Source organism: Rutidosis leptorrhynchoides, chromosome 3, assembly GCF_046630445.1.
Source record: "Rutidosis leptorrhynchoides isolate AG116_Rl617_1_P2 chromosome 3, CSIRO_AGI_Rlap_v1, whole genome shotgun sequence".
NCBI lineage: Eukaryota > Viridiplantae > Streptophyta > Magnoliopsida > Asterales > Asteraceae > Rutidosis > Rutidosis leptorrhynchoides.
Window position 1 is genome coordinate 671839262 of NC_092335.1, and position 72089 is coordinate 671911350.

The 72089-nt window shown below is 31.8% G+C and overlaps 2 protein-coding genes, 1 non-coding gene and 1 pseudogene across 3 annotated transcripts; all 4 read right to left on the reverse strand.

The window, feature by feature from the left end:
• Positions 1-14749: 14749 nt before the first annotated feature.
• LOC139902625 (ubiquitin carboxyl-terminal hydrolase 4-like) lies at positions 14750-40859 on the reverse strand (annotated as a pseudogene).
• A 6085-nt stretch (positions 40860-46944) lies between these two features.
• LOC139902626 (protein NETWORKED 3A-like) lies at positions 46945-48921 on the reverse strand. Its single transcript, XM_071885233.1, has 4 exons — positions 48843-48921; positions 48690-48743; positions 47854-47970; positions 46945-47456 (listed from the first exon to the last, which is right to left on the reverse strand). Exons 3-4 carry the CDS (start codon positions 47954-47956, stop codon positions 46945-46947), a joined length of 615 nt encoding a protein of 204 aa, XP_071741334.1. The 5' UTR covers positions 47957-47970; positions 48690-48743; positions 48843-48921.
• Positions 48922-50106: 1185 nt separating this feature from the next.
• On the reverse strand, positions 50107-55831 carry LOC139899358 (sodium/hydrogen exchanger 1-like). The gene is made up of 13 exons (XM_071882195.1): positions 55737-55831; positions 55553-55650; positions 55243-55302; positions 55096-55142; positions 54824-55018; positions 54420-54466; positions 54113-54200; positions 52073-52173; positions 51871-51972; positions 51426-51564; positions 51271-51333; positions 51028-51111; positions 50107-50524 (listed from the first exon to the last, which is right to left on the reverse strand). Exons 2-13 carry the CDS (start codon positions 55611-55613, stop codon positions 50207-50209), a joined length of 1305 nt encoding a protein of 434 aa, XP_071738296.1. The 5' UTR covers positions 55614-55650; positions 55737-55831; the 3' UTR covers positions 50107-50206.
• A 9402-nt stretch (positions 55832-65233) lies between these two features.
• Positions 65234-65340, reverse strand: LOC139903387 (small nucleolar RNA R71). The gene has a single exon (XR_011778210.1). It is a non-coding gene; the product is annotated as a small nucleolar RNA R71 (small nucleolar RNA).
• Between the last annotated feature and the right edge of the window lie 6749 nt (positions 65341-72089).

Below are 72089 nucleotides of genomic sequence, written 5' to 3' on the forward strand. Positions count from 1 at the left end.
TTAAAGAAAAAATTCAAAAATTTTGTAAATAACGAGTCATACAATTCAAAACCTTAAAAGAAAAAGCAATTAAACAGTCTTGAATTAATTCGACTCTCAATGAAAGCACCACTTGATCATGCATATTTTAACCGAGGGGTTTAATATGTCTGCTCAATACGTAAAGAGGGGTTTAAGGATCTTAGAACGTGGCTCTCCGGTCCGGCTACCGTGAATAACCCTGGCCGACATGATGATGTCGGCGGGGTGGCCAAGTGATTAAGTCCACCTTCGATAGCGGTCGCTGATCGGAAGGCCCCAAATAAGGTCGTAGGTACTAGCTTACAAAAGACTAACCTGTTAACCTTGAAAAGATGCTGAATGATGCTGCTTTACGTAATGTGTATCGTATGCGATGGTTACGTAATGTGCTGTGTCCGGTAAACGATGATCAGGGTTTGTATTTATAGACAAACCCTAATTCTAGAACCGTCCCAGATCATGATAATCTCATCCATAACTGACTCCCCCGAATCACGGATATAATTATGGAAAAGATATTTACTTGACAGCTAAGCAACCGCCGTATCGGGAACAAAGGCATTCGCACGCCGCATACCGCACACAAGAACACGCATACGTACAATAGTGATTGTCCGCATACATTCGCGGTGCGCCTGCGGGTTACGGTATCATTAATGGAGTAATTACATCGATAGAAATAAGACAATTGAAATAGACAATGTATATGATAGAAAAATAAGTTTCAAATATCCAAAAGAGCAAAATACCTGCAGTTGTTTTTCCCCAATTTGTAAAAGTGGTAGCCTAAATTTTGAGTTATACACCGTCGATGGTTACCAAAAAATAGGGAAATAAAAACCCTAAAAGTTACGAAGATGATGATGGTTTCAGACGATTAAAACAAACGGAGAGAGAATTACGTTCATTTCAAATTTTAAAATTTAAAAAAGTTCTGATAAATGTGGTAAGCTTAAAAGATGCTTTTTGCACTTGTGCCTGCAAAAAGTAAGTCTTGGGAAGGGGATTAAAAATTCAAATTTGAATCTGATTTCAAAAACTTGGCCCACATGGGATTGTGATGTGGTGTATCTATATATATGTATAGGTATGTTGTGAGGTAAAAAAATAGGAACAAATCTTGTATATGTATAGGTTTTTTGTGAGACAGACATCTCTCCTAAGTGGCCCTTAATTCATGGGTTGGATGACACATAGGACATATGCTTATAGATTTATATGTAGTTTTATATATATATACTAGTTAAAGACCCGCAATTTCACGGGATTTTTGAAAAGTCTAATCATTTAAGCTATAAAATTAAATATATGAATTAAAAAACTATTATTATGTCTAAATGAACATTAAACCAAATGTTTTTTAGGGCATGAAATTTTTAAAGTTTCAAATTGTACTAACGAACTATTAGTAAGTCTATGATAAACATTAAACCAAATATTTTATAGGGGATTCAAATTTTTAAAGTTTCAAAATGTACTAATCAATAAATAAAAAACAAAATTTTGATTCAAATTAAATAAATCATCTCCGATGTCGTGATGTAGTTTTACGCAATTGAATTAAGAATTGTGGATGGTTATCTCAGATCTCCGTTGTATTTTCCCACCTATTCGACAATGTAGTTATATTTGTTAGATGGTCATGAATTGTGAATAATGCGATAACTCTTTGTCTTGTTGTTAGTACTTTGTGCATCCCTAAGAAAGTCTTCTTTCATAAATCGTCAGCCTATAATGAGTTGAAACATTATATTTGTAATAAAATGCATAATATTGTAATATTTTTTTTATTATTTAGAAGATGTATTAAGTTTATGATTTAGTATACATCATCCATAAAGTTGTGCATAATGGTAAGCTTTTCAACTAAAAATGACATAAAATTGTGATAACTTGACATTACCGCTTCGTCTCCTTTATTCATAAAATCTTTTCCTGTTAAAGTATTTGATATTGTGGCTTCTAACTTTCTAAATTTTGTAGTAAGTGCAATCTCTTCGTTCGTAATTTCAAATGTTAAAGATTTCATTTTTTCAAGTTTAGGTCCAATAACTTCAATATGATTGTTGATTAACTGTCACAATCAAGATTAAGTTAATGTATGTTAATCTCGAAATTGAAATATGAAAAAGTAGTTAATATAAAACCAATAATAATAAATAAGGTAAAGAAATAGTTTCATGTACTTGGATGTAGCATATCAGTTGGACGTAATCCACCAATCCACGTTATATACTGCTGAGTAGGACACATCAAAGTAACATATGTAATACTAAAGACATCAAATTTATTAGAAATTTTTTTTATATTAAATAAGGTATAGAAATGTGATAATATGTTTTCGATAATCGGTAGAATGTCTTCTTCAATGAATTCTTCAATCAATCTTCTACATAGTTGTAATATACGTTGATGATGTTCAACAAACCAATCATTATACTTTTTGCTAAAGTTAATCAGATCTTCAGGAAAAATATTTGAACAAAAACTTATAAGGTATACATAGTATTGTTTTATAAAAGATCGAAGTATATAAATTATATTAAATTAAGATGTACCACGATTGAGGTCTTGGTTCCTGGCAATCTATAAATGTGATATAATACTTTAGCAATGTAATTGTAAATGGATTGAGAATTGAAAGTCATAAATTCGTATGTTTTCTATTTTTTGATGAACATGTATAAAAAAAGTACCTTTTGTAGTAGTTCTGTTTTTTTGTTGTATTTCTCTGTTCAGTTGTATAACATTTTCTTCCATCTTAGTGGTCTACAATAAAAAAAATATAATTGTACGTTAATTATAACAGTTTAAAATTAACAATTACTATTGTCATTCTAACAATTGGAACCTGTTTTTTTTTTTTTTTTGCGATGTTTCATAACTGCTTCTCTATTATTTGCTTTTTTCTTTTCTTTATGCAAATTTCAAATAAATAAATAATATATTACTTATATTTGACTCATGTAAATATAGTTAGAATAAATTATTTTAATTTTTGTAATCTCATACTTTATAAGTAAATAAAATATTTTATTAATGCTTTTGTCATTTCAGAACTTCTACCAGAGTCAATATTGTGCATATATCTGTGGTCTCCTACATATTATGTACTAATACTCCTACTACCGATTTTAATTTTCTACTGGCAATTCAATCAACATATCTCGCTCCCGAAACACTAAACCATAAACCTAAACCCTAAATCTAAACCTTAAACATACTAACCATAAACTCTAAACCCTAAACCCTAAACAACAAACCCTAAACCCTAAAACCTAAACCATAAATTCTAAAATCTAAACCCTAAACCCTAACCTGGAAACGATAAACTCTAAACAATAAACCCTAAACCATACACACTAATCTCTAAACCCTAAACCCTATATCTAAACCCTAAACCTTAAACCACCAACCCTTTACCCCATACACTAAACCCTAAACTCTAAACCATATGCCCTAAACCCTAAACCATAAATTCTAAAATCTAAACCCTAAACACTAAACTTTAAACCCTAAACCTTAAACCCTAAACCATATACCCTAAACCTGTCACGACCCGGAAAATTTTGACTAATTTTAAACCAAACTCTCGATACGATATTGTATTTTGACACGATAAGCAAAGTCTGTAATGTTGAATCTCAAAAAATTTGAAACTATGTTTATATATTCAATTGACCTTTGATTACTCCCGATGATTCACGAATAAATGTGTGTAAATAAATATGTATATATATATCTAAATATATATATATATATATACTATTTTGAAGTAATAAAGTATATTTTAATTATTAGGAATTTAAAACATAGAATAATAAGTAGAATGAAAAAAAAAAATAGTAATTGATATATCAATATTATTATTATTACTTTCATTATTAATGATAATAACAATTTTTGTATTTGTATTACCAATATTATTAATATAAGACTTAAATGGATATATAAAAATTTGATATACTTAAGTTGTATTACTATTATCATTTTTGTTATCATTATTATTGAATAAAATTTATTAAACTTTGTATTATCATATTGTTATGTTAATTAGTCTATTATTCAATAATATTATTCTTAGTAATATTATTATTAGTATTAATATATATTTATTAATTATGAAACATATGAATTATAAGCAGATATATATATGATTATATATATAAGAATCAAATATACATAAATACATAAACAAATACTAATTTCAGTTAAATATATATAGATAAATACGTATACTAAATATATAAATACAGTATTCCTAATATTATTATGCGTATTTTTATTAATCTGTATGATGAATATAATTATTAATAATTAATATAATTATATTCCTTATAAACTATAAAAAGACAACAAGAATAGGTATGAATCGGTTCACAATCATTTTCTATCTGTAGCTGATAATCTTAATTTGTACGAATCAAACTGTGAACATGGTAACCAGTCCAAAAGTTGTTATCAATCTAAATCAACTTTTATATTTTCTTTTATTTCATTTATATACTTCTGTAATGATCGAATTGCTGTAAAAACATTCCATCCTTATTTTATCCACTCAATTCTTGCTGATTACCAGAACCAATTGATAAACATATTCAACTATCAATTAACATTGTTTCTTACAGTTATTAATTGATCGAAATTATTCAAAACATTCAAGAACACAGACGATAGCCCTGTTCTTGATTTATATTTTTTAGCACTCGAATTTGAAACCAATTACAAAATGTAATAATGCAACTTTGTCAGAAGTCCTTCACTTAAACTAACTGGAAAGATTCAACAGTCAATTCTTCAAATCAAAGTCGAATTTTGAAAGTCAAAGTTTTAGGTTTTAAAGTCAAACGGGTGTTCATCAAATGAATTTGAGTTCCCTGTTATAATTCAAGTTCAATTAATGATCCTTAAAGATTTTATGAGTTATTTACGACATATTTCATTTGGTAAGCATAATCTAAAAGTGTCTGTATTTAGAAATCAGAGTTCGAGTTGTTCTTTGTGTTCATCCGGGTGTTGATGCAGTATTCAATTAATTGCTTCCTTTTCCTGGTAATTCAAATCCTCACATCGAATCACTTCTGATTCATTTTCAAATTTAAAAACACAGTTTATTGTCTTACTGTTATGATTCTCAATTATGAATTTGGTCGTTTGAAATATTGAAGAAGAAGGACATAGAACTGAAATATTACGGGGTTATATTAAAAAGGGATAGATATAAATCAGGAAAAACAAAATGGAGGAATGGTTAGGGTATTGATGTGTTAACGTGAGGTCGTGGGTTCGAGTCCCGGCATGGACAATTTGATTATATTTTTGAGCTTATGAGGTAGTTATCTTTTTATTTAATTATTATTATTATTATTATTATTATTATTATTATTATTATTATTATTATTATTATTATTATTATCATTATTATTATTATTATTATTATTGTTAGATTACTTATGATTATTAACAAAAATTGTATCATAATTATTAGTATTATCATTTCAAACATCATAATTATTAGTATTATCATTTCAAACATTATTATTATCATAATTATTATTTTTATCATTATTATTACTAGTATTATATTTATATCAAATGAATATTTTCTATATAAAATATATTTATAAAATCTAACCACATTAATATTTTTGTAATAAATGTTAAAATTATCTATACAAATATAAATATATATAATTAAGTTATTAACAAACACATAATATAAAATAACAAATAAAATCACTAATAATATATACTCGTTCGATTACAATTATACGTGTTAATATATATACTTGATATAGGTTCGTGAATCCGAGGCCAAACTTACATTTGTTAAATGTCGTCATATGTATTTTTACTACAAAATACAGTATGGTGAGTTTCATTACTCCCTTTTTATATATATTTTTGGGCTGAGAATACATGCGCTGTTTTATAAATGTTTTACGAAATAGGCACAAGTACTAAAACTAATTCTATGTGGGTTTAAACCAGAAATATACCCTTAGCTTGGTAACATTAAACTACTTGTCTATGTACAGTACGCGCGAATCCTAAAGATAGATCTATTGGGTCTGACAAACCCCATCCTGACTATGTGATGCTTTAGTACTTCGAGGTTATTTTAAACACACCTGATCTGGTGTACTTCAGAGGGTAAAACATGAACGTTAAGGCTTGTTACCGGGTGCCTATAACTTATAGAATACTTTTATACACTTGCGAGTGTACATATATTTATAAACGGAAATCTTGTGGTCTATTAATATTGAAATGATTGTTATGATAAACCTATGAACTCACCAAACTTTTGGTTGACACTTTAAAACATGTTTATCCTCAGGTAGGAATTAAGTCTTCCGCTGTGCATTTGCTCAATTTAGGGACATTACTTGGAGTCGATCATCGCAATGGGACCAAATGTTGATGACTTCGTTCAGGTGGATAAGGACGGGTCATTACAGGTGGTATCAGAGCGTTGGTCTTAGCGAACCAGGTCTTGCATTAGTGTGTCTAGCTGATAGTTGTTTAGATGCATTAGCGGGTCTGGACTTTGACCGTGTCTGCATGTCAAAAGTTTTGCTTATCATTTCGTGTCAAAAATTACCTGCTTATCATTCTAAGTCTAGACACGTCCTACTGCCTTTATTGCATAGATAGTGTACCGACAAATCCATATCTTAGCGTATCTGCTAATTCATATCTTAGCGTATCTATTACGATAAACTTTGCCTGATATCTCCCGTAAATTTCTCCGTAATTTAAGGAATCCTGGTACTATATATATCTATGCATATTATGCATTGAGAATACCATCCAACTATCAGTTGCTGTCACTAAACGTTTCATACCAAAAATATTTTTATGTGATCGCGAAAGATGGCCTCTACGAATCGTCCAAGTTCCTCTGACTCCGAAGACAGTGTGACGGGAGCACACCAACCAATCAACTACCGTGATTACTGGAGAAGATGGGGGTGGGTTCGCGACATACTCACCCTATGGAGAAGGGAAGAAGGTACTCCATATCATGAACCGAATCTACCACCTAACCTTGGAGTACTCGACCCGCTCACCGGCGAACCTGTTTGCAACACCGTTTATACCCTTTTTGCGAGAATTTTTCGTCTTGAGACTACCATTAACAGAACTAGAAAAGATATCTGATCTCTACCTCACACTGATAACCAACCAGGGTTAGTAGAAGAAGTTAAAGAACTTCGAGCTCGAGTGCTAACCTTGGAGAATATGGTTCAAAACTTACAAGCACCAGCAGCATCACCGGCACTAACAGTACCACCAACATCAACATCAGTACCACCAACAACCCAAGTTTCAACATCACATGCCTCAACATCTCATTCTGTACCTCGAGCATAATCATCGTTCTACGTATCGTTCTATCTACTTTATCTTAGTTCTACATATCGTTCTACATCGATTATCTTCGCTCGTCAGGGCGATTATGTAATTTCTAAAGTTTTAGAGATTATGTAATCTAGTACTAATGATAAATCAAATGAATTTAATATCTTACTGACTCGTTAAATTCATGATTACATCTAAAGAAAATATATATGTATATATGTTTTCATAAAGAATGTAATTAATAATTCTTTCGTACAAATTGTTAATGGTGAAAATATTTTAACGGGTAGGTAATACCCGAGGAATATTTAGATTTCACATTAATAAGTTACACTGTACATTCTTTCAAATCTGATTCAACAGTCATTTACTATCCTGTTTACATCTACAGATATACGTATCCATTCACCGCAGAATAATCATATTCATCCAATTTTATATTTGGATTTTGATTTATCAAAAATCAAGTGGCTTAATGAAGGAAACATTTGACAAAATAAAATTTGTTAGAAACAAACAAATTAACTATGAGAAATTTTGTTAAGAATCCACGCTAACTGTTCCTAGCTAATTGTTCCCAGCTAACTGATTACACTTTATTTATCGCAATTTAATTATCGCAATTTACATTCTCGCAATTTTATTTATCATCATTTAATTTCTGTATTTATGTTACGCACTTTAAATATTGGGACACGTATACAAGGTTTTGACATATCATATCGACGCATCTATATATATTATTTGGAATCACCATAGACACTCTATATGCAGTAATGATCGAGTTCTCTATACAGGGTTGAGGTTGATTCTATAATAATATATATACTTTGAGTTGTGATCGAGTCTGAGATGTATACGGGTCACGACACGTATTAATTAATTCAAATATAATATAATAAAATATATATGAATTACTGGACTGTTAACTGTGGACTATCGACTGTGGACTAATAACATTGGACAATTAAAATGAATTAAAATATTGATTATAACATATGAAACTAAACAATTCTTCAAGTTTGCCACTTGATTTCATCTTAAATCTCATTTGAATCTTGACGATTCCAACCCATGTTCAAATCTTTCATGATTCTTGAAAACACCTCGATCGAGAGGATGAATCAGCCGCACTTCATCTACGGAAGAAAAGTTTGATGCATATAGTTATGCACCTGAAAAACCCTCAGAAACTGAGTAAACGTTTAACACGTAGCTGTGCTAATTCATTTAGTGTTATTATTACCCAAAATAATTTTGGTAATCCCTTTCAAATTAGCCAATTTTGTCACAGCTCCAACAAGTAAACTTTGACTTTTTGTTCGAAACAACCTTATTATGACCTTGATATATATACGTACTCATTTATTGTTACTAGGGAACCCTTTTATATTCCATCATACTACCATCAGCGTTTAATCATCTAAAAACACAATTCTCCTGAAACCACCTCGGTTTGATAACCGATGACCCAGATCTGTTAACTTTGAAAATGCTGACGAAGTAGCATGTTGTAGATGGTCTTAATGGCCAAAAGTTGATGATAAAGAATGGAATGTTGGGAAAGCTCGATAGAAAATTTGGTACTGAAAAACGGATTGAGCTAACCATGAAGGAGACAAAAAACAAATACAAGAACCAAACCCTATATTCAAATAATCCTGATGATTCTGTTTCTGATGAAATCTGTAGAGAATATCCTGCTCCGAACTCATGTTAAAATCTTGCGGAAAATTTTTCTTCATCAACCTTCGAACTTAGAAATTCCAAAATATCATCATAAATATCTTCGATATTTCTGAGGATATTTTCATAAAAATTCTTATCCGAAATTATCTACCTCTTCGTGTTTTCTGTATTCCATTATATTGGAACTTCTGTAAACTCTAAGTATAAATTATGAAAGAATTATAGAGAAGTGTTGGGAACTGATGCATGAGTTAGTATAATATAATGCGCTTGGCCAACGTGATTATATTATAGTAAGTCATGCTGAGTTTCTAATGGAACATGATTCATAGATCATATTATCATCATGTGCCATGTTACATAGCTCTTTCATTCTACTTAATCTCTAAGCATATCACGAAAATATTTCCTTGATATTTCTGTTCTTCCGTAATTCCAACAGTTTGCTAATAAATCGTGTTATTTCTGAATAGAAGATTTCCTTAAAATCCTTGAAATCAACCGTGACTACGTCAAAAGTCAAGACGAATCTTTATTTCTCATTTCACTCTTTTGTGATAGCTTCACTCTACGATCCACATGATCGAATCGTTTTATCTATATTAATCAATAATGATAAAACTCTAACTCATATTCGTCACGAAAACATTTTTAATGTTAGCCATGAAGACCTCACTCAAATTTCGGGACGAAATTTCTTTAACGGGTAGGTACTGTCACGACCCGGAAAATTTCGACTAATTTTAAACCAAACTCTCGATACGATATTGTATTTTGACACGATAAGCAAAGTCTGTAATGTTGAATCTCAAAAAATTTGAAACTATGTTTATATATTCAATTGACCTTTGATTACTCCCGATGATTCACGAATAAATGTGTGTAAATAAATATGTATATATATATATATCTAAATATATATATATATATACTATTTTGAAGTAATAAAGTATATTTTAATTATTAGGAATTTAAAACATAGAATAATAAGTAGAATGAAAAAAAAAATAGTAATTGATATATCAATATTATTATTATTACTTTCATTATTAATGATAATAACAATTTTTGTATTTGTATTACCAATATTATTAATATAAGACTTAAATAGATATATAAAAATTTGATATACTTAAGTTGTATTACTATTATCATTTTTGTTATCATTATTATTGAATAAAATTTATTAAACTTTGTATTATCATATTGTTATGTTAATTAGTCTATTATTCAATAATATTATTCTTAGTAATATTATTATTAGTATTAATATATATTTATTAATTATGAAACATATGAATTATAAGCAGATATATATATGATTATATATATAAGAATCAAATATACATAAATACATAAACAAATACTAATTTCAGTTAAATATATATAGATAAATATGTATACTAAATATATAAATACAGTATTCCTAATATTATTATGCGTATTTTTATTAATCTGTATGATGAATATAATTATTAATAATTAATATAATTATATTCCTTATAAACTATAAAAAGACAACAAGAATAGGTATGAATCGGTTCACAATCATTTTCTATCTGTAGCTGATAATCTTAATTTGTACGAATCAAATTGTGAACATGGTAACCAGTCCAAAAGTTGTTATCAATCTAAATCAACTTTTATATTTTCTTTTATTTCATTTATATACTTCTGTAATGATCGAATTGCTGTAAAAACATTCCTTCCTTATTTTATCCACTCAATTCTTGCTGATTACCAGAACCAATTGATAAACATATTCAACTATCAATTAACATTGTTTCTTACAGTTATTAATTGATCGAAATTATTCAAAACATTCAAGAACACAGACGATAGCCCTGTTCTTGATTTATATTTTTTTAGCACTCGAATTTGAAACCAATTACAAAATGTAATAATGCAACTTTGTCAGAAGTCCTTCACTTAAACTAACTAGAAAGATTCAACAGTCAATTCTTCAAATCAAAGTCGAATTTTGAAAGTCAAAGTTTCGGGTTTTAAAGTCAAACGGGTGTTCATCAAATGAATTTGAGTTCCCTGTTATAATTCAAGTTCAATTAATGATCCTTAAAGATTTTATGAGTTATTTACGACATATTTCATTTGGTAAGCATAATCTAAAAGTGTCTGTATTTAGAAATCAGAGTTCGAGTTGTTCTTTGTGTTCATCCAGGTGCTGATGCAGTATTCAATTAATTACTTCCTTTTCCTGGTAATTCAAATCCTCACATCGAATCACTTCTGGTTCATTTTCAAATTTAAAAACACAGTTTATTGTCTTACTGTTATGATTCTCGATTATGGATTTGGTCGTTTGAAAGATTGAAGAAGAAGGATATAGAACTGAAATATTACGGGGTTATATTAAAAAGGGATAGATATAAATCAGGAAAAACAAAATGGAGGAATGGTTAGGGTATTGATGTGTTAACGTGAGGTCGTGGGTTCGAGTCCCGGCATGGACAATTTGATTATATTTTTGAGCTTATGAGGTAGTTATCTTTTTATTTAATTATTATTATTATTATTATTATTATTATTATTATTATTATTATTATTATTATTATTATTATTATTATTATTATCATTATTATTATTATTATTATTGTTAGATTACTTATGATTATTAACAAAAATTGTATCATAATTATTAGTATTATCATTTCAAACATTATTATTATTAGTAATATTTTCATCAATAATATTAAAATTATCATTATTATTATTACTAGAATTATCAAAATTTTTATTATTTTTATCATTATTATTACTAGTATTATATTTATATCAAATGAATATTTTCTATATAAAATATATTTATAAAATCTAACCACATTAATATTTTTGTAATAAATGTTAAAATTATCTATACAAATATAAATATATATAATTAAGTTATTAACAAACACATAATATAAAATAACAAATAAAATCACTAATAATATATACTCGTTCGATTACAATTATACGTGTTAATATATATACTTGATATAGGTTCGTAAATCCGAGGCCAACCTTACATTTGTTAAATGTCGTCATATGTATTTTTACTACAAAATACAGTATGGTGAGTTTCATTACTCCCTTTTTATATATATTTTTGGGCTGAGAATACATGCGCTGTTTTATAAATGTTTTACGAAATAGGCACAAGTACTAAAACTAATTCTATGTGGGTTTAAACCAGAAATATACCCTTAGCTTGGTAACATTAAACTACTTGTCTATGTACGGTAGGCGCGAATCCTAAAGATAGATCTATTGGGCCTGACAAACCCCATCCTGACTATGGGATGCTTTAGTACTTCGAGGTTATTTTAAACACACCTGATCTGGTGTACTTCAGAGGGTAAAACATGAACGTTAAGGCTTGTTACCGGGTGCCTATAACTTATAGAATACTTTTATACACTTGCGAGTGTACATATATTTATAAACGGAAATCTTGTGGTCTATTAATATTGAAATGATTGTTATGATAAACCTATGAACTCACCAACCTTTTGGTTGACACTTTAAAGCATGTTTATCCTCAGGTACGAATTAAGTCTTCCGCTGTGCATTTGCTCAATTTAGGGACATTACTTGGAGTCGATCATCGCAATGGGACCAAATGTTGATGACTTCGTTCAGGTGGATAAGGACGGGTCATTACAAAACCCTATACGATAAACCATAAACCCTAAACCCTAAACCTTAAATCTTATACACTAAACCCTAAACCCTATATCTATACTCTAAACCATGAATTGTTAAAACTAAACCCTAAGCCCTAAACCATATACCCTAAACTCTAAACCATAAATTATAAAATCTAAACCTTAAAGTCTAAACCATAAACCATAAACACTAAACCCTAAACTCTATACACTAAACTCTAAACCCTAAACCCTATATCTAATTGCTAAACCCTAAACCCTAAATCAACCCTAAACTCTAAACCACCAACCCTTAACCCTACACACTAAAACGTAAACCATAAACCATAAATTCTAAATCTAAACCCTAAACCCTAAACTCCAAAACCTAAACCCTATACACTAAACCCGAAACCCTATATCTAAAACCTAAACACTAAATCCTAAACCATAAAACCCTAAACCCTAAACTCTATACCATAAATTCTAAAAACTATACCCTAAACTCTAAAGCCTAAACTCTAAACCCTAAACTCTAAACCCTAAATACTAAACCGTAAACCCTATATATTAAATCCCAAACCCTAAAGTATAAATCTTAAAATCTTAACCCTAAATCCTAAATCTTAAACTGTAAACCATAAACCGTAAACCCTAAATAGCAATTCCTAAACCTTAAACCATTAACTCTCAACGTTAATCCTTTTTATCCATTAAACTTATATTAGTTGTCAAAATGAATTTAGTTTGTACTATAAGTATATATAATTAGATATGTACAAAAAATATTCAAAGGATATTTAACCATAGAACATTTACATTTCAGTCAAATACGTCTCAAGACTTTCTTATAAACAATATTCTTGGTGGTATTTAAATCACTCACATTGTCGCCCAACATGTACAACATTAGTATTTCTAATTATACATACCTTTGATACTGGCTTACAATAGTTTTGTGTTATTAAAAAAGCATTAAATGTAACGATAAATTATGAAAGGTAAAAATGGTAAATGATGTAAATATCAAAATAATGTATTGAGATTACCCATACGTTGCATTTTGTGGTTTTAATTGAGAGCATACGGTCACCAACATTAGGCATTTTAATAGCCTCGTCAACCAACATTTCCTTTTCACGAATAGATGATGCGGTGTCCTGATTATCATATTCTTCAGTAGATCCGTATGATAGTTCATTGTCAACTTTTCTTTTCTTCGGTGCAGGCATGTTTTATTGATTTTCTGAAGTTGCAGAAGTTGTGACATGTCTTTCAGTCAAGTTTAAATCATACACCATCATTTGAAAATGCTTTTCATCAATAAAAGTGAACACACGTATGTTAAAATGACGTATATCGAGATCTTTAACAACTTTAGTCTGACAATTTAAAAACCATATGTCTATACCATCATCCTCAATTTGTAGATGCATTGTAAAATGTGGGTGTGCTGATGACGACTTCATCATATATTTCACCAGTTTCATATATTGCCATGACCCACTTGTTTGGTAGTAGCTTTATATAACAAACAATTGTGCCAAATTAATAGATACTAAATATACGTATACATACAAGTTGACAATTATTTCATATGTATATTCACATACCATCCTTTTTTTAGTTTATGTCTAAGAACCACTTCATGAACCTAGGATGTCTATTATTCGGAACATTCTTTTCACATAAATCATCATCGAACACATTAACTTCAAATGTGTTGTCACTGATGATAGTAAATTGAATATTTTAAGACAATATTCAACCATGATAACACAAATAAACACGTTCTAATGTGTAAACAAAAAAAAACTTTTTCAAACTAAAGTAATCGACTTATATTCAAAAATAGTAATAAGCAACGGTTCGTCTCCGCTAATATGTTTGACGTATAAAGTTGCAGGTTGCGATACTGAGACTTTATGATCATTTGTAGTTTAATAGGACTTGCGGACTTCATAAATTTTGGACAATCATATCGCTAGTTTATCAATCCTTTATGGTGTCATGAACAATTGCCATCACTATTATAAATGATCACTATTAGCAGCAAGGCTTTCATAGAACAAAATGTGTCCATGGTCTGTTGCTTACATACTCTTGGACTGACCCGAATGCGGTTTGAACAAAAGATTCCTCAATCATATCTACATTCTCGTCATCAAAAAACAACCAGTGATTATCGCTTTTCACCAGGCTAACATAATGCCCGTGGTTGGGCCCACTGCCAACATGAACCACCACCGCAAATAATGAGTACTCGCAATCAGCATCTTCTACTGTGTTGGTCAACTTCAGCTCGAGAGGGAAAACAACACGATATGATAACTTTCTGTACCTACCAAGCTGTTCCATGTACTTGAAACGCTTTAAATGTGTAACCAAAATATGTGGCGGTTGCTTGATCTTCATCCTCTTTTTTGCATCCTGCAAACTGGGGATGAAAAAGATACAACCAATAAACAACCCCATTAACACGCGCGCGTGCGTACACGCACACACACAAAAAAATGAACTTCATGGGATTCAATTTTTTTTAACTCTGGACCTAAATATCCCACAAAAATGAACTTCATGGGGTTCATTCTTGAAAGTAGTGACTTCATGACGACGCATGTGCGCGTACACACACATAACGAAATTTGACCCATTAACTTACAATGAGTTGATTTGGGTTCTGCTTTATCTTAAACGGATCAAAGAAAACATTGCTAAAAGGGGAACAAGTAATCTTTCGGGAGTGTTGGAAGTTAAAAAAGGTCCACTTTTAATTGCACATAAACTCTTAAATTACTTTATTTAAATATAATGTATTATATTACTGTTTTAACTCATATATATGCCATCTATTTTCAATAAAAAATAACAGCGGTTTTAGACCCACCAAATCTAATTGTTGAATTTATGCTTTAAACTATGTCATTAAAAGATATTTATCAAACTTGAACATAAACGATAATTTGTAAAAAAAAACAAAAAGCACAAACCTGCAGCATTTATCACAGAAAAACTTATCCTCGGCATTTAAGGTTTCGGTTGAGCTGAAATTCTTTAGACAACTGGTTGTCGAACTATTTTGCTCTATATCAAGGCTCAAATCTAAGAATGTTTCATCCATTGCAGTCACAGTTTCACATCATAAACACTTGGTTTCATTCGTAAGAATTCCCTGAATTTTAAAATATTGATTAAATTATTATTACTATTTTTATTTTCACTAGGACCAGCACATACTTCTATATAAATTATTGAATCATATTGTACTATAGAAAATTAGTAGTAGTTTTTTTACTAACCTACAAGTTTTTGTGAACCCAGGTAACCAAAGGCTCCTTTCACATGCCATTAGCCTGAGCTACATGTATCCCATTGGCTATATTTTCCACGGGTGACGAATTATCTTTCGAACAATTCGCTGCGTTGGCTATCTTTTCCCGATGTCTTATAATACTATTTTTGTAATTTTTGTAATTAGCCGTTACCCAACCCACTCATCTTGACACCTTTAAACAGTATGCACCTGTATGTTGATGACATCGAAGAATTCAGGCTACCATATGGTGCATATTTCTGCAAAATTCCAAGTAAATTATATTATATTAACTTAATCATTCGTGAGAACTTCAACTAATTAAATTATCATGAAACATGAACGAACAACACTTGAACAATTCCACCAAAAGGGCCTGCCAGATCATCATCACGCTTATCAGATTTTAGCCAATCAGCAGCAATGATATCGGCTAAAAAGTCATGTTTTTACCCCCGATATTGAGTCCCAAAAGCATAAAGTTCAAAACTTTTTCAGTAAAATAATTGCCTTTTCGGTTAAATTTGTAGATAAAGTAATTACGAAGACAATGCAAAAAGAATCAAGAGAAACGGAGCTAAAACGAAGATTCTATAGCGAAAACGGTGAAAGACAAGAAATCAAGTTATGATCTAGTGAAATCAGGCTGACTAGGCCAGTAAACGGCCTGCCATACGGCTTACTAAACGGCCTGCCAGTATGACAAATGGCCTGCCAAACGGTCAGAGCAAACGAGCTCGATAAACGGCTTGCCTTAGCAAACGGCCTCCAAAAATGGCCTGCCAAACGGCCTGCCAGCCGTTTGCAGGCAAATTTTGTGTCTATTTAAAGGCTTTTTGTCATCCAATTTCCACACACATCTCTTCACTCTCTCACTACAATACACTTACTCTCACTAGAGCTTTCAAGGCCTTCTCACCTCCGAGCGAGAAATTAAGTACCCGGAGGCGAACGCCGAAGATTGTAATAGGAGCGGTCTAGAGGATGTCAGCATTTGTAATGGTCCAGATCTCATCTGTAAACGGTGAACGCTTTCCTTAATTTAATGAAGTTATCTTATTATCTTAAGTTGGTTTCATCTTGCATGATTATCTATCTGTTACAAATGTTTATTATATGTTGAATACTTTATCTGAGACTTATCATACTGTTATGCTGAAACCCTGACGGTTTAGAAGTTTAATTTACGGATCACCCTTTCCGCTTATTCACGTGGTTATAACCTAGTATTAGGACCTGATCAACCCTAGGATACAAGGTAAGTAGTTATGTGTACTTAACGTCACAATAGGGATATAGTACCTACGTACGGATAACCACTTATTCATCATAGAAGAGCTGCCCATTTAGGTTGTGATTAGAGTCAGCAACAGAGAGTTCAGTGAACACTAGCTTGCTCAAAAGCATGATTCGCGTCATGTAACGACCCGTCCAAATCCATTTAGACGAATACATCATTCATCGATTTCACAGTGAGGTACTGACCTCTACATGATACGTTTTGTAAACATTGCATTCTTTTGAAAAGGCACACCATAATTGAATATCAAATTTCAAGGTTTTTGATGTTTGATGATTTCTACATATAGACAATCACCGTAGTTAATAGTTTACAATACTACATCCGTTGATAATGCAGTCAAAATAAGATACATGGTGATGATTTTGTGAATGCAACGTTTTCTCGAATAAAGCATGTATGACTCCATGCACATAGCTTGTATCACATATAAGCAAACAACGGAAGACTTCTAGGAACCTGAGAATAAACATGATTTCAAGTGTCAACACAAAGGTTGGTGAGTTCATAGTTTTAATGTTGCGCATAATCTGTATATAAAGGTGGATCACAAGATTTCAGTTGTTTCATCCAGAAACGTTTATCAAAATATTCTACAAGATTGAGCACCCTGGTAACTAAACTTTAACGTCTATATAATAAGTACCCCTGTTTTAACATACATGCAACCAACATGTACAATACACGCAAACCAACGTGTACTAAACTCAAATAGCATACGTCTGTTTTATAGTTCAGGCTAGGGTTTCTATACCTGGAACAGACGGGGATGTCAAGCCCTATGGATCCATATACCACTATTCGTGCCCACCAGTTCTTATAACCGGCAGTTACTAGTTACCAAAGCTAAGGGATTTTCGGTTCAAACTCGGTGTAGAATTTAGTATGTACTTGTATCCATTGTGTTTAAAATAAAGTGCATGTATTCTCAGCCCAAAAATATAGATTGCAAAAGCAATTAAAAAGGGAGCAAATGAAACTCTCCTTAGCAGCACATAAGGTCATTCACCGAAATGTGACCGAAACTCGGAATGCAAAATAACCGTAGATCTCAACCTAGAGAACATATGTTGGTCAATACATGTCTAACAAGTTAGGTTGGGTCATAGTGTATCACAATCCTAATGCTCGAGACCGACATGCAAAAGTTAACAAAAGTCATCTCAAAAGTCATCCTGACCCAATATGATCTTTAAATCTATACATGTTTATCATATTAACATAGTATCAGTCTTGAACGAATTTATAGTTTATCAAACTCAAAATATTATTTATTTCAGGAGCTATATTATAATTGAATTATTATGGCTTTCACAAAGCTTTCCAATACTTATAAAATCAGATTATAGTATTTATAAAGCTTTAAAACATGATAAGACAGTCAACTTTGACAATTGTTCAACAAAACGAGACGTGCCTTATATAGAAATTCATTTACTCGATTAGTAATATCTAAAAATCCAAATTATCAATCTCATAGACAAGTTGTTTAAATATTAATTTACAGTTTCAAAACCAATTTCAATTAACGTCAAACATAATTCAGTTGGCCATATCTTTTAATCCGTTCATCGAAATCACGCGATTTCTAAACGAAAAGTTATTAATTTTTCGACAGCTTTCCAATGACATGCATATCATATACTTTATATCAGTATCATATGTATCAAATTCGTGATTCATCATAAACTGTTTAACGACAAAATTAAAGCATACAAGCATGCACTAACATATATACTCGAGCACTAGACATGGATACACTATTAATATATAAAAGGTTAGATATGAATGCTCACGTATCAATATTGTGATTCAATATTGCAGGAAAGTACGTAGACGCAACGGAGATGATAAACACTAGGTTTGACTTGCGAACAATACCCACGAACATTACCCATAACCTCCATAGCTATAACCCATATTTTCCTTAGTTCTATCCCGCTTGAAAAGCTTGTTTCGAAATCGTTTGGGCATAACCTCGTCGTAATATTTTATGTATAATAATACTCCTAAGTATAAGATTAATAGTAATATTAATCTTAATAATAATAATAATAATAATAATAATAATAATAATAATAATAATAATAATAATAATAATAATAATAATAATAATAATAATAATAATAATAATAATAATAATAATAATAATAATAATATAAATATAATTATAATACAGAGTAAGAATGGATAGATAGATTGAAGAATGAATCGAGAGCAGAAGGCTCGTGCCTTTTATAGGCTTTTTCTATTTTTACAGCTCCGCGATCGCGAAGGTGCGCATTTCCAGCTCACACATTTTTGTTCACTAGCTTGTCGACATAATTTTATATTTATATATAATTTATATAATTTATTTTAATTAATTATATATTATATTATATTCTCGTGCATAGTTGACTTGTAACAATAGCTTCGTTGTCTTGTATTTTGATGCCCAGTTTATATCCCGGTTTCAGTTTTTCGAGCGTCCTTTCGTACGCTTAGAAAACTTTACTTTACGTTTCGTGACTCATACCTTTGTCAAAATATAGACTTACATCATCAATAACTATATTACCTGAAGTGTATCTTGTACGTTCGAGTGTTTTGGTCATTTGCTTCTTTAAATTACCTTCTCCTTATTTATTAAAATACATTTAATAATATCGAAACGTTTTATATCTAATTAGATTCTATACATTATCACATTGTAAAATATATATTTTCGTTTAGAAAAATATAAATTTGTATATAATATTTATTTATCAAACGGAAAAATAAACGGGTGTTACTATCGTTTACCAAAAATAATTTCGAACCTTAATATATATATATATATATATATATATATATATATATATATATATATATATATATATAAATACTTTTATATACACGTTGCAGGTTATTTATATATTTAATTCAAATACAGTCAAAAAGGAGAGATTTCTTAAATCAACGTGGACCTCACAGAGACTCGTAATCATATCGCAATGTATCAGATAAATCAATCATTTGATGTTATCTTTAAATTCCTTCGATAAATATATTAAACATATATTGAAACAATTTGTTCATGTAAAGTATTATACATCTAATACTTTGTTAACATTTTTAGTTAATATAACTATATATTATATATACATATCTTTATATACATAAATGTTCGTGAATCGTCGAGCATAGTCAAAAGGGTAATTGAATATATGAACATAGTTCCAAAATTTTCGAGACTCAACATTACAGACTTTGCTTATCGTGTCGGAATCATATAAAGATTAAGTTTAAATTTGGTCGAAAATTTTCGGGTTGTCACACGTCAAAAGCAATGTTCTTGAGATGTTGTAAGATGATCCGGGGTTGAATAAGTGATCGTAAAGGAGAGACCTCTATTCCAATTAGCAGTACCTTAGAATATCTAAGATTGCATATCTGTTAATGTTAAGGCATAGCACAGTGATTAAGTGGTAGAATATTGCTTTAGTTAGACCAACTAGGATTAAGAAAAGCTGAGACTTTCCTTTATTGGGTATACCACTTTGTTCATGTACCTAGGATTCTATTCATAAGGTCGTTTAAACCTTTTAGGTTAACGTTGGGAGTATGGATATCCGTCTTAGCTAGAATCTTCAAGGCCTAAACTCGTAGTGACAAATCAGTTAAGTTCATAGCCCAGTTGATTGAGGTTTAGTGTTTACCCTAGGAAATCAAACTCTTGCGATAATTCTCCTTCAGAATTCTATTCTTCATACCTATCTATCTCTATCTTTTTACGTTAAATTACTATTTTATTTAGTTAATCTTAATCTATCACCTCTTGTCACTAGGGTTAACTATATAGACACTTTTGTCCCACATTACTGAACAAACATACAAAAATACGAACCTGAGTTATATTTACCATTTACTCGTTAAAAGGAAGACAAGTAGGTGAGTTATAGCTAGGAGCCCCAGCTAAATATAAATAATAAAAGCATTACTCTCTTTTGGTAGCTAATCCTGACGTATATATATATATATATATATATATATATATATATATATATATATATATATATATATATATATATACATATATGGTCATAATCAAGAGGGACACTTTTTTAGGGGGAAGTAAATTTTTTTCGTTTTTTCGAGAAAAAAATTTCAGACATCAAGTTTAGGTGAAAATAAGAACATTTAAAAGAAAAACTTTGTGACGAATGTTATTATTTTGGCGGGAAATCACTCGAAGAAATAAATGATAACATTCATCATGAGTAATGTTTTAATTAGAGTTTATTTGCATCGTTTTGTTTTCATCTTGTGTGAAGTATTTTTTTTTTAAATTTAGCCCGATTTAGAGTTTATGGTTTAGGGTTTAGTGTTTTGAGTTTAGTCCCTAAACCCAAAACCCTAAACTCTAAACCGTTCTAAACTCTAATTTCTAAACCCTAAACCCTAATTTCTAAACCCAAAACCCTAATTTCTAAACCCTAATAGCTAAACCCTAATTTTTAACCCCCTAATTTCTATACCTTAATTTCTAACCCCTTAAAAAAAACTCAGAAGCAAAACATTCAATGCAATGAATGTTATCATTTATTTTTTCGAGAGTTTCCCGCTAAAATAATACGGAGTAACATTTATCACAAAGTATCTTTTTTTAAATATTCATATTTTTATGTGATCTTAATGCTTGAGAAAAAAAATTAAAAATAAAAACGAAAAAAAAAATTACTTCCCCCCTCTTCCCCCAAAAAAGTGTCTCATATATATATATATATATATATATATATATATATATATATATATATATATATATATATATATATATATAGTGGTAGGATCAAGGGGGAAGTAACCAATCGGGAGTAAGCGGGGGGAAGCAAAATGTTTTTTTTTTGTTTTTTGAAAAAACTTTGTTCACGAACATTATAGATTGGATGAAAATATGAACATTTAATAAAGACACTTTGTGATAAATGTTTTTATTTTGGCGGGAAAACGCTCGAAGAAGTAATATATAATAATTATTGTATTTTTCGAGCGTTTGTTGAGGTTTTAGATATTAGGGTTTAGATATTAGGGTTTATAGGGTTTAGATATTAGAGTTTAGAAATTTAGAGTTTAGGGTTTAGATTTAGGGTTTAGATTTAGGATTTGGATTGAGTTTTTAACACAAACGGTTTAGAGTTTAGGGTTTAGGGTTTGGTGTTTTGGGTTTATGGAATAAACCCAAAACACCAAACCCTAAACCCTAAACTCTAAATCGGGCTAAATTTTACTTCACAAAACATGAAACAAAAAAACGTTCACATTTTTCACGAACAATATTATCTTGAATCTTTTTTTTGTCGATCGTTTTCCCGCCTAAATAATAACATTCATCACGAAGTGTCTTTTCTAAATGTTCATATTTTCGTGTGATTTTGATGCCGAAAAAAAAAATTCCAAAAAAAAAAAAATTGCTTCCCCCCCGCTTCTCCCCGATTGGTTACTTCCCCATATATATATATATATATATATATATATATATATATATATATATATATATATATATATATATATATATATATATATATATATATTGGTAGGATCAATGGGGAAGTAACCAATTGGGGGGAAGCGAGAGGAAGCACATTTTTTTTCATTTTTTGAAAAAACTTTGTTCACGAACATTATAGATTGGATGAAACTATGAACATTTGAAAAAGACACTTTGTGATAAATATTTTTATTTTGGCGGGAAAACTCTCGAAGAAATAATATATAACAATTATCGTGTTTTTCGAGCGTATTTTAAGAGTTTAGATATTAGGGTTTAAAAATTAGATTTAGGGTTTAGATTTAGGATTTAGATTGAGTTTTTAACACGAACGATTTAGAGTTTAGAGTTTATGGTTTAGGGTTTTGGGTTTAGGGACTAAATCCAAAATAATAAACCCTAAACTCTAAATCGGGCTAAATTTTGAGTATTTATAATAAAGTTTGCTCTAAATTTTGAATAATAATAATAATAAAGTTTGCTCTAAAATTGAGTATTTATATTTTTAATAATAATTATTAGTAATAACAAATGCCTCACTAATTTTTTATTTTAAAAAGAATTTAAAATACATTTATTATATGAAGGTTGTACAATATGCTTCAAAATTTGTACATGTGTTCAAGGTGTTTTGTAGAAGATTGTACAATTTGTTTTAAAGTTTGTACATATGATCATGAGAATGTTATATCACAAGATTGTACATAGTGCTTCAAATATCCTACATATGTTAATAGAGGTGTTTTAACATAAGGTTGTATATAATGCTTCAAATATTGTACAAATGATCATGAGAGTGTTTTATCATAAGATTGTACGCATAATGTTCCATATATTATACAATGAACATGTTAATTTTTTTATTAAATATAATTAATTATTTAATAACATTGGACTTAGAAATCTTTTCTTTATTTCTGAAATTTTTTTAAGCTTGAATAATTCTTATTTATGACATTATCGTTTTAGAAATTTATATGATAGTATAGATTGCATATCACACAATCCATTTGATTTTTTTCAAATATATGTTGCATAAAGAGGAAATGTAAAGTCTATTGTAAAGATTGAGCTATATAAACCGTGTGATATTGTGATATGAATGATAAAAGCTGAAATTACGGATTACACGTCAGAATCTATTAATCAAATTGAAATTTAAATAGGGTGAGGATTAAAACTGATTTAAATAGAGCTAAAATTATTGGATAAAATTGAGTTTCTTGCTAATTTGTGAATCATTCAGTAGTTGTGTATGTAGGCAAATAGTTACACGTTTCTCAAATGATCAAATCATCACATTATTTACAATAATTATTTCGTAATTATAGCTTATATACTGACTACTCAAAATCACGGAGTAATAATTTATTTTAGTTAGTTACTATAAGTACAAATTTTTTAATTATAAAATATTAAGGATTAATAACATCATCTAAATGATCTAGATGTTTTTCTTTTTATTTTTGATTTTTCCTTGACAAAGAAATTAGCCTAACAATGAAATCATAATTATAGAATTTTAATAGAAACTATAGATAGATTTGTATTCGTATTATTATTTTAAGGGAAAACCAATCATAGTATTTTGAAATATATAATGCTAAAACTAATATTAAAAACGTAACTTATATTTTATTTTATATATTTATATTTATAATATAATATAAAATATAAATATAAATATACACAAAGATAATAATATGAATTACACAAGAAGGTGAAATGAGCTATATCTGGAAAGGCGTGATGATGACATTTTATTGCGTCGCTTGGCAACTGGCACCCCACAATTACACGTTAAGCAACGACGATTTTTTAATTATTGTACACGTATGATAAAAAACAACTTAATAATATTAATAAGGAGTTTTAGTGACAACTTGTTTTCGAACCCTCGCTTCGCGGCGGGGGTTCGATTTTTAATGTATTTTATTGTGTTTAGTTACGGAGCCTGCGAGTGAAAAATCAACATATATGAAAAGTACCCTAAATATTTAGCGTTTTTTTAAAAGTGTCTGTGTTGCGTATAGTTAGTGACATTGTGTTCATAAAATTATTTCGATTTTAAGAATGGTGTCGGAAAAATTTAACTCGTTGCGAGCGAGAAGATACGGCCTGTTGAATATTTGAGTGGAGTTTATTTAAGATATTTTATGAAAATTTTGATTTGACGCTTTAACCCCCTGTGTTGGGGGCCGATTTTAATTTTTGAACAAAGTGTGGGGACTTTTGCGGTATTACTTGAAAGAAAGAAGGGGAAAAAAGTGAAAAGACGAAAATACTCCTGGTACTATTTATAAGTTTTGTCTAATAGTTAGTATGGTAATTCATAAAATTGTCATTAAAGAATTTAAATGCAAATAATATTTGTGCATTAAAAAAGTCAATCATACACACATAGGCGTCTTCGAACATGAAAAAAATGGACAACCGCTAAAGACCCACAAATTTGAATATATATGTATATACACACATAGTTGATATATGATTTTGCTTAGGGTAGTTTTATATAAGTAATATTTTAATTATAGTTAGATGACAAATATTTGAGAATAAAACATTTTGACAAATATAAGATGTATAAGATTTCATTTTTATTTTTGCTCAACGCCTTCTAATTTGCTGGAGACGGCTCTAGTCACACTCTAAAATAACTATCAGATGTACCATATTTTTTCATTAATTATTTTTAGTGACAATCATAAGAGTTGTTATAAGAAAAATTCAAATATTAACAATGTTACTTTTCTAGTTGTAATCTTGAATGTTATGGTTAGAATTAAATTTGAGCAAGTATTTTATAATAGTTAAGGGTGGTTATTTTTAAAATAAGTGTAGTTTATTATCATTGTATAGACAATTTATGTATTTTACAAAAATTTCAAGATAACTATAAAGCTATAGACATAAAAAAAATCTTAAAATTATTAAAATAAGCATTGGCAGTCGTGGTATGCATATATGTTTATGGTGTAATTGTATATTTTCTAATGTTATATAAATTGAAAATGAATATAATATAAATAGGAATGTAAATGATTATGATTAATTTTATATATTTAAAGTGAAAAAATAGATAATAAAATATTTGAAAATTGTAAGGAGGTCAAGTATAGATTTATAGTTTTAAAAACTTTATACTCGTAGATAGAAAGAGAGAGATGAGAGGCCATTCAAACTTGCAAAAGTTCCAAGGTCACTGGTTGCTTGTCAAAGATCACCTTATTAAGACTCTTGATTGTTTTGGGATAAAATGAAAATATCTCGCGGTTGCAACGCATCTATCATCATATTAATACCAAAGAAACCTAATTCATTCGGTTTTAATGAATATTGTCCGATTTGTCTCATTGGCTCGTATTATAAAATACTCACGAAGATTCTCTCCATTAAGTTATCCAAAGTCATCCACAAAATAATCAGCATGGAACAAACAACATTCTTAAAGGGTCGTATAATTCTACATAGCGTTCTCGTGGTAAATGGAGTTATTGATGATCTTAAAAGTAGAAAAAAAAGGTCTCGTCTTTAAAATAGATTAGAAAAAGCTTTTGATTCTATTAGTTGGGATTTTCTCTCTAGCACAATGCAAAGCTTGAGTTTGAACCTACCTAGATTCAGTGGATAATTAGATGTCTTTTTTCAGCTTCAATCTCGATATTAATAAATGATTCGCCTACCAAGGAGTTTACTCTGGAACGTGGTGTTCGTCAAGGGGATCCAATCTCCCTTTTCTTATTGATTATTGTCGCGAGGGTTTAAATATTCTAAGAAAAAGGGCTCTTACAAACGGTTATATCAAAGGGATTGAGGTAGGATGTAACGACCCCAAATCCGTTTACCAAAAACGAAGAACATTTTTTTTATAAGTTAGGTCCCATTTATACAATACATTTCCAAATTTGTTTTAACCAAAAACATAATATCATGACATTACGTTTAACAACTTACAACGACCCTTGGTACCCAAATGACACCTTACAAAAACATTTGTAATAATAATTCAATTACACAAACACGGGTTAATACTCAATAACCCAACCCGATACCAAGAGCATTATCACAGGGGGCTACCAAATCCCCAATTCGCGTCCAAAAATTCAAAAGCTACCCCATCGAGCCCAAGCGCTCCTACGCATCTAGTCTAACAACTAGCTAGCTTCACAAATCACAATACCTGTAAAAAGGTAAACAACGAGAGGGGTAAGCAAAACGCTTAGTGAATGCAATAATTATATATATACATATACAATTTACCTACTTGCACCCACTTACACAACCACGCATAAATTTCGCATATCAATATATACAAGCTAGCATTTTCAAACGTACAAACTAGCATCATAATTAGCACATAATCTCAACAATATAAATGCTAAATAATAAGCAACACACAAAATATCGATGTTCAAAACATCCGTTAGTATTCAAGGCTAGCCCCGCGAATGGTATCGTCAACATCGAACTTAAACCCCATCCGCCTCATTTAATGTGGTATCGTCAATATTGAACTTAAAACTCACATATGAGGTATCGTCAACATTGAACTTTAACCCCTCATCAAATCACTACAATAGTGGTATGGCATCGTCAACATCGAACTTTAACTCCGTACATGAGGTATCGTCAACACCGAACTTTAAACCCTCATCCAACAAACAATAGTGGTATGGCATCGTCAACATCGAACTTTAAATCCATACATGAGGTATCGTCAACACCGAACTTTAAACCCTCATCGAACAATAACACACACAAGGATATGGTATCGTCACATCGAACTTTAAACCCATATCCCGCAAATATATAAACCGTATACATACATATATAATTATTCCACTCACCTTGAAATGCCTGCACAAGTCACGTATGACATGATCTTCGTCCTCAAATTCGAGCAAGCAACCACCTATATCACACATAGGTACAATGTACACATAAATAGCCATTATCTAAAAGAGAACCCGACACAAACATCCCTTAACCGAGGGATTACACCTTGCTCTCCAAAACCCGCCCATTTAACACCTAATGGACACAAACCAACTACCACTTTAGGTGGTAATTCAAACTCACTCCACAAAGTACAATTTAACCTAATTTATACTTTACACCAATTAGACCAACCTAGGTCTTAACACTAAATTACTACTTAGGTAGTAATAATTTCAAACCGCCATTTACACAAAAAACACCACACGTGTAATATTGACCCATATTGCATTTGACCACATTTGACTTATGTTAAAAATATCATTTTAATCCAAAATCACTTCTCGCGAGTAATTACATCCAAAAACATAATTTAGCACTTAACAAAAGTGTTTAACGTTCATTTGACCAAAACTAGTGTCATTACCAATTTTGACCCAATTTAAAATCAACTCATTTTGACATAAGTCCCAAAAACATCCTTAATCACTAACGGCTAGTGATTAACTTTCCAAAACACCAATTAATACTTGAATCAAATATTTATATGCTTGGTTCATCAAATCTTGACCCATAACTTAGTTTGACACCAAATCAAGGCTAACACCCATTTTGACCAACAAACATGTTCTTATGAACATCTAAATTACCAACACACTTACCATCTAGTGATTAATACCCAAACCCATGACAAATTTAGCCAATCTCATCAATAAACCCTAAACTCACAATAATCGGGTTTACTTACACAATACATACAACAAAACCCCCAATTTCATGAGAAATGGGGTTTATAACCCATCACTAACTCAAACCCTAACCTTCTATCAAAATCAAAGTAAAGAAAATCGGAGTTAGGACTTACCACCACTACTAAAACGTAGCTAGAAACGAGATGAACAACTTTAATTCTTCCACTTCATGAAGATTCCATCTCCTTCCTTTGATCTAGCACTTTCTCACTCTAGTTCTTATCTCTCTCTCTCTCTCTCTCTAAGAATGAAGATGAATGATTGAGGTAGGTGAAGAATGAGGATAAGATAAGCCTTGAATCAGTTTTGAGGCTCCAAAACCGTCCCACAAGTGAAAAGACCAAAACATCCCCAAAATATCCCTTTAAAAATGGGTTAAAATGGTCAGTTCAGCGACTTTGTCGTGTTTCGCGATAGTCTGTAGCGTTTCGCGACACCCAGGACTTAGGTTCACTTTTAGTGGCGCTTTCTGATGCACACATTTACTGACACTTTTGAGAACATTTTCTGATGCACAAATTCAGGATCTTACATAGGACACGATAACATCATAGTGTCTCACCTACAATATGCCGATGATACAATAAAGTGAATGAAGTATCTGAATGATATAGATGACAAATTTACCCCTTATTCATTTAAGGGCAATTTGCCTAGAAATGTAATATAAAAAACCTTTTTTTTAATAAAAGGTATATCAGTTTTTTTTATTGTCCATAAAGGATTTTGATTTTAAATTAGTGTTTAAAAGTGTAACACCCTGTTTTTTTTAATCACAGCGGAAGACTTAATTTACATAAATACTCTTAGTTAATTTCAAACATGATTATCACAGATGCTTAGTTAATTACTTCATTACAAACCATAGTTGTTACGTTAAATGACTAGTTACATATTTACAAAAATTAAGACATCAGAGTTCGTCTTGTCAAACACATCTTCAACCCGATTCCCGTCCCTACCAGCACTAAGATCCAAAACCTGCAAGGGAGGAGGTGAGGGGTTAGCACGAGGCTAAGTGAATGGAACTATTAAAAGGTCTAGCATACAGTACCAACTTGTACTCCTACATCAACAAATATATACAACCACATACAACAAACAACAACTGGCAACTATGCTCCAACTAGAGGACCGGCGGCTTGTACGGGCATACGACCACTAGCTGATCAGGCTAGAGTCTACCGATAGTCCTTACTACTGAATCCCCAGTATAGTCATCCATACGCAGGTGATGCGTCATTCAGCACTATACTCAACAAACAGTAGCCAACTGGACCCAACCACAACTAGGTTGACCTCTCTGAGCTAAACCTAACAGATCAAGGTTCCAACGACAACAACAACTTGTGCACATACAACCAGTTAACTACTACTACTACTACTACTACTACTACTACTACTACTACTACTACTACTACTACTACTACTACTACTACCACTACAGGCAACTAATACTACTAAATGCATGGCAACCCTAACTGTGATCAACTGTACAACATAACTTCTAAACATGAAAACTAACAACAATAGTAAACATAGTAGCGCAACTTGCTACTCTATACTACACTAAGAGATAATCCCACTCACCGAATACCAGCAATTACTCAGATTTTCACTACTGAGCCTCGTTCTTGTCTTTCTCACCTAAGAACACCATAAACATAGTTAGTTTCTGTTCGTTAACATAAGACAGCACAATACAGCAAATCAGTATTAAAAGCGCCGCTAAAAAGTCTATTCAACACTTATGCATTTTCAGAATTTACATCATGATTATCGAAAGACACGCAGGCAGCATAACGGCTAGACATAAACACTTAGTAAAATATTCTGCCCACAAAGACACTCGGTCGACTGACTCACACAGTCGGTCGACTGTGTCAATACACACGGTCGTGTGTCTTCTCACTTAGTCGACTGACTAATAAAAATCATCATGTCAGAAACCAGACACACTCGATCGAGTGTGTCACTCAACCGGTCGATCGTCTACACAGTCGGTCGAGTGTCAAGAGACACTCGACCGAGTGTGTTCATCTGATGAACTAGATGAACACAGCTACGGGTTTAACTCAAAATTCACCAATTCTTGCTCTAGAGCTCGAATCTTACCTCAAAACTGACCAAATCGAATACACTAAACATTAATAAACACAAACCCATAAGATTTTAACACAAACAACATCAAAATCAACCATTTTGACCCAAATTGCACTTTTAGTAAACTTAACACAAAAACCCCATTTTCTCAAAGATTAGAGCTTGAAACACTTTGATTCTTACCTCAATAGATTCAGTATATCGTAATGAACAAGATGATATGAACGATTTGAACTCTATAACACAAATTAAAAATCTAGGGTTAGAGATGATGAAGATGAGTGAGTACGGGTGTTTGGTGAGTTTTCTAGAGAGAGGTGGAGAAATGAAAGAATAAGGCTGCATTATACATTTATTTGGGGTTAAAACCCCATAATACACGGGTATTTACCAGTTATCTGATAACTTTGGTATTTAATTTGACTGCCCTAACGGAGTGCAAATTAAATAAACGAACCTGTTCTGTGACTCTTGTCACAAACATAATAACACACAAACACACCCAAGGTCAGAAGGGTCTTTTCAGCTAGGTCCGGTAACAGGATGTTACAAAAAGGATGTCTAATTGCAAAATAATTGCAATTGGGTAAATATTGACAAGTGGAATTTTTAGTTAATTTATTTGCTTACTTGTAAATTTCAAGTCATATTTAGAATTCCACGTCATATTTGAATGTGTTTTCTTTACTTTGAAATTCCACATCATAATCCAAGTCATATTTAAAATTCCACATCATATTATAATATACATATTTACAAATCAAATAAATCTCACATTGTTCTTAACGAAGTTTCTCGGTGAAAATTGACTATCTCTAGCATTGGTCCGAATCAATGTTTGGTTTTGAAACTTTGATACCTATTTAAGACGACTTGAAATGACTGTTAACGTTGGACCCGACCGTTGATTTATTGGATGAATTTAGGAGATCGGTTATTTGAAACCCCATATGGTGACTTAGTCATTTATGAAACAATAAAGTAAAAAAAGGAATGTCATGGGAACCTGAACTGAAACTAGAAAATCAAGGTTTTGATAAAGATCTGTGACTTTAGTGACTATGATTGACCAGATTTTGAGGATGGAATCTCTTTAAGGGGGTTAGATTTGTAACACCCTTAGATCGAGGCTAGTAAGAATGACTAGTTTGCCCTTATGTATTATTAAATGTTAAATTCAATAATAATATGTTTATAGCTATTTGACTATTGGGTTGAGATCAGTTTGTGACAAGGGTCACAAAACATGTTTGTTTATTAAATATGGACTTCGTTAGGACCACATAACTGTAGTGACCCTAACTTTTTCATGATTATATATTAAATGAAAACTATATTTGCATGATTAAATGTTTCCAACATGTTAAGCAATCAAACTTGTTAAGACTTGATTAATTGAAATGAGTTTATGTAGATAATTGACCACCCCGTTTGCCTGATGATTCACGAACGTCATAACTTGTGATAATTATATAATCGTTTTATTTTTTTTATGATGTAAGTTTTTATTTTATATATATAAGAAGAAATACAATTAAATCAAAGATGTACAACTAAAACACTATTTGCTACAGTAAAACACTATTTGCTACAGTAAAAACACTATCTGCTACAGTACCTTTTCACTTTGCTACAGTGAAATACTATTCGCTACAGTGAAAATTATTCGCTACAGTAAAATACTATTTGCTACAGTAAACACTATTTGCTACAGTAACACTATTTACTTGTATTCAATCCTTATTCGTACTCGTACAATACACAACTTCTAAATGTATATATTATTGGTATATATACTTCAATGATCAGCTCTTAGCAGCCTTAATGAGTCACCTAAACATGTGAGAATCATCATTTGGCAACTAGCATGAAATATCTAACAAAAATACAAACTAATGGAACCTTATATTCAAGGGTAGGATCACGTTTTTCTTCACCAACCATAACACTTTCATTTTTCAACTTTCATGCATCAAACTTATCTCTCTCAAGTTCTCTCTTGGTGTTCTAAGTGTTCTTCATCATCTTCAACAAAATCTAGCTCAATCTAGTTCATAAATCCTAACCTATATCAACTTTCAAAACAACTACTCAAGTAAACTTCAAGAACACTTTCAAGTTTGCAAGTCTACTTCCAAGCTTTCTAAACCATTCCAAGTAATCATCTAAGATCAAGAAACCTCTGTTATTTACAGCAGGTTATCATTCTAATTCAATGTAATACTCATATTCAAACTTTAATTCAATTTCTATAACTATAACAATCTTAATTCGAGTAGGAATCTTACTTGAATTTATTTTCGTGTCATGATTCTACTTCAAGAACTTTCAAGTCATCCAAGATCCTTTGAAGCTAAATCATTTCTTGTCACTTCTAGTAGGTTTACCTACTAAACTTGAGGTAGTAATTATGTTCATAACATCATTCGATTCATATATATATATATATATATATATATATATATATATATATATATATATATATATATATATATATATATATATATATATATATATATATATATATATAACTATCTTATTCGAAGATTTAAACTTGTAATAACTAGAACATAGTTTAGTTAATTCTAAACTTGTTCGCAAACAAAGTTAATCCTTATAACTTGACTTTTAAAATCAACTAAACACATGTTCTATATCTATATGATATGCTAACTTAATGATTTAAAACCTGAAAACACGAAGAACACCGTAAAACCGGACATACGCCGTCGTAGTGAAACCGGGGGCTGTTTTGGGTTAGATAATTAAAAACTATGATAAACTCTGATTTAAAAATTGTCCTTCTGGGAAAATGATTTTTCTTATGAACATGAAACTATATCCAAAAATCATGGTTAAACTCAAAGTGGAAGTAAGTTTTTCAAAATGGTCATCAAGACGTCGTTCTTTCGACTGAAATGACTACCTCTTACAATATTGACTTGTAACCTGTATTTTCGACTATAAACTTATACTTTTTCTATTTATTTTCATAAATTTCAGTTCATTATGAAACCATAGCAACTTGAATCACTCAAAACGGATTTAAAACGAAGAAGTTATGGGTAAAACAAGATTGGATAATTTTGCTTGTTGTAGCTACGTGAAATTTGTAACAAATCTATACAAATTATAACTTAACTAACTTATATTATATTGTACATGTATTCTAACATATATTATGTAATCTTGGGATACCAAAGACACGTATACAATGTTTTGACATATCATAACGACCCATCTATTTATATTATTTGGGAACAACCATAGACACTCTATATGCAGTAATGCTCGAGTTAGCTATACAGGGTTGAGGTTGATTCCAAAATAATATATATACTTTGAGTTATGATCTAGCCTGAGACTTGTATACACTGGGTCGTGGATTGATTCGAGATCATATATATTGATTTATTTCTGTACATCTAACTGTGGACAACTAGTTGTAGATTACTAACGTTGGACTGCTAACTTAACAAACTTAAATCGTTAAAACGTAATAAAAAATGTTGTGAATATATTTCGATCATACCTTGATATATATGTATACATTTGTTATAGGTTCGTGAATCAACCCGTGGCCAAGTCTTACTTCCCGACGAAGTAAAAAATCTGTGAAAGTGAGTTATAGTCCCACTTTTAAAATCTATTATTTTTGGGATGAGAATACATGCAGTTTTATAAATGTTTTACGAAATAGACACAAGTGATCAAAAAAATTACATTCTATGTTGAATTATCGAACCGAATATGCCACTTTTTAGCTTGGTAGCTTAAGAATTGGTGTTTATTATAATTGCCACCAATTGATGCGAATCCTAAAGATATATCTATTTGGCCCAACAAGCCTCATCCGAGTTACGGATGCTTTAGTACTTCGATTTATCATGTCCGATGAGAGTCCCGGAATGATGTGAATATTCTATATGCATCCTGTTAAGGTCGGTTACCAGGTGTTCATCATATGAATGATTTTTATGTAGTTTGCATGTTATTGAGAAATGAAAATTGAAAATCTTGTAGTCTATTATTACGAATTGATAAATATATAGGTTAAACCTATAACTCATCAACATTTTTGTTGACGTTTAAAGCATGTTTATTCTCAGGTGATTATTAAGAGCTTCCGCTGTTGCATACTAAATAAAGACAAGATTGGAGTCTGCATGCTTGTATAATATTGTTTAAAAACTGCATTCGAAGACTTATATTGTTGTGTAATATTATTGTAAACCATTATGTAATGGTCATGTGAAAACGCTATATTTTAGATTATCATTATTTGATAACCGTCATAATATTTTAAACCTTTATCGATAAAATAAAGGTTATGGTTTGTTTTAAAAATCGAATGCAGTCTTTGAAAAAGTCTCATATAAAGGTCAATACCTCGTAAGGAAATCAATTAATATGAAACGTTTATAATCGATATGAACGGGACATTTCAATAACGAGGTACGTAAGATACCTGAAAATAGGTAAATACTCGTGTATTCAGGGGTATGGGTTTTAACCCTTTTATGTGTTGTATCTGAATTAGTTTTTCTACATTTTCCATTTTGTGAAATCTCTCAAACACTCTCGTACCTTAATTACCTCACCTAACAAACCCTAATTCCTTTAATCTCGTTTTTGTATTGGATCGTGTTGAGAAATTAGTAGATTGTGGTTTCAAGGAATCAAACACGGTAAAGATTGTTCATTTTCGTGTCCAAAGCTGTGTTTAAATGTGATTTTTGGTTAAGTGTGTATATAATGTGCTTTTGGTCCAAATCTTGAGATTTAAGTGTTGTTTTAGAGTAATACTTGTAGAATAGAGTTCATTTATGTGTTGTATAAGTTTTGTGTTTGGTATTGAGGTCAAAAACGGGATCCAGAAACAAGATTTGGAGATTTTGGCTTGAAAATTCGTTGAAACTGTTGTTGCTTCAGATGAACTGCAACCGTATGAATGGTCACTGCACCCGTATGGATTGGGTTGCAACCGTACGGATATAGATCACTTGGATCCGTACGTATGGGAGCTTCATCCGTACGAATGGGTCTCGAATCTGTACGGATGTGGTAAGGTGGAAGATAAAGGATGTGATGGTGTTTTCTTACGAGTACCTTGATGGTTGTGTCCATGATACGACGTTTTAGTGTGTTGACAACTTAAATATAAAAACTAGGATCAAATGACTCAACTAAATTACACATAAACATCCTGAAAATAATTCCCTGATCATCATAGCAATTAGTAAGTATTCAAACAAGTTCGTTCCACATGGAGCAGTTGCTTTAGATTTCGAAAGACTAATAATTATCCTAAATAGGGGGTGTGAAAGAGTTTTGCATTAAATTAAACTAAATATTAAGCTAAAAGGGATAAATAAATAAGAAAAAACGTGTCCACTCGATTGATCCACTCTTTGATATGGATGGCCCTTTACACTTAGTTAAATATCAATGTCGAAACATATGGTCTCATTCCAATTCGCTAATCTTCATTAAACCTCAATCAATTAAAGTTCATTAACTTACGTAGACTCACTTCAAAAGATTAAAACTATGTTGAGTAAATCATTGAGACTCGATCTTGAATTAAACTCATGTAAAAATTCTTAATCACAACAATCACTTGAAATGATTAGCACCACTATGTTGACTAAAAACCCTTTTGAAAACCAATCCAAATCAAAGACACAATCCTTGAAATCCCTAATTTAGTTATCTAGATGACCAAAAGTGTTGAAACATAAATTGAATCACATATAAAATCACTAAGATAGTTTAAAAATCTATGTAATCAAAATGGAGCTAAATTAGGGATCTTCAACCAAACTCAACAATCAATACTCATTCAAACACAAATTCTATTGATTAGGGCAAATCCAATCAATGAATTTTACAATCAAGTGAACACAAATGAATTTATGCTAACATAACTACAATAATAAGATCTAAATCAAAGAAACAACTAGCATTAATCATTACAACTAAATTGGAGAAGATTTAGTACCAAAATAAGGATGAAACAACAAGAAATGGAAAAGATGATGGAAATCTAACATCTAGCTTCAGTAATAGTCAACTTGGATCATAAATTGAGCTTGCATCTTCATAGAATCATGAAAGGGACCCTTTTAGGGTTCCATTACGGACCCCAATCGTAGCTCTCTTGGGTCCTCTTATGTCATTCCTTTTATAGTGGGTCAAAATAATAAAGTGTTGATTTAGCGTTGGTGGTTCGCACCAAAAAGGTGGTGCTCCGCACCTTAACACTGATTTGCACTTGGTGCACCACACCAAAAAGGTGGTGTCCCGCACCTTAGCGTTGATTTCAGTTATTGACTTTTAGAGGATCCTTTTTAGATTCGTGGTGCTCCGCACCTTAACACTTACTCAGCTACTGACTTTGAATTTCATTTTTTTTAGCTTTGAGGTGCGCCACACTTGGTGTTGATTCTTCATTTTTACTACAAAATTTCACTTAGTTCAGTCTTTAGGCTCAAGTCTCTTGATTCTTTTTGTAGTGACCCGAACTTTTCCATATTTATATATATTAATTGAGATTGATATTTACATGACTAAATATTTCCAACGTGTTAAGCAATCAAACTTGTTAAGACTTGATTAATTGAAATAAGTTTCATATAGACAATTGATCACCCAAGTTGACCGGCGATTCACGAACGTTACAAAATTGTAAAAACTACATGTTGTGGTATATATAGACATATATATATGGTTGACATGAGATTACGATGAGTAAGTATCTCACTAAGTATATTAACAATGTGTGATATACATAAGAAATGAGATTACTAAGTTAAGAAACTCGAAATGATATATATAACGATTATCGTTATGATAACGTCTACTAAATACATATGTATCATATTAAGATATTGATACACTTAGTTAATTATGTTAAATGATAAGTAAATATATCATTAAGTGTATTAACAATGAACTACATATGTAAAAATAAGACTACTAACTTAATGATTTCGAAACGAGACATATATGTAACGATTATCGTTGTAACGACATTTAACTGTATATATATCATACTAAGATATATTATATATCATAATATCATGATAATGTAACAATTTAACATCTCATTTGATATAATAAACAATGGGTTAACAACATTTAACAAGATCGTTAACTTAAAGGTTTCAAAACAACATTTACATGTAACGACTAACGATGACTTAACGACTCAGTTAAAATGTATATACATGTAGTGTTTTAATATGTATTCATACACTTTTGAAAGACTTCAAGACACTTATCAAAATACTTCTACTTAACAAAAGTGCTTACAATTACATCCTCGTTCAGTTTCATCAACAATTCTACTCGTATGCACCCGTATTCGTACTCGTACAATACACAGCTTTTAGATGTATGTACTATTGGTATATACACTCTAATGATCAGATCTTAGCAGCCATGTGAGTCACCTAACACATGTGGGAACCATCATTTGGCAACTAGCATGAAATATCTCATAAAATTACAAAAATATGAGTAATCATTCATGACTTATTTACATGAAAACAAAATTACATATCCTTTATATCTAATCCATATACCAACGACCAAAAACACCTACAAATACTTTGATTCTTCAATTTTCTTCATCTAATTGATCTCTCTCAAGTTCCATCTTCAAGTTCTAAGTGTTCTTCATAAATTCCATAAGTATAGTTTCATAAAAATCAAGAATACTTCCAAGTTTGCAAGTCTACTTCCAAGCTTTCTAATCCATTCCAAGTAATCATCTAAGATCAAGGAACCTTTGTTATTTATAGTAGGTTATCTTTCTAATTCAAGGTAATATTCATATTCAAACTTTGTTGACGTTTAAAGCATGTTTATTCTCAGGTGAATACTAAGAGCTTCCGCTGTTGCATACTAAAATAAGGACAAGATTTGGAGTCTATGTTTGTATGATATTGTGTAAAAACTGCATTCAAGAAACATATGTCGATGTAATATATTTCTATTGTAAAACCATTATGTAATGGTCGTGTGTAAACAGTATATTTTAGATTATCGTTATTTGATAATCTACGTAATGTTTTTAAAACCTTTATTGATAAAATAAAGGTTATGGTTGTTTTAAAAATGAATGCAGTCTTTGAAAAACGTCTCATATAGAGGTCAAAATCTCGCAACGAAATCAATTAATATGGAACGTTTATAATCAATATGAACGGGACATTTCACTTTTGCACTATTTTGGACTCTTAGATTATTTTTGCCTTAAACCATCTCCTTACCAACAAACCATCACTTCCAATCATCAAATTCTTCAATACTTAAACAAATGGAGACGGATATTTTGAGGATAAACATGTGTAATTCGAGCAATATCATTCCACGTGTTTGATCTACCAAATTGTCTATTCTTTGTTGAAAATATAGATCGAGTACATGGTATTGTGTACGGGTGGATCACTTGAGTGATGGGTTTGATAGAGTCGGGTCGGACTCCGACCCGGTATTATGTGACATCAAAAAGTTTCAACAGCTCCAAGAGTGACTTTTAGCTTCGAACTAATTTGTCATGTTGTAACATGTTGGATCGCGTTTGAGCTCCATTTGATTTATTTGTTTCACTTCAAATTTGAATCACAAGTTCTACATATCACTCTTTGCACCAGTACTCCAACAATCACGATGGGCCAGAGCAACAACAAGAGCTGCAAAAGTAAATCAAAACCCATCATATTTTGACTGTTTATGTTTTCTTTGAACAAAAAACCTGTTGTATGTTTTCGTTCATACTTTAACTTTTATTGGAAAATCGTTAAGTAAATAATGGGTCAAAACAACGTGAATCCTTGTTTTGATCAACACTTTCAGTTTTCGAAATCTTTTACTTTCTTTGTTTCAATGGTTAACTGCAGAAATGACAATTCAGTTCAAGCTTACAACAACAACAACAAAACCCAATACCACAATGATTGGTGTATGGGGGAGGTGAGATGTAGACAATCCTTCCCCTATCCGAGAATAGAAACAAGTCCTTTCTCTACCCAGAAAGTAGAGAAAGTCATCCCTCTTTCTATTCGACGAATAAAGAGATTGCTTCCGAGTGGACCTCCGGCCAATTTATAAAAACAGTAAAACATAAAATAAATAAAAAATGAGTGTTGTTTTTTTAAGGGCAAATGGACCGAAAATATAACATAAGTTACTTAATTTGACAACCAAGGTAACTTCCAATTTGCACACAGGGGCGAAAATAGCTTGGGGCAGGGGCGCCTGCCCCCAGTGAACCCCGAAATTTTAGAGCTAAAAATTTGGATTATTGATTTTGCCCCAACCATAAATAATTTTTTTAGGAAAGGGTTTAGCTGTTTGGGGATGACAGATGAAAGAGAAGACTATATTTTCATAAAGGACCTTCTAATTTATATGAAACTCATAATTTGTCTCCTTATTTTAAGGGTAATGATATATTCACATTTAAAAGTACTACATTTATCATAAATATGCAATATTTAACTGTACAGTACAATCAACTAATGCACAGTTTATGGTGGATGAAGTAATTTTGAAGGTGGATATATCATTACCTTTATTTTAACCCTTATTTACCTATATACTAATTGTCACGCCGGTTTTAGCTGTTTGGGGATGACTGATGAAAGAGAAGACTATATTTTCATAAAGGACCTTCTAATTTATATGAAACTCACAATTTGTCTCCTTATTTTAACCCTTATTTACCCACAAACTAGCCACGCCGGTTTTGATCGTTTTCGCCCGACCCCGCCCAAATTCTGTCCAAAACTACATCTGCTCCCCTATATAAAAGAAAAAAAAAGGCAAAAAAAAAAAAAAAAAAACCCCCCACGTTTCTTCACTCTCTCTCCTCTCTGCACTCCTGTTGCCGATTCTTCTTGAAATCTAGGGTTTCCCCAATTCGTTTACGCTTGGATTTTTTTGGGTTTCGTTGGTAAACAATCAGATAATCATACTCACGTTCTTTCGTATCGCGGTGGTCTCGATTTAACCCTAGGGTTTGATTTTTTTGCGGTGCCGTTAGAGGTGATGTTTTGGTTGTCGGTTCCGCTGTCGCCGGTAGAATAAACGGCATCATAATCGTACCTGACAATCTGGTACTTGCGATGTGATAGCTGAGTGTTTGCTTAGGGCTTGATTTTATTACAGTGTCGTTGGAGGTGACGTTTATGGTTACCGGTGCGGCTGTCGCCGGTAGCATTACTGACGACGATTACTTGCTCTTCCACTCCGCCGTTATTTAAATGTAAGTTGGTTTAATTGATATTTAAGTTGATATTATTCATTCTCTTTTTACTTTTTGCTCTCATTGATTTGTGTCTATGGTGAATTTAGATGGTTTTCAATTGTGTTTAGGTTAGTGTTTTTTAATTTTCCTGATATTTAGGTATTACACTTTAATTATGAGTTTTTAATGCTAATTCTTTATGACTAATATATGTTGATTATTTTGGTTTCTTATTCTATTGCATTATGTCGTTTCAGATTTATGGTTCTATAGACACTAGGAGGGCCTGCTAATCAAAATTACCTTTTAGGTTGTGGTTATCAAAAAGTACACTTAATGATCTCTTATATGCATCAAAAAATTCAGTTTATGATACATTATTATATTTGTTATGCTAATCGTGTTACACTGTTTTAATTGTATTTTTTTTATCATACTTGCAGGTGGAATACAAGCAGGTACAAAGGTTGTGATGATTGTTGTTATAATCAGTTAAAAGTAAGGTTTTTGATTTGTGGTTTTTTTGTTCTTTGTTGCTGTACAGATGATGATGATGCTAAAGAGTCCATTATATAATTGATAATTTGGACTTTGAAATCAAGTAAGTTTGTATTTTTTGTTGCATATTGTTTGATATATGTTGTTGTCAACTACTGATTTATAATGGCACATGTGTTTAGTGGATTCCATGTTAAGTAGCTTTTCAATTGTCGTTTGGTAACAATCATTGGTTTGGTATATGTTTTCAATTGTCGAGTAGACTACATTGTTAGTTGTTGTTTATCTGATTGGGATTTTTTAGTTAGGTTCATGTTTTCTTTGAAGGTGTAAGATTTTAGATTTTCTTATTCTGAATGTTTGAAGGTTATTTTTTTTTTTTTATTTTTTTTTTTTTTTGTATTGTACCATTAACGATTGCTACTGTTCTATTTAGTATCTACATGATTAGGGTTTGTTAGTTTGGTTTGGAATTTATCATTTGTTTTGGAACTTTCTTCTAATGTTGCTTTTTACTTGGGTTTTTGAAAAAAATGGTAAATGCCCCGCTTAAAAAGAAGTCTACGAAGTCGTCCGAAAGAGATTGTTAGTTGTTTTAGTAAATTGGTGGGACAAACTTATCGAAACGAAATGTGGGGCGTTTCCGGTATGTCTGCGGTTCGTAATGCATGTGGTTTGTCATTTACTGCAAGTTCTAATAATGCATGTACTATTCTGGTAATGTTTGATGGTCATTTTTTTTTTGTTAGGTTGTCTTTTCATAAATGTGGTTTCTTCATGAAATTTGCAGATGTTGGTTCTTCTGTTTCCAATCTTCCTTAAACACTATCACCAACAGTAACAGCTGAAGGTACTTTCATATCCTTATTTTTTTCTAATTCACCAACATTGTATTGTATGAATATAATTTAGTCATGTTTATTGGATTTGTGATTATGTACGCTGTGTTGTCTGAATGTACTTAGTGTGTTGTATGAATGTACTTGGTGACTTTTTGCTTTTGTATGTGTTACTGGTTATAATGATCTTTCGTTGTATCAAGAGCGACATCACCGCACGGCTTTAAAGTACTTATCAAAAAACAAGAAGACAGGGAACCAAATGTCACAAAAAATATACTCCGGTATATAAAGACTTGATGAAAACAATATTCTCTGAACGGGTCATGGTCCATTACAACCCAAACCCATAGATAACAAAAAAATAGATTAGCAAGTTTCAATTTACTTATACATTTTCAAACGCACTACAGTTAGTATATTTTTATATAATGACAAAGGTGATGCAGGTGAACCATAATTATCAAAGTTGAGGTGGCTCATCTTAAGGTTGCTTTAAGGCATGCTTCTAAGATAATTATCCTACATCCATACGTTCCTCGAGAGCCTCTAAGTTAGTTATGAAAGTTGATTTTCAGATTAAGATTAGTTGTATTTGGTTAGGTTTAATACTCTAGGCTTACTCTTAGTTTATTTTGTTGTCTAATTTTTTCGTAGACGTTAATGGAATTCGGTATCTACTTCACATTTTTACTGTGGCAGGTGGAGCTAGCTTCGCTTCTTCATGTCTTCATATTGAAATTGTCGTGTTAACTAACGATTTGATGTTATTCCCTTATAGGTAAATATTTAAAGATTTCGTTTGCATCATGTATAATAACACATTCTTTTCATCAGTGTATTTGAATGTTTAGAATGATGATGTGAAGTTATTGTGAAACTCGGTCAACAATATATTATCACCTTATGTGTACTCATCAAAGTTTAAACCGAATTTTCCATGTATAGGTGATTTTTGTACTAATAGTGACAATTTTACACGATGCAGGGAAGCAAATAAAAGCACATAGATAAAGGATTAGAAGCCCAGCAAATACTGCAGCAGGTCCTTATGTTCACATATTTTTTTTTCACTTATGTAAATATTAGTACCACTTCTCTGTCTATATACATAACACTTTTGTAAACTTAATCAGATAATATAAGCTTCGTAAATATCCTGATGCAGCCACCACAAATGTACATCCAAACTAGATCGCCGCAACGCGCGGTCAGTCACTTTTCTATTTCTATTTCTATTTCTATTTCTAGTTCTAGTTTCTATTTCTATTTCTATTTCTAGTTTCTATTTCTAGTTTCTAGTTTCTAGTTTCTAGTTTCTATTTCTAGTTTCTAGTTTCCAGTTTCTAGTTTCTATTTCTAGTTTCTAGTTTCTATTTCTAGTTTCTATTTCTTTTCTATTTTTTTATACTAAATGTGATGGGCGTTTGTGTAGTTTTAGTTGTATTGGAATGTAGTTTTGAGTTTGCGTTCACACTACATACAGGCACTCAACTTTACGTATATTTACACAACGACCCCTCAAGTTTACACTTTCTCAGGGGTTAAAAGTGTAACTATATAATTTAATTAAAATAAAAGAAACTAATTCTACCCGAATTTATAACCGGCCCTATCTTCAGGCTTGGTGCGAGTTACATTTTTTCGAGACCACCGTTCAATTACGAAAAATCTTACCAACCCAACGGGACTAACTATACGCGAAACGGACAATTTTTTAAAAAAACGCTAAACACGACACCCCGTATCTTCTCACTCGCCTCGAGTTAAATATTTTCGATGGCAGCGTCAGACTCGAAATAATTTTATGAACAAAACGAAACTAACCACGTTCAAAACGGACACTTTTTAAAAAATGTTAAACACAACGACAACCCGTATCTTTCTGCTCGCCGCGAGTTAAATTTTTCCGACAGCACCGTTACACTCAAAAAAATTTATTGAACAAAACAAAACTAACTACGTTCGAAACGGATACTTTTTAAAAAACGCTTAACACAACGACATCTAAAACGGCGCTTAACACATGGGTCGTGTTCTCCTCTGTAAATACACAACGCTACGTTAAATATGAATACGCAGCCCGAAAGTCCCGGCCGCAACGCGCGGACCGGTCCGGACTAACTAGTTAACCATTTAAAATGTGTACCATATATTCTGTCAAAAGGTGCAATTTTGGTCCTTACAAAAAACAAATCAGGGAAACCCCAAGGCCCCACTTGTACTATTTTAAATGAATTGCACGTCTCACAAATAAATAAATTACACATGTAGTCTCTTATTTATTACTCGTAATATTCAATATCTTCTCTATTTTAACAAATTTATTAAGTTACAGTAACATATTTATACGTAGTATTTTTAAATTCAAATATCATACGAAGTAATGGAGTATATTATTAACTAGATGAAGGGAAAAGTCATATAATTCGATGGCATATCTTGTCTTGATGTATTAATATTAGTGTGAAATTATTAATCTGTCAAATGGATCATGAAATATATTGACAATATTAAGCTGTTATTTTATGTATCGGCAAGTTTACTACTCCCTCCGTTTTAGAATAATTGTTTCGAAAATAAACACAATTTAAAAAATTATTATCACACTGTATTTTTTCTGTATTTTTTCTAACTTTACAGTTTTACCGTTAATCAATAAATTAAAAACACACTCACTTTTGTAATTTAATTAATTCATTAGGAAAATATTGTAAACTTTACTAAATTTACTTTTAATATATGGAATTTGACAATTAATATGAGACATCTCGGAAAAAAATACTGGACAATTAATCTGAGACGAAGAGAGTAATATTTTGACAAAATTTCATGCACTTTTTATAATCCGAACGCTTTCAATAAAAATTTCGCCCCCCGTGAAATATATTCCTGGTTCCGCCACTGTTTGCACAAGGCCGAAAATAATTTCAATTTTATTTTTGCGCAAAAAAAGGATTACGTGTTCAAAAATTTTAAAATTGAGGTAATCTTCGTCAAATTCATTAAAGATCGTTAGTCAAAATTACACGATTAGACCTTGAAGTTTCTTAAAAATTGTACACATCATCCTCTTCATCATCTTTATCACCATCTTCATTCCCATTATCATCTTAGCTATAAATCCACTTATTTTCATAACTATAAATCAATAAATAAAAACACACTTATCATCTTCATTATAAACTACATGATTACAATAACAAATAAAAACAAGAATCAAATTAGGAATACATTTACGGAGTATACACGCACGTTAGTAAGATTGTGAAGTCACTCCCCACTAGGGATGTCTGATGCTGACAAAAAAGAAAAAAAGTTACTCCGCATTTCATAATGCTTACAAAAAATGGGTACTTACAAAAGTTGAAACCCACCTCCAAATCGATCGAAACAACATCAAGGACTAGCGATGAACACTTTTCAGTAACAATCTTCCATCAAAACAACAACAATTTGTGAATTGAAGCATGAACAACTAGCGTCATTTTTTATGAACTCAATTCAAACTCGAGCTCTAGCATGTTTTTGATAAAGATTTCTACATGAAACTCGCTTAAAATCATCAAACGAATGCTCGTTCATAAGTTTTAACTCCTGAAATCTACACAATCTCTTCAATTAATTTGTTGACCGAACACCTTCGAACTTTGACCAACAGATCTAAGAATCTTTTGTTGAATCTCAGTCCGATCTAATGCTTCAGATAGCTTGAATGAGTGATTAAGAACTAGAAACTAGGCTCAAATCGATCTGAAACTCGCTGAATTGTTTCGAAGACTAGTACTACTTGAAGTAGCGGTTAGTAACGAACTCGATTTCAATCTCTACGATTCTGTAACTGTCAATCGAAACTAATGATTCATGAGGCTTCGGTTTCTGATGTAGAATACAAATATGATATCAGTTTTTATTGAAGATCATCAAATGTTTTGAAGTTAAGTTTTGTATTCATGATGAAGATGAGTGACGTAGTAGAATAGGTAGAATTTTATTTTCTGAATTTAATATTCGAATATGTAATATGAAAGTGAATTAAATTCAGAAATATGTTTTGGTGATTTTGTGTTGTTGTTTGTATTTTTTTTAGATTCTTTTGATGAAGAGGACGATGGGTGCAATTTTTAACAAACTTCAGGGACCAATCGTGTATTTTTGACTAACGGTCGTTAATGAATTTGACGAAGATTACTTCAATTTTAAAATTTTTGAACACGTAATTCTTCATTTTCGGGATTGTGCAAATTGGGGGTTACCTTGATTGTCAAATTGGGTAACTTATGTTACCTTTTTGGGTCATTTGCCCTTTTTTTAAATAGCAAACACACACCTTTTTGTCCATAACGTAACTCGAACTCACAACCCCAAGGTTAATGAGTTTTCTGGATATGTGTAGGCCTGAAGCACTTTAGTAAGTAAGTGTTTGGTGACCGTTTATGACACCACTTCAAGAGTTTACCGTAAACGAATAAGTTCAAAAGTTCAAATCTTTTCTTTAATAATTCAAACTTCAATAGCATTACCATAACCCGTAAGGAACCGCAAATGTAAACCACAATTTACATCATCACCAGGGACAAAATTTATATCTACTCTAGTAGAAAGGGTAAAACTTTGATCATTTACCCTTTTTTATGATTTATTACTCTATCAATAACAGTACTAACACACCAAACATATTTACTTCAAAAACACATTGCGAAGGTGTTGCTTATTTGCTTCTAGCAAGATTTATTGATGCTTCTCTTTTTAAGATCCAAATTCTCTTGTTTAAGCAAATCAACACTAAAACTCAGTTGTCTTATTACTTCTCTTTTTTCTTCATCTTTTTCAACCAACATCTCTTTTTGAACCTCATTTTCTTCTTTAAGTCTCTCTATTTCTTCTCTCAAACTCATAATTTCTTCGTCAACTGATTCACTTGAAGATTCTTGATGATCATCGACGACGTCGGACTCATCGTCTTGATCATGATCAAAGCCAAATGACTCCGAAAATGTGTCATAGCATTTGTCCACATCAGAAGTTTGGTGTTGACTCAAATCACGAGTATCGGGGTCAAACTTGGCTGCTCGAGCGTACTGTAGAGCAAGTGCGCGATAGGAACGATAAAAATCCTCAAGGATGGTGATAAGTTCGGGGCGTTTCTTGTAGTACATCTCTGCACGTTTGGCAAACGAATCTGCATCTTCTTCGATCAATTTCAGCATTGTTTCCGTCTTTTCATCCAATTCTGTCAATCATATGGTTCATATTATATTAAAGTCACTCGTAAAAACATGTCATTTTTACTAGACTCAAAGCGAAGTTGTTATCACAGTCGTTACTACAAACTGGGACAGAACCACATAAACATTCAAGTATGTACGTAAATTTTATTAAAAACGGGAAACATAGTACGTTTTTTCTATTTAGGTTACCCGAAGGAGAACTAGTTTTTTCTTTTTCAGATAAGGTTTGAATCTGAAACTTCTTATGATAGAAATCAAAATGTTGACCCCTGGGTCATCTTGACAGAACAAAATGGGCAAAAGATTCGAACGTTTAACCTATAAATGACCTAAGATGTACGAAATCCGAATAAACAAACTCGGATTTAAAAAAAGCACAAAAACAAACAAAAAACGCACCTGCAAGAGTGGATTGGAGCCATGGGGACTTTTTTGTGATACTATTGTTGTGACTATCAAACCACCACCAGTAAGAAGACAACTTATTCTCTGATTCCACCATTTTCTAATTTCTACCTTCACAAATATACCAATTTGCTTAATTAGAAAAACTAAAATTTCTAAATTCAGAACTACTACAGACTCGTATCTACGCCACGTCATCATAACCGGTGCCACCTCATCAACTCACATGTTATAGACAGGAACATACACGATACAATTCAGACGTTAATTACATACAACAGAACGTTTATAATCCATTTTAATTTTATATAATTCTCTCTTCACTATGTAACTAACCAACTTTTTTTTTTTTAGGTGCCACGTCATCATAACCGGTGCCACCTCATCAACTCACATGTTATAGACAGAAACATAGTCATACACGATACATCTAATATCAAGTATTCAGACGTTAATTACATACAACAGAACGTTATTTTTCCACTTTAATTTATATAATTCTCTCTTCACTATGTAATTGACCAACTTTTATTATGTGCCACGTCATCATAACCGGTGCCACGTCATCAACTCACATGTTATAGACAGAAACATACACGATACATCTAATTCAAGTATTCAGACGTTAATTACATACAACAGAACGTTATTTTTCCAGTTCAATTTTATATAAATTCTATCTCTTCACTATGTAATTAACCAACTTTTATCAATCTTGATAACCGAAGAATACACATTGATTTATTAAAGATAATAATTAAACAATTATGTAATTCAATTATGTAATCAAAACAATATCTAATTCAATTATGAAGGTTCAGCTGCATTACCGAAATCCCAAATTTGCCTGTCGTAAATTCGATTCTGAAATTCGTGATTAACGCCTGCAGATACCAGAAACAAAAATCAGTCACAAAAATCAGAATACTAACAAATAGATTCTTAACAGAAAAAGGTAATAGTTATAGAATCAGAATACTCACACACAATGGATGAAGTTTTAGAAGAAGATTGTTAACTGTACGGAATTTATTCAAGATTGACGATATTATAGAGATAGACCTGACAATCGGTGATAGTATTTGTATCTATTTGAGATACGTAGTACTTTATAGCATATCAAAAAATCAGGTGTGTATCTAATGGGGCCCACGGTTAAGGCGGTTGGGGAGAGTGAAAACTAGGAGTTTCAAATGGATCGAATTGACGGTAATACCCATGGTGGCACGTGAAATGGCGCGAATAATAAGGTGGACCAGGTAAGGGTAGAATTGTCTTTGTCATCTTAACGGCTGTTTGGAGCGTCTAAAGGACTAAAAGAGTAAACTCATTATGATTCAAGAACCACTTTTCGTTAAAAAGGACAGCGAGCAATTAAAATTTATTATAGTTTTACCATATGGTAGAAGATTAATTGGCTCAAAAATTGATCACCTATATTTGAATTCTTCTTTTTTTAGTTCCATGTTATCAAGTTTAAGTAATGAGGTTGTAAAATACTTGCATTCCACACGTGCAATGTGATAGTGCAATGGTTGTGGTATAATTGAGTCGTAAGTGGATGAAAGTGTTTACGAATTTAGTATGTTATTTGAGTTGTAGTGTCGCTTATATAGTACTCCCTTATTTATTTTTATGGTATTCTAGTAAATTTTATTGAGTTGAAATAGGTTGTATGAATGTCAATTTCGTAATGTTTGATTGAAAATTTGTATAACATAATAACGATTGACAGTATAAATAAGGGTAAACCAATCAGTTCGATTATTTTTAATAATTATGAAGACTGATGTCTCAATTTCGATTAGAACTAGTTAGCTACTAATTACTTGAACTAGTGAGTAAAGTAAAAATAGATAATATATAAAAAATATAAATAATATAATATATTATATAATATAAAGAAATAAAGAAATTCAATTAAAGAAATAAAATAATATAAAATTTCAAATACAAATAACTGTTAACCATTAAAAAAAAAATTCCAGACAGTTAATTTTTTTTTTTTTTTTTTGACATCAGTTTGAGATTACCAACTACTCACGCGTTTATCTCCCGTAGTTGCATAACTCGTTCCCAACTACAGTCCTTGAGAAAACCCGGACGAATCCGAGAGCATGGCCGGTAAAAACCCCCCTCCTGGCTGCCCCGCACTAAGCGAGAGTACAATGTTGCAGCCCAGTGGAGTCGAACTCCTGACCTCTCGCTAAGAGAGACAGGCAGCTACACAGTTAACTTAATTCGTAATACTTAAAAAGTTAAAAGATACGGAGTATTAAATATGTATCTACATCATGGCAAATATAACACCAGGCCAATTATAAGCAAAAGAATAGCCCTAACTAATTCAGTGGCTCAAATCCACGTCACCAGTCCCCGTATCAAACGACACACTTTCGCTACCTCCAAAAATCGGGCGCATATACTTATCATCAAACTTTCTCCAAAAGTCATGAACTGCATGTGTAGGACTGCCCAACAGCATCTTTAGACTCGGTCTGGTTGTTAGTGTTCTATGGTTTCCGTTTTCAGCTTCTGGATCATGATCACGATCATGTCCATTCGCTAGAAGCGGCAGTCTTGATGAGGTAGGGCTAGATGGTTGTGTTTCGTCTAAATGAGGATGCAACATCCTTATAATCGGCTTCGTCAGCAATCCAAATACCTTAACAGTCCAATAAACATGTTAGAATAGTAAAAAAAAAAATAAAAAAAAAATAAATTATAAAAAATGAAGCTTGGCTTCAAAATCTCAAATAATTGGTTATTGGTTATTGATAGTTAAAATGGGTATAATTCACTCATAAACATCTAAGTTTACCAAATATGTGATTTTGGACTCAATTTTGTTAGATTGATTTCTGGGTATCTCAAGTTTGTTAAGTGGCAGAATAAAGTTTTTCTTATCATGATTGGAAAATCAGAAAAATATGAGCATAGAAGAAAAAAAATTGATTTCAAAAGAACTCAAATGAAGGTTAGTTAAACTGAAACGGATAAATGGTATATAGACGTATCTGAGTATACTAAACTTCACATTTCAATATGTTAATTTCAGGTATCTTTACCGCCAGAAATAAATCTTTTGACTGAATTTTAAAAAATAAAAATAAAAAAAGATATAATGTTAAGTTATGAGATGTTATGGAGAATATTGGAGATGCTTACCACTGTACTAAAAAGAACAACAGTAATTGTGCTGGTGATTAAAAGTGCATTTGCAGGCTGAATGGTTTGTCCAGAGCCAGTAAACTGCGAATGAATCAAGAAACCAAACTCAATACATATTATTACTTTATTGTGTTTGAAGGTGCAGTAAGAATGAATTTTTGTTCAATAACTTTCATAATGCAAACATAAAGTAGAATGAATTTTTGTTCAATAACTTATTTTCAACAAACTTGTGTTTACCTTCTTGTAGGCAAGTGCAACAGATACAGCGCCTCGCATTAAACCAGCCCACCAAACTATAAACTGTAAAATAATATGATATAAAAACACTTGATCAAGTAATCAAAGATCAAGATACTATTTAATATTAAAAAGAAAACTTCAAACTTACTAACCTGCTGCTTAATACCGATCTTTTCATTACTTCCCCTTCGACTTAAATTAGATAAATACGAAAGAGGCAATATGAAACCCGCTCTTCCAACCATAATTAACACAAGAAGTATGCCACTTGCCCAAATAGATTTTCCAGGACTGCACAAATAATATATATATAAAACATGTAAACATGTGTCAATATGTATAAAATTTAGTCAAACAAGTAATTTATCATACGGGTTAACACCTTCAGAATCATTTTATCTAAAAAAACACATTTATAATATTAATGAAGATAATTTTTTATATGTATTTAATACATCACTGCCAGTATCAAAAACTATAATTCTTGACCCAAAACACTATCTGACCCATCACCAACCACACAAGCAGCAGCCAGTATTTCCAAATCTAAAACTGAATAAAGATAAGTTAAGGGATAAAATAACTTGAATCGGTTACCTGTCTGTTACAAACTGCCACTTTTCAACATCTAATGAGTCCATACCTACATATAAAAAGATAAACACTTCTGCGATGTATGAAATTGTCGCGAAAGAATGCCTGAAATCCAAATAAGCTGATGTGAATACTTTCAGTCTTTAAGCAGGATTAAAAAAATATTTCATTTTTCGAAGGGGATTTAATAAGTTTCCACACTCACTCAGTGGTAACTTGTGATTTATGAGTGACAGTATTCCATGCATAATGTGACATAACTATCCCACAAAAGAACACAGCGAGGATTCCACTTAAGTTACACACCTGAAAGGAAACAAAGCTAGATCTTATTTATCAAAAATGTATTTCAATTTTCAATACTATATTCAAATGAAAAAAAAAAAAAAAAGAAAGAAAAAAAAAACTAGAAGACAAACCAGACAACTTGGTTGTGAATCTAACTGGTCAAAACTTATAAGTCATCCGAAGGATATTCAAATGGTTACAGCCTCTAAAATGATTATATTCAACAGAATCAAATTGATTAATAGTTAATTGAATTTTTTTTTGTAAAAGTATTGAGTACAATGCCTGCCTATTCATATAAGTAATAAGAAAATAAAATATATATATATATATATATATATATATATATATATATATATATATATATATATATATATATATATATATATAGTGGTAGGATCAAGAGGGAAGTAACCATTCGGGGGGAAGCGGGGGGAAGCAAAAACTTTTTTTTTTTTTTTTTTCGTTTTTTGAAAAAACTTTGTTCACGAACATTATAGATGAGATGAAAATATGAACATTTAGTAGAGACACTTTGTGATAAATGTTTTTATTTTGGCGGGAAAACGCTCGAAGAAGTAATATATAACAATTATCGTGTTTTTCGAGCGTATTTTGAGTTTTTAGCTATTGGGGTTTAGATATTAGGGTTTAGAAATTTAGGGTTTAGATTTAGGGTTTAGATTGAGTTTTTAACACGAACGGTTTAGAGTTTAGGGTTTGGTGTTTTGGGTTTATGGAATAAACCCAAAACACCAAACCCTAAACCCTAAACTCTAAATCGGGCTAAATTTTACTTCACAAAACATGAAGAAAAAAACGTTCATATTCTTCACGAACAATATTATCTTGAATGTTATTTTTGTCGATCGTTTTCCCGCCTAAATAATAACATTCATCACGAAGTGTCTCTTCTAAATGTTCATATTTTCGTGTGATCTTGATGCCGGAAAAAAAAAATTCAAAAAAAAAACGAAAAAGAAAAATTTGCTTCCCTCCTCTTCCCCCCGATTGGTTACTTATATATATATATATATATATATATATATATATATATATATATATATATATATATATATATATATAGGGGCAGGATCAATGGGGAAGTAACCAATCGGGGGGAAGCGGGGGGAAGCAAAATTTTTTTTTTTTTTCCGTTTTTTTTGAATTTTTTTTTTCCGGCATCAAGATCACACGAAAATATGAACATTTAGAAGAGACACTTCGTGATGAATGTTATTATTTAGGCGGGAAAACGATCGACAAAAATAACATTCAAGATAATATTGTTCGTGAAGAATATGAACGTTTTTTTTCTTCATGTATTGTGAAGTAAAATTTAGCCCGATTTAGAGTTTAGGGTTTAGGGTTTGGTGTTTTGGGTTTATTCCATAAACCTAAAACACCAAACCCTAAACCCTAAACTCTAAACCGTTCGTGTTAAAAACTTAATCTAAATCCTAAACCCTAAATTTCTAAACCCTAATATCTAAACCCTACAAACCCTAATATCTAAACCCTAATATCTAAACCCCAATAGCTAAAACCTCAACATATGCTCGAAAAACACGATAATTGTTATATATTACTTCTTCGAGCGTTTTCCCGCCAAAATAAAAACATTTATCACAAAGTGTCTCTACTAAATGTTCATATTTTCATCCCATCTATAATGTTCGTGAACAAAGTTTTTTCAAGAAACGAAAAAAAAAAAAAGTTTTTGCATCCCCCGCTTCCCCCCGATTGGTTACTTCCCTCTTGATCCTGCCACTATATATATATATATATATACAGAAAATAATGTTAGCAGGTCAAAACGAACTGTTTCGAGTCACACTAAGCGAGCACACAGTTTGACCCAAACCCATTCTGACATGCTACCCAGCCCACCACATCATGCAACCTCTAACTTACTGCCATACAAAGGTTAAACCTTTAAAGATGGTCGATCACTTACGTTAGCTGTAATGTACGAAAGGTAAGCCATTAGTAACATAAGAGCAACTTCACGGTCAGTTGAATTCTTGTCATGGTCAGTTGAGTTCCTGAAAATGTATGGGATTATTTATTCAAAGCTTATATGAACAGTATTCAATGAATAAAAAGAAAATTCAAACTAAATTTTAAAGAAAATGTTACATATCTTCATAAGTTAGAGTATGAATCCATAATCTAATTTAATAGATGATTTTTTACTCATATAAAAATGCAAATATCATATACATTCAGAACACTGAACTATGTAAGTAATATTAAACGCATACCTTCTATGAAATAAAGTTCTAATGATGAATGCGCATAACAGGCCAACCTACATATGCAAACGAAAGTCTGTTATATGATGACACGACACAAATATAAAGTTGACAAGGTTAATGATTAGAAACATTATACTCCCAAAACCCCAAATAACTGGTCCATTTTAACATTCTAGGATGTTCCAAAATAATTATCCGCTTTCATTTCAACCAATCAAAAAGTGCTAAAGTGGAAAAATGCAACCTTTTAGTAGTCAACAGTAAAATTAAACCACTTATCTAAAACTATGTGCATAATTGTAGTGGACAATTTGATTTGGGCAGAGGGAGTATGAAACTAAAATAGCTAAACGTAAAAGAAAAAGCTAATAATTTTTATACATAACTAAAAATAAATATTAATAACTTACAAAAACTCCCAAAAAGGTGCTACCCACGAACAATTTCAAAAAACTCCAGCCGAAACTAAGAGCAACAGTTGGGTTTATATCGGAGAGGTTAAATGTCATAATTGCGTTGAAAAGTACAACAGATGTTGCATCATTTACTACACCCTCTCCAAACACTAGACTGTACAATAACGGTGTTTCTTCCTGATTAAGCACCTGATCATGATATAAAAGTTGTTACTACGTTCTCAATCTGTTGTACTTTTTAATATCACATAACAAAATCCACGTACCTGCAACGTGCACACAGAATCTGTTGCAGAAAATATGGCTCCAAGTGCTACTCATATCAGAAAAAATAAAAATGAACATTTAGGTTAGAAGTAAAAGTTTCATAGATTTATGTAGTGAATATTGAAGAAAGATAGAAGAATACATACCAAGATAGTCCTTCAACTCGAGGTAACCAAGGTCAAACTTACGAAACAGCTGTGTTGCACCTAAATCAGAATTTAAAAAGTCAACGTCTAGTAAAGAGGTATCAAAAAGAAAATGTTATCAAAATATGACAAGAAAATGCTACATGATGACACAAATATATCAACAACTCTAGACTAATAATATTGTAACATAGCCGGCATATATAACTTAACTGATCAATATTACAACACAAACTTCAATAAAGTTACTAAATGACGTAATATGATCATCAACAGATTAAGTTATTAAGCTAGTAGCATGTTAGCTTACCGAATGATATGATGGCAAACGATATCAAAGTACCAATAACTCCGAATGACGCGATGGTCATGAAATTGCGGAAAAATTGCTTCTTTTTAACCTTAAACCTATTTAAAAAATCAACTATTATCAAGACACTTACCCACATTTTATTAAACAGATAAAAAAAGAAGATAATAACAAAGTTGCATACCCAGCATTGAAGATTATTGGCGGAAGGAGATATATAAAGAACGACTCTTGATTAAATTCCAGTATTCGGGAGCTTTTACCACCAGAAAGTTGTAAAATGGCACATCCCGTGAATATACCCTGTCATCACAATATAATTTCGTTTAGGCATATGATCTTGTTACCAACAAATAAACGCAATATGAGGACATGTTCGAGAGCGTTTGGTATTGCGTTTCAAAGTGATCATAGTCATTTATACAATATGCAATAATCAGAATGGTTTACTCGGCCGAAAAAAATGCAATATGGCAATAATGACAAAATTAGTTGTACACTCACAACAAAAAGAGCAGTGATTGACTGATTCAACCACCTGGTTTTTTCGAGTAAATGACCAAGCACAATGCAACCGCAAAGAAGAGATACAAATAAAGCTATGTGATTTTCAGACTCCGCCTCAGCATCTGTTGTCGTCGAATCACTTAAAAACATACTGCAGCCTAAACATAAACAAAATTTAAATGTTCAATTCTACAGAGCACAATTTTATTAAAAAAAATATTAAAATAAAAAAACAATAAAATAAAAATAAAAAAAACACATTTTTTGTAAATTACATTATTTTTCTAGTAAATATTGGAGTACATTCTATTTTAAAAAATTATTAAATTCTAAAACTATATTTATCAACTACAACAAAAAAACAAAATCGACTACATTTTCTGTACAAATCCTACAGATACCTTATAATAGTCAACCAGGTCAAAACCCTAAAAACCGTAAAATTATAAAATTCAAACTAATTACAGTTATAAGATGCTAAACAGTAACCAATACACATTATAACTACTTTGTATAGTTCAAAACGTGCGCTAATATCATAATTTTTTCACGTCATTAATTTACTGAAAACATAAAAACGAAAGAAAACTAAAATTGATACCTTAAATTCGGTACCGATAGTAACAAAAAACTATAACAGAGTTAGAGTCTGTTGGTATAAAATTTTGCAATTATATGGTTATCTGATTTGATTATAAATGAATAATTATCTATTAGTATTTTATCGAATAATTAGGGTTTGCTTAGCGAGTAAGGGTAGATGATTCGGTAGTAGAAGGCTAATTAGGAAAAACCGCGAAAGCGTTTGTGATAATTAAGATATTTATTATTTGTTTCTCAGCCGTTAGATCGTTTAACATTTACGGCAGAGATCAAAGGTTGGTGGTAAATGAAAAAATTGTTTGAAAATATATAGAACTTTCATTGAATTTCTATTATATGCATTCAACTTTCAGATCTTCTATTATATACATTCAACTATTTTAATTGTTCTATTATATATATTAAGTAACTTGTAGAGAATGTATCAAGTTAACATATAGAAAAAGTTCATCGTTGCTCCCTAAAATTAACTTCCATTAAATTTTTTCGTCAAGTATTTTCTCATCCTACCGTTACTTAATCAGAGTAAAATATATTACCTTGTTTTAATTATCACATAATTACTTTCAAGAAAAAAGTATGAAGCATGAGAAAGCATTGACCTTTAACCTTTTATTTATACTGCTTCATGTCTTTCAATTTCAGTGAAGCCCGTCACCATTGAGTGGATCTTAAGGGTTTGGGTAAAGCAAAAGTTGAAGAAATAAATACTTCAAATATGTTTAAAAGATATGCAATTTCTCAATATTAGTTGTCTTGGGTCACCAATTGACTTGATTAAACAAAACCAAAGATGTATGAATGTATAAGCCCAGCAACCTTCATATATGAGAAAATGGATGACGAAAATACCCTCACTATCGTAGTCTCAAATCTGAACTTGTTGCCAAAAATAGATGTCGAAACTCAGATCTGATTTTGTGACTTCCGGCGAACAGAAAACCCCGTGTTTCAGCATCTTCTGGTGATGATGACGAGCAATAATGGGGCACCAGAGTCCAGTCCAGATCTCATATGTTTGAGTTTTGTTTTATTATGGGACCAATGGCGTCAAAAATTAACATAAATAACTAGCCTGAAATATCTGAGAAACATGAGGGATCAATGATGTAATTTTGTCTAGAGGTTGACCTAAGGTTTACCTAGCTATAACAGGTTAACTACATACAATAGAACAATTAAAATATTTGAATGCATACAATAGGAGATCTAAAAGTTGGATACATACAATAAGAATTCAGTGAAAGTTAAATGCATTTTCAAACAATTTTCCCTAAATGGGATTAAGATAAAATTTGGTAAATCAAGATTTAAGATAAATTATAGGGTGATCATATGTACACAATCAATTTGTGTTATGTACACAATCATCATGCTTTACAATGGTGTACAGTACAACACTGTAAAGCATGATGATTGTCTACATAACAAAAATGAATTGTGTACATATCACTTCCCTAAATTATATACGCTTATTATGCGCTTATTCGATATATTTTATTCGAATTATGACATGTGTTATTATTATTTGTCTTTTATTAGGAATCCATTTTGAAAAAGTGGGATCTTTTTGACGGATGATAATAGTGTTGATAATAATAAATAAACATGTTCATGCATATATTTTTTTGTTGGAAAATACACTCATGAATAACGATATGAGAAGGGTTTTTTAGGCATCAATGTCATTAACCTCCGATCTAGTTACCGTGTAACCCGTGCCCGAGATGATGCTCTCGGGATGGTGGTTAACGAAATGCCCGTCGGCCATCAGTCGGAATCTATCGACGACGAAAGGGAGAAAACCTTACGAGATCCGTAGGTAAAAACCCTAATATTTATGAGGCATTTAGCAAAAGAGTTGTATGTGCAATAGGGGCTGTCAACTTGATGTAGGTTTTGCCCCATATTTATAGATGATAATTAGGGTTTAGATGACTTGTGGTTCAAGTCAGTCGTGTAGGCCCTAATTGAGTGAAACCCTACGTCATCAAGTCCCTCAAGTTCAGTATTATATTTTTGTCAAGTATCGTATCGAACTTCTCATTATGCTGCAGAAAACAAGTTCGCAGAAGCCTGCGTAAACACGCGCACATAGGCGCGTAAACCCGCACGAAGACTCTGCGCAAAACCGCATGAAGAGTGGCGCAAAACCCGCGCGAACAACCATGCGTAAAACCTGTAAACAACTGTGCGCCATAACCGCGCGAACAACTGTGCGAAAAGTGCGCGAAGAACTAGCCAAGAAAGCGCACGAACAGTTGCACAATCGCACACGAACATCTACGAAAAGATATCTTGTACTTAAACCGTAAATAACGAATTAAAAGCTCAATAAGAAAATACAAACCTTCTCAAACCGAATGTGTGACTGTAGGAACACGAGACATTATGCTTTTTGCCCCACGGTGGGCGCCATTTGTTCATGCATATATTTTACCGAGGGAAAATACACTCATGGACAACGATATTGGAGGGTTTTTTAGGCATCAGTGTCATCAACCTCCGGTCCGATTACCGTGATAATTTGTGCCCTAGATGAAGATCTCGGGAGGGTAGTTAACGAATTGTCCATCGGCCAACAGTCGGAATCTATCGACGACGAAAGAGTGAAAACCTTACGAAATCCGTAGGTAAAAACCCTACGGATTAGGTTTAGCAAAAGAGTTGTATGTGCAATAGGGGTTGTTAACCTGATGTAGGTTTTGCCCCGTATTTATAAATGGGAATCAGGTTTAGATGATTTGTGGACCAAGTTAATCGTGTAGGGCCTAATTGAGTAAAACCCTACGTCATCAAAACAATAAATTGGTATAGACATACGAATTCTTTTATATAAAATTAACAAAAATATTAAAACTAACTGTGATTTGAATACATAGAATAAAACACCATTATTAAATGTGAGTTGTTAATTGTGGGGAAGGGGTTTTGTTGTTGGAAGGTTGTGTAAAATATTCTAGAAAATTTTTGTTATGTTAAGAGTAACGTGAGCAAGGGCGGATCTACAGTTGCTCCAGTGATAGCACGGACTATCACTGAAATACGCGATTCAGTAGAAATTTTTTTGGACTTTTAACTAATGATACTATTGGATAATGTAAATTTTTTTGTGTCACACCACTAGATAATGTAATTTTTTTTGAGTTTTTAACTAGTGACACCACTGTCTACGAATTCTAGATCCGCCACTGAACGTGAGATTGTAAAATTGTGGTTGAGAGGTTGTTGTTGGGAAGTTGTGTAAAATGTTTTAAAACGTTCTTGTTCTATTAAGATTGTTATTATTAAATATGAGTTTGAGTTGATAAAATTGTAGGTAATGGTTTCTTGTTGGAAGGTTGTGTAAGATGTTGTAGACCAAATTACGCTGGTTTGTATTAGATTATTGATGGTCCATGTGCTTTATTTTTTTGACGTGGATGGTGATAATGCTAAAAACGAACATATATTTCATAGCATTATCCTTCAAGAAAGACAAGCTTTTAGTTGCAATTGTTCTATTTACAAGTGATATTCGTTTAAATAATAAAAGGTAAAGACAAAAGACAGATTCGACGATTTGAAGACGCAAACGACCAAAAAGTTAAAAAGTACAAAGTACAATCAAAGTGGTTCAAATTATTGATGAGAAACGTCTTAAAATTACAAGAGTACGAGCCGCGAAACGCAAAGTACAAGATATTAAATCGTACGAAAGGACGTTCGAAAATCCGGAACCGGGACATGAACCAACTATCAACGCGCGACGCAACGGGCCTAAAATTACAAGTCAACTATGCACATGAATATAATATAATATATAAATAATTCATAAAATTATATATATATTATATACTACCTCCGTCCCATCAGAAGTGTCCACTTTGACTTTTGACAGTCTTTAACTGTCAACTTTGACTATAAATATTTATGTTCGTGTTATATAATATTTGATGAAAATTATATGAATGCATTGAGTTTTAATTATGTTTTCATTGATATTACTTTCATCAAATATTATATAACACCAACAAAAATATCTAAAGTCAAAGTTGAATAAGAAAGACTGAAAAAAATCAATATGGACACTTCTGGTGGGACGGAGGGAGTATATTAAATAAAAACCGTCGGTAAACAAGAAGACAAGTGAATGTGAGCTGTCCCAGGGGGCCATGCGATCGCATGGCCAGGCAGTGTTAAATCCATGCGATCGCATGAGGGCCTGTAGCTGGCCAAGTCCTATAAATTGCAACGTTTTCGGCCGATTTATGTACACCTTTTTATTATCTATCTCTTACTCTCAATATATATATATATATTTATATTTATAATTTTAATTTTAATTTTAAGTTAATAATAATAAGGTTATAGTGGCGAATGTTTTAAGTTTGTAAGTCGAAATTCTGTCCGTGTAACGCTACGCTATTAATACTCATTGTAAGTTATGTTCAACCTTTTTAAATTAATGTCTCGTAGCTAAGTTATTATTATGCTTATTTAAATCGAAGTAATCATGATGTTGGGCTAAATATTAAAGACGGGGTAATTGGGCTTTGTACCATAATTGGGGTTTAGACAAAAGACCGACACTTGTGGAAATTGGACTATGGGCTATTAATGGGCTTTATATTTGTTTAACTGAATGATAGTTCATTAATTTAATATAGAGATTTACAATTGGACGTACCTATAAATAACCATATACACTCGATCGGACACGATGGGCGGGATATTTATAAGTACTAATAATCGTTCATTTAACCGGACACGGGAATGGATTAATAGTCAATGGACTCGGTGATATGACACTTGCCTCTAAATTCAATAGACTTTATCGTCTAGCATCGAACCCGAATAGCAGTGTTAATGATCATTGGAATGGTGTCTCTTGGGATTGGAGTTGGACGAGGACTCCTTCTACTAACACTCGTGCGCAACTGGATCAACTTTTGCATCTTCTTACGAATGTTTCTATTTCTGAGTCGATTGATAAGTGGGTTTGGAATATTGCTTCAGACGGGAATTTCTCGGTTAAAAGCACAAGAATATTTTTAGATGAGTTATATCTTCCTACAACGAATCAATGTACAAGATGGCACCGGTTTCTTCCTATCAAGATCAATGTATTTTTGTGGCGGTTGATTCTTGATCGGCTTCCAACAAGAATTAACCTTTACTTTAGAGGTTTAGACATCCCCTCGGTTATCTGTCCTACTTGTTATGTGGGTGGTGATTCGAGAGATCACACGTTCATCATGTGTAACCTAGCAACATCGATTTGGACTCGGGTGAAGATCTGGACAGATGTTCGTTGGCCTAATTTCGATTTCTTAGAAGATCTGTTTACTTGGCTTGATTACTTCGCAGCTCCTTCGGCTTCTAAGTCCCGTCTATTTTGTATCTTTGTCACAACAATGTGGTGGATATGGCGCTTCAGAAATGACAACCTCTTTGGCTCTAACACGATTAAGAGAACAGACTTATTTGATAGTATCCGTTTGTCTTCCTATTCTTGGTTAAAAGCTAGAAGCAAAATTGCTCCGTTATGGAATGATTGGCTTTTATGCCCTTTGTAATTTATTGTTTCATTTTTGTTTTTGTCTAGCTTCTTGCTAGTTTTCTATTAATATAATTGCCGTTCCAAAAAAAAATGGACTCATTAAAACAGGGGTGGATTACATACAAGGACACTTGGTGTAATTGATAATAAAGTACTAAAACCTTGGATTGCACACAGTCGATAACCTGGTGTAATCATTAACAATGTATTAAAACCTTATTACAGTTTGAGTCCCCAATTAGTTGGAATATTTGACTTCGGGTATAAGGATAATTTGACTAGGACACTCGCACTTTATATTTATGACTGATGGACTGTTATGGACAAAAACCGTATGGACATATTGAATAATTCAGGACAAAGGACAATTAACCCATGGTAATAAACTAAAATCAACACGTCGAACATCATGATTACGGAAGTTTAAATAAGCATAATTTCTTTATTTTATATCTCATCGCACTTTTATTTACTGTCATTTTATTTATCGCACTTTTAATTATCGTACTTTTTAATTATCGCAATTTTATTTACCGTCATTTTATTTATCGCATTTTTATCGCAATTTTATTATCATTATTTACTTTACGCTTTAAATTAAGTTATTTTTATATTTAATATTTTACATTAGGTTTTAATTGTGACTAAAGTTTTAAAATTGACAAACCGGTCATTAAACGGTAAAAACCCTCTTTTATAATAATAATACTACTTATATATATATATATATATATATATATATATATATATATATATATATATACACACAAATATAGTTTAAAAATATAGCGTTAAACTTGGCTAGCTCCCCGTGGAACGAATCGGACTTACTGAAAACTATACTACTGTACGATTAGGTACACTGCCTATAGTGTTGTAGCAAGGTTTAGGTATATCCACTCTATAAATAAATAAATAACTTGTGTAAAATTGTATCGTATTTAATAGTATTTCGTAGTAAAAATATAACTATTTCATATACACCTCGCATAACATCAAGTATTTTTGGCGCCGCTGTCGGGAAACCGAAAGCGAAACGCTATAAAAAAAAGATTTTTATTAAGTTTTAATTTCTTTTGTAAAAATACGTTTTAAATATTAAAAATACAAAAAGAAAAAAAGAAAAATAAAATATATATATTTTTATGAGTTTGTTTAAAATATATAAAATTATAAAGTATTTTTATTTCTATTTTAGTTTTTAAAATATAAGTTTAATTTAATTTATATAAATATTTTGGAACAAATTAGAAAATTAAAAAACAGGAAAAAAAAATATAAAAATTAATCGAGCCACTACACTGTAGCAACCCAACATTTGAACTGGATCCACGAACCATGCGATCGCATGGTATTATAACACTCAGCTCATGCGATCGCATGAGCTGATTTGACAGAACTGAAACCTTGGCTGATCGAATTAGGGTTTGATTTATATATAATTAATATTAATTAATTATAATTAAGGTTTAACTATAATATTAATTATTTTAGTTTTTAGTTTTAATTTGTAATTTAAGTTATAATTAGTTTTATTAAATATATAAACTTAATACTTTTTTAAAATAAATAATATAAAAATAATATTTTTATAAAAATTAGTAATTTTATCAATTTTTTTTTTTTGTAAATTGTATATTTTAATCGTTTAATTCGTAACTTTTATAATATTTATCGTTTGTAACTAGTTTTAAGATATAGTTTTTGCCGTAGTTTATTTTTATTTCTAGAATTTTAAGATTCGCCGTAAAATCCCTTAAGTGCTTTTTCTTTAGATTAAGACTTAGGCGCTTTAGAATTTTACGACGTCGCTTATCGCTTTAGTATTTTATAGATTTTAGTGCCTAATTAAGATATTGCCGTTTTGGATTTAGAATTCCTTTAAGCTTTACTACCTTTAGACGTAAGTTTTAATTTTTAGTTTTCAGACTTTTAAGTTTCAACGCTGCATTTTATTATTATTATTTTTCGACTTTTATTTTTTTTCGACGCTTATTTTTTGACCTTTTATTTTTCGACATTTTTCGACGCACTCTTTTTCTTTCTTATTTCTTGACGCTCTAGTTTTTAGGACATAGAATTTTCTTTATTTTCTTTAAACTTTGACGAAAAATTATTTTAAGCGGTTAAATTGATAGACATCTAAAATTTTCTGGTTCGTAGTAATAGTTGGATTTGTTAGTGGCGAGTTGTGGGCTTCCGATTTAAAGGGTCCTGGCTATCTGCTGCATCTATTGGCTATTCGAAACGTGGGCAAAATCAAAAAAGTCTATTAATTTGACAACTTATATAATTTTTATCTTTATAACTAATAGGATATTCAGTGAATGCATCGAGCAAAACGTTCACCACCTTTCATACGTTCACCACCTGTAACCAGATCAAGACATCTAGCCAACATTGTCGTCGTTGATTTTTCTTTAGAATCGTCATCTAGTCGACCAAGTACTCCAATTCAAATTTTCGATAATTCATTTTTTGAACCCGACCTCACAATTGAGAACCCGGAGGATATTCAGGGACAATTCAGAGATCCTGAACCACTAATCATTCATCCTGAACCACAAATCACTCATCCAGAAATTGTCGAGGAAGAAAACATTAAGTCAGAATCCTCTAGTGATTCAGACTCAACAATTTCAATCATGGAAAATCTGGAACCTCTAAGTATGGAAGACCGAATGAGGGCTAAACGCACTGGCCAAGGTCACGCAATTACTCAACCAGACATTAACGCACCAGATTATGAAATCAAAGGACAAATCCTACACATGGTAACTAATCAATGCCAATTTAGTAGTGCGCCGAAGGAATATCCAAATGAACATCTTCGTACCTTTAATAGGATCTGTACTTTATTCAAAATAAGAGAAGTTGAGGATGAATAGATCTATCTCATGTTATTTCCCTGGACTTTAAAGGGAGAAGCCAAAGATTGGTTAGAATCGTTACCTGAATGGGCGATTGATACATGGGACGTCTTAGTTGAAAATTTTCTTAAACAATTCTTTCCGGCATCTAAAGCCGTGAGACTTCAAGGAGAAATAGTTACGTTCACACAGAAGCCAAATGAAACTCTATATGAGGCATGGACAAGATTTGGAAGGTTGTTAAAAGGATGTCCGCAACATGGTTTAGACACTTATCAAATAGTACAAATATTCTATCAAGGATGCGATATTACTACACGAAAAGACATCGACATAGCAGCTGGTGGTTCCATTATGAAGAAAACCGCAACTGAAGCTTACAAAATTATTGATAACACTGCTTCCCACTCACATGAGTGGCATCAAGAAAAAGATATCGTTAGATCATCTAAAGCAGCTAGAGCCGATTCTAGCCATGACTTTGATTCCATGTCCGCAAAGATAGATGCTTTCGAGAGACGAATGGAAAAGATGACTAAGGATATTCACGCAATACGAATTAGTTGTGAGCAGTGTGGAGGACCACATTTGACAAAAGATTGTCTTAGTATTGAACAAACAATGGAACAACGAGAGAATGTTTCATAAATGAACCAAAGGCCTGGAAATAATTATCAGAATAATTATCAACCTCCAAGACCAAACTACAATCAAAACCAGAATTATAACTGAAATGTTTCATACAACAACCAACAAGGTCCTAACAATCAACAAGTATCTAACAATACTTACAATCAGCAAAGACCTATTTTCCCAATTAAACCACCACAAACCGATGATAAAAATCCAAATTTAGAAGACATGATGTCGAAGCTAGTTGAATCTCAAACTCAGTTTTTCACATCTCAGAAACAAACGAATGAACAAAATGCTCAAGCATTTAGAAATCAACAAGCTTCAATTCAAAATCTGGAACAAGAAGTGAGTAACCTAGCAAGGTTAATAGGTGAAAGAAAACCAGGAAGTCTACCCAGCGATACAAATGCTAACCCCCAGAATGAAACAGCTAAAGCCATTACCACGAGAAGTGGTATTACACTTAAACCACCTGAAATGCTAGTAATTTCTGATGATGCTATTCCTACTACACAAGAACCACAATCTGAGCAAGATAAGGAAACAGAACCGGTAGTTGAGAAGGTTAATGAAGATAACACAGTTAAGGCTAAACCTTATGTTAAACCATAGCAACCACCGCTTCCTTACCCAAGTAAAATGAGAAAAAAAAAACTTGAAGCCGAGCAATCCAAATCAATCCAAATTCTTGGATATGTTTAAACAAATAAATGTCAATCTTCCTTTCATTGATGTGATTTCAGGAATGCCTAGGTATGCCAAATTCTTGAAAGATCTAATCACAAATAAAAAGAAAATGGAAGAACTCTTGGCTGTTACAATGAATGCTAATTGTTCTGCAGTGTTGTTGAATAAAATACCAGAAAAATTATCAGATCCAGGAAGTTTCACAATTTCATGTTTTCTGGGTAGTCTTAGTTCAATAGAAGCATTGGCAGACTTAGGTGCTAGTATAAATTTAATGCCGTATTCACTATACGCTAAACTAGACCTTAGAGAATTGAAACCAACACGAATAAGCATACAACTAGCCAATCGATCAAACAAATATCCTAGAGGGATAATGGAAAACATGCTAGTTAAAGTTGGTACTTTAGTATTTCCAGTAGATTTTGTTATTCTGGACATGGAAGAAGATTCTCGAGTTCCTCTCATATTAGGAAAACCATTCTTAAACACGGCTAAAGCAATAATAGATTTGTTTGGTAAGAAACTGACCCTAAGTATAGAGGACAAGAGTGTTACCTTTTCTGTTGATAGAGCCATGCAACAACCGCAATCTGCAGATGATACATGTTATTATATTCAAACTATAGATTCACATGCAGAATTGTTAGAAGAATTTCCAGAATTACAAGGAACAGGAGAATGTTCTTTAGGAGAAGGAACTGAACCAATTGATGAAACTGAAATGTTAGCCGCACTTATGGCTAATGATTACGAACCAACAACAGAAGAACTTCAAATGCTAAAAGAGGAAGACAGATATCGATACAAATCATCGATAGAAGAACCACCGACATTAGAGTTAAAGCCACTTCCAAACCATTTGGAATACGCTTATTTACATGGTGAATCTGAATTACCTGTAATAATATCGTCTTCTCTTACAAAAAATGAAAAATCTCAACTCATTTCTATGCTAAAAGCTCATAAACCAGCTACTGCATGGAAGATTCATGACATTTAAGGCATTCCTTCGTATTGCACACATAAAATCCTTATGGAAGAAGGTCATAAAACGTATGTGCAACGCCAACGAAGACTAAATTCTAATATGCAAGATGTTGTTAAGAAAGAAATTATTAAACTGCTAGATGCAGGTTTAATTTATTCAATCTCTGATAGTCCATGGGTAAGCCCAGTTCAATGCGTACCTAAGAAAGGTGGCATGACTGTCATCACAAATGAAAAAAATAAGCTTATTCCTACTAGGACTGTAACAGGATGGCGTATCTGTATTGATTATAGAAAATTAAATGACGCCACCAGAAAAGATCACTTTCCCTTACCTTTCATTGATCAAATGTTGGAAAGGTTAGCCGAAAACTGTTACTATTGTTTTCTTGACGATTTTTCGGATACTTTCAAATTCCAATAGCACCCGAGGACTAAGAGAAAACCACGTTCACGTGCCCTTATGGTACTTTTGCTTACAAACGCATGCCATTTGGACTTTGCAACGCCCCTGCAACCTTTCAAAGGTGCATGATGGCGATTTTTCACGACTTGATAGAAGAATGCATGGAAGTTTTCATGGATGACTTTTCAGTGTTCGGTGATACTTTTGAAACATGTCTAGTTAATCTTGAACGAATGCTTATTAGATGCGAACAATCAAATCTAGTTCTTAATTGGGAGAAATGTCATTTCATGGTTAAAGAAGGCATCGTTCTTGGTCACAAAATTTCAAAGGAAGGAATTGAAGTGGATAGAGCTAAAGTAGATGTAATTGCTAAACTTCCACATCCCAACAATGTTAGAGGAGTTAGGAGTTTTCTAGGGCATGCCGGTTTTTACCGACGTTTCATAAAAGATTTTTCTAAAATTGCCTCTCCTATGAATAAACTCCTAGAAAAAGATGTTCCATTCATCTTTTCGGATGAATGCATTAAATCTTTTAATATTCTTAAAGAAAAACTCACTAATGCGCCGATCATGATAACTCCAAATTGGAATCTACCATTAGAACTCATGTGCGATGCAAGTGATTTTGCAATGGGAGCCGTTTTAGGACAAATGATTGAAAAATGATTTCAACCTATCTATTACGCTAGTAAGACATTACAAGGAGGTCAAACAAATTACACAACTACTGAAAAAGAACTCCTTGCTATTGTCTTTGCTTTTGACAAATTTCGTTCATATCTCATTCTAGCTAAAACGGTGGTCTATACCGACCATTATGCTCTTAGATACCTATTTTCAAAACAAGATGCCAAATCACGATTAATCCGTTGGATCTTACTCTTACAAGAGTTCGATATTGAAATTCGAGACAAAAAGGGAGCAGAAAATCTCGCTGCTGATCATCTTTCTCATCTTGAAAATCCCGAATTAGAAGTTCTAAATGAATCGGCCATACAAGATAACTTTCCTGATGAATATCTCTTGAAAATTGATTATAGTGAAATTTCATGGTTTGCAAACTATGCAAACTACTTAGTATGTGGATTCCTTGAAAAAGGGTTATCGTACCAAAAACGAAAGAAATTCTTTAGTGATATAAAACACTATTTTTGGGAAGATCCACATTTGTTTAAAAGTTGTCCTGATGGAATAATACGCCGATGTGTATTCGGGGATGAAGCCAGTCAAATCTTAAACCATTGTCACACAGGACCAACAGGAGGGCATTATGGGCCTCAACTAACAGCAAGAAAAGTTTACGATGCTGGATTCTATTGGCCTACAATTTTCAAAGACGCACACCTTCTCTGTAAATTCTGTGATGCTTGTCAAAAAGCCGAAAAATAAGTCAACGTGATGAAATGCCACAAAATGTCATTCAAGTATGTGAAGTATTTGACGTTTGAGGTATTGACTTTATGGGTCCATTTTCAAAATCTCATAATAATCTCTACATTCTTGTTGCTATTGATTATGTATCTAAATGGGCGGAAGCACAAGCTCTCCCAACTAACGATGCACGAGTTGTAGTCAATTTCTTAAAACGTCTTTTTGCTAGGTTCGGAACACCGAAAGCTTTAATAAGTGATAGGGGTACTCATTTTTGTAATAATCAACTTGAAAAAGTTCTTAAAAGATATGGAGTAACTCATAAAATCTCAACCGCTTATCATCCACAAACAAGTGGACAAGTTGAAAATACCAACCGAGCTTTAAAACGTATTCTAGAGAAAATCGTAGGATCAAATCTGAAGGAATGGTCCATGAAATTGGAGGATGCACTCTGGGCTTTTAGAACAGCCTACAAAACTCCAATTGGAACCACACATTTTAAACTTATTTACGGAAAAGCATGTCACGGGACATTGCCTTAACAGTTACTTGTTCAACGCTTTCCTTTACAATCGGACGGTAGTTTACCGAAAGGTAATATACGGAGCAAGTAAACTGGATGTGTTGCTTTCTCAATACAAGGTTAGCAAGTGGGTGACGCAAAACCATAAGTTTTGAGCTAAAATTTTCAAATCTAAAACCCACAAAACCCACAAAAACAATTTGCAAACACCGGTGAAGGGTTATTCCGAAAAACTTATCTAGGGTAAAAGCTAGATTGAATTTTTAAAAGATCAAATGTTTTCATAAAGATCCAATTTCCTAAAGGATCTAAATTTTCATAGTCATGTGGGACTGTAAACCACATCGTTACTATCATTGTTCATACCGCCGTATTAAAATCACTGATGTACAAAGTGTGAAGAATAAAGAAGTGATTCTAGTAAAGTTATATTCAAGTTCTATGTTGCTTGAGGACAAGCAACGCTCAAGTGTGGGAATATTTGATAATGCTAAAAATGAACATATATTTCATAGCATTATCCTTCAAGAAAGACAAGCTTTTAGTTGCAATTGTTCTATTTACAAGTGATATTCTTTTAAATAACAAAAGGTAAAGACAAAAGACATATTCGACGATTTGAAGACGCAAACGACTAAAAAGCTAAAAAGTACAAAGTACAATCAAAGTGGTTCAAATTATTGATGAGAAACGTCTCAAAATTATAAGAGTACGAGCCGCGAAACGCAAAGTACAAGATATTAAATCGTACGAAAGGACGTTCGAAAATCCGAAACCGGGACATGAACCAACTATCAACGCGCGACGCAACGGGCCTAAAATTACAATTCAACTATGCACATGAATATAATATAATATATAAATAATTCATACAATTATATATATATTATATATATTAAATAAAAACCGTCGGTAAACAAGAAGACAAGTGAATGCGAGCTGTCCTAGGGGGCCATGCGATCGCATGGCCAGGCAGTGTTAAATCCATGCGATCGCATGAGGGCCTGTAGCTGGCCAAGTCCTATAAATTGCAACGTTTTCGGCCGATTTATGTACACCTTTTTATTATCTATCTCTTACTCACAATATATATATTTATATTTATAATTTTAATTTTAAGTTAATAATAATAAGGTTATAGTGGCGAATGTTTTAAGTTTGTAAGTCGAAATTCTGTCCGTGTAACGCTACGCTATTAATATTCATTGTAAGTTATGTTCAACCTTTTTAAATTAGTTTCTCGTAGCTAAGTTATTATTATGCTTATTTAAATCGAAGTAATCATGATGCTGGGCTAAATATTAAAGACGGGGTAATTGGGCTTTGTACCATAATTGGGGTTTGGACAAAAGACCGACATTTGTGGAAATTGGACTATGGGCTATTAATGGGCTTTATATTTGTTTAACTGAATGATAGTTCGTTAATTTAATATAGAGATTTACAATTGGGCGTACCTATAAATAAACATATACACTCGATTGGACACGATGGGCGGGATATTTATAAGTACTAATAATCGTTCATTTAACCGGACACGGGAATGGATTAATAGTCAATGAACTCATTAAAACAGGGGTGGATTACATACAAGGACACTTGGTGTAATTGATAATAAAGTATTAAAACCTTGGATTACACACAGTCGATAACCTGGTATAATCATTAACAATGTATTAAAACCTTATTACAGTTTAAGTCCCCAATTAGTTGAAATATTTGACTTCGGGTATAAGGATAATTTGACGAGGACACTCGCACTTTATATTTATGACTGATGGACTGTTAGGGACAAAAACCGTATGGACATATTGAATAATTCAGGACAAAGGACAATTAACCCATGGTAATAAACTAAAATCAACACGTCGAACATCATGATTACGGAAGTTTAAATATTCATAATTCCTTTATTTTATATCTCATCGCACTTTTATTTACTGTCATTTTATTTATCGCACTTTTAATTATCGTACTTTTTAATTATCGCAATTTTATTTACCGTCATTTTATTTATCGCATTTTTATCGCAATTTTATTATCCTTATTTACTTTACGCTTTAAATTAAGTTATTTTTATATTTAATATTTTACATTAGGTTTTAATTGTGACTAAAGTTTTAAAATCGACAAACCGGTCATTAAACGGTAAAAACCTCATTTTATAATAATAATACTACTTATATATATATGTGTGTGTGTGTATATATATATATATATATATATATATATATATATTAATACAAATATAGTTTAAAAATATAGCGTTAAACTTGGCTAGCTCCCTGCGGAACGAACCGGACTTACTAAAAACTACACTACTGTACGATTAGGTACACTGCCTATAGTGTTGTAGCAAGGTTTAGGTATATCCACTCTATAAATAAATAAATA

Excerpts from the sequence above, each read along its gene's own strand:
- LOC139902626 (XM_071885233.1), bottom strand. The coding sequence starts at position 47,956 with ATGGTGGAATCAGAGAATAAGTTGTCTTCTTACTGGTGGTGGTTTGAT. Across the intron at positions 47,457-47,853 it reads GCTCCAATCCACTCTTGCAG|AATTGGATGAAAAGACGGAA; the intron begins GTGCGTTTTTTG and ends TATGATTGACAG.
- LOC139899358 (XM_071882195.1), bottom strand. The coding sequence starts at position 55,613 with ATGACCATCGCGTCATTCGGAGTTATTGGTACTTTGATATCGTTTGCC. Across the intron at positions 55,019-55,095 it reads ATTCTGTGTGCACGTTGCAG|GTGCTTAATCAGGAAGAAAC; the intron begins GTACGTGGATTT and ends TATCATGATCAG. Across the intron at positions 52,174-54,112 it reads TTTCGTACATTACAGCTAAC|GTGTGTAACTTAAGTGGAAT; the intron begins GTAAGTGATCGA and ends GTTTCCTTTCAG.